A 64,820-nucleotide genomic window follows, 5' to 3' on the forward strand; every position below is an offset into this window, starting at 1 on the left:
GAGAAAATGGGAGTAGGGCGGGGGGTAAGTTTGGTCCCAGCAGTGACCAGCTCTTTCATCTGATCAGTGAACTCCAAGAGGGGGGAGGAGGGAGAAAGGGTGACTGGAGAGGAGGGTGACCTGGATGGGGCCTGGGGGGTTGAAGGAGGTGAATCCTCACAGGCGGTTGCGGGTGAGGGGGGTAGAGACTCTTCCTCTCGGCTCTGATGTCTCTCATGATTTAAGATCTCGTCAGGCGGGGGCCGAGGCGGCTCTCCTTCACGGTTTCTGCTGCGCTGTGTTATCTCTTCCTCCTGTTTTGATTCCTCTTGTCTCTTGTCCTTGGCAGAGGGAACAGATGGGTGACGCAGGAAGTAAAATAGGTTAGAGGTGAACAATTTTACTCCTGACTTGTTAAGGCAAAGTCCATCTGACTTAAAAAGATGTCTGCGGTCCCAGAAAAAGTTGAAATTGTCAATAAAATGCACTGAATGGACGGTACATGCAGTCGAAAGCCATGTGTTCAGTGCCAACAATCTGCTGAATCTCTCAACTCCTCTTCTGACTGGCGGTAGAGGGCCACTGATAAACACCTCAGCATTCAGAGAGCTGACTGTGTTCAACATATCAATAAAGTCTCGTTTCAGCAATTCAGACTGTTGTTTTACAACATCATTAGTCCCTATGTGCACTATGATGGTTTTCACAGTTGGATGTGCAGCCATGATAGGCAGGATTCTTTCTGTCATGTCAGAGACCATATCCTTGGGAAAGCAGAGTATTTTGGTGTTTTTACTGTGCATGCTTTTCATATCTTTCACAGCAAAGTCACCCACAATCAGAGTTTGAGGCCCAGTCGTTAGCTTTCCCTGTAGCCTTTTACTCTCTGATTTACTCTCAGTCCTTACCCTGCTGTGTGAAGATGAGAGGTTATCCAGGTCATCAGACGGAGATCCAGGATCCTGCAGCAGTGGAGCAAATCTGTTCTCCAGTTGCACACATGGTTGTTGGGGAGGCTTGTTGCTAGTCCTCCCTTTCGCAGCTGTCCACTGCTGTGTCCTGCTAAGTACAGGGGTTGAAGAGGCATTCTGCCTGGATGATAATGCAGGCCAGCCAGTCGCATCACAAATCTCAGGGCGCTGGGCTCTGCCTGTTACTCGTCCTCCCATTTCCCAGGGAAGTGATCTACTCTTAGGCTTTGCACCAAGAGAGTTCCAGGGAGGACTACCACTTGTAGATTTATTACCCGGTACACAGCCCTCCTGTTTCTTGGTAGTTTTGTTGGTGCTAATTAGCCGCGTGTTAGCATTCTCTTGTCCGCTGTTCTGAGTCCATGGTAAAGTGGTGTTGTTCCCACATAGTCCATTTACTTCCACATTCACTTCTAACTGGTGAATTTTGGTTTCCAGCACTGCAATCTTCTGTAGAAGTTTGTGGTAGTCGTCCGTGGAGAAGGGGGGCATCTTGCTGCTAATTAGCTTTAGCTAAGTACCACGTATCCAGTCACTGCAGTACAGGCTTGTGCTGTTGGTAGGCCACGCTCACGTAGTACTGAGGAGGTCATAAAAATGTGGAAATATGGCAATAGCCTACTATATCTACAAATAATTACAGTCCCAGTGATTTATAAGTATCCAGGAGCCGCTGCACGTAGTTTCTCACAGAAGAAAAGCAAGAATATTAGCAGAAAAATGCAAACAGAGGCGAGAGCAAGCAGTAAAGCGTCTGCACTGTAAGAAAACAGCATGTTACTGTTCTTTAACAAAGATAAGAGGCAGTGGAATGGTTCAACAGATTTATTTTGAACCACAGGAAATACTGGAACAGCCAGGGAGTAGAATAGCTACCTATACTAACAGAAACGAATCTAAGAAAATAAAACTAAAAACCTGTAAACTTACCTATCTCTAACTGCCGTGATGGTCGACAGTAAAAATAACAAACTGACACTTACCTATCACTAACTGCCGTAAGAATCGACAGTGTCAAAATACAAAACAAAAACTCTGACTAGAGCGCTATACTACCTGATGACAAAAACTTGTGATGACGTGGAGCTGAGAACTGGGACGCAGAAGATTGGCAATATGAGACCAAAACTCGGCAGGGCTGGAATGACAGAGAGGGGATTATAAAGGAGAACAGGAGAGCAGCGATAGGATGACACAGGCTACATTCTTCTGGTGAGTAATAGAAAAGACCAGAATACTTCACGTGGATAGTTGTCTTCTCATGCCTCATCTGCCAGGACGCGCCGCTTCATGACGTGCGCGTGCCAGGACGCGCCACTTCAGGACCGTGGACAGCGGCAGTCGTGTTGATGAGGTTGAGGCCTCATCGCCACTGTGGAAGAGCATACACCAGCTTTGCCTCAGAAGCTGCCACAGATAGCACAAGCTACAAAACGCAATGAGGAACTATAGGGTGCACTGAAATACACAAGCCATTGACGGACTAAGCACATAGACTGTGCCAGTGAACAACAGAGCCTATTATAGCCAGCAAGGGCTAATAAGTGATTCCAATGGACTACTGCTACATGGACTCATCATGGTCACAGCCTGTTTAATGTGAGATCAACAGCATTTACGAGGGCCATCAAACACTCACTAAGTGCTGGGAGCATGCCCGGATCTCAGTGTGGTGGTCGTGGGTTAATGCAGATATCAAGGACAAAGTTAGCCAGAGTAGGGTCAAGTCAGCAAGGCAACTCAACGCCAAGAGCCTCTGATAACAACAGACTTACCAGCCAGACCCTGGCTACATATCGCAGCAGAGCTCTGTGAGATCAATGGCCAACAGTAACTATAGTAGTAGTCGTGAGCTATTATTCAAGATTTATTGAGTTAGCACATTGCCTGGTACTTCAAGACAGACTGTGATTGGAAAACTGAAGGGCATACACAAACGATTAGGCATCCCAGAGCACCTGTGTACTGACAATGGAAGACAGTTCACCTCGACAAAATTCGAAACATTCTCACAGTAATATAACTTCGAGCATGTAACCACAAGCCCCCACTTCCCGCAGGCCAATGGGAAAGCAGAGAGAGATATCCGAATAGCTAGGAAGATAATCAAGCAACGTGACCCATACTTAGCTCTTCTTGCCTACAGGGCTACTCCAAACCGCAACTATAGGTTGCAGCCCCAACTACTGATGGGGTGCCAGCTATATATGACACTCCCCACTCTAGCCAGAAATCTGAACATGAAATGCCTGATTTGAAGAGAGTAGCCAACCTTGAGAAGCTAGAGAATACTACAGCTTCTTCTATAACAGACGCCATGGTGCCAGAATGCTTTCACCCCTTCAGCCTGGTGATCCAGTGCATGTGAAGCTCGACAAGGACAAAGGATGGATGACAACAGCAACTGTGAAATTTCACTCGGGACAATCCAGATCTTACATTGTGGAGACTGAGCAGTTCAGGAGGAACCGAAAGCATCTTCAAGCCGTTCCCAGAGGACAGCACCAGTGCTCCATCCCCGCTATTGTTCTCGGTGGTAGTTCAGAAGAATCTGCCACCCACACTAACTTCCGTGCCAGTGTTGGAGCTGAGCCCTGCGAGATATCCATCGCCTTCTCCAGCACCACCAGTGAGCGTTGGGACACCCAAAAAGACAAGATATGCTTGTGTTATGCTTGTGTTATTAGGAAACCTATCAGATACCAGGAAAAATGTAACTCTGACAATGAATATAATAAAAAAGGGAAGAACAGAGACTGTATTTTGATATTTTTGAGGGTTAATGTTTTTTTATTTTTTTTACTGGGGATAGCTACCGGACCTCTGTTGGTTGTGCAATGGATGACGCACTTCCTTTGTGCCGTAAGTCGAGCCTTCCTTCTCCCGAGAATTGCATAGTGAAAGCAAGGCTTATAGGGAACCAATCTAAACGCCGATGGTGTCATTATTCTAGCCATTACACTGTGCAATCAACATTTACTTCATAATGATAAGTTAAAGCAAAAAAGTTGTCTATAGGGTCTTTAAGAATACAAGCATGTTTATTGAAAGAAATGGTAACATTGAGTATTTGTGTTTATGTAAGAGAAAACGCTATTTTAGCTTAAAAGAAGTAACTTTAAAAGAGGAAAGATGTAATGAATGATTATTGTTTATATTGTTATTCACAAAGTAAGTCTATTGGTTTATCACCCTTAGTGGCCGTGGCTTTTGTGTTGATTGACGGTTCCTTAAGGAAGTGCTTCAGTAAACAGTCAAACTTGAACATGACAGGTCGTCCTGGTGTTAATTCATGACAAGAGTGTCTGTCTATCAAAAATAGAGAAAGAAACGTGAACATTTCAACTTTCTAAATTTGAGCTATACAGTGAGGCATCTTGAGGGTCAGGCAGTTGTTTTCTCTGATTTGTTAACATTACCATCATGAGGTTAATAGCCATTGTCAGGATACTGATGTCATAGTTAAATAAGTTATTTTTATTCAACACATATTCTGTTCTAAAAAAAAAAAAGAAACAAGTCAGCAAGTACCTCATGGTGGAGCAGCAGAATGTAGACACAAACATGTAGAGTGTAAAGTGATATCACACCTGCTGTGGCTCCAGTTTCTGCCACTTGGCATAGCTGTGTGAAAAAAAAAATCTGCATTTCACCCATGTGAAAGAGTGGACTGCCAGTCAAATCTCACATCAGACCGCATTCATCAAATGTGTTTGTAATGATATTATGACTTTTGTTGAGTGATTTACTGAAGTATATTCCACAATCCATGACCTACAGTTGGTGGAATAGTTGCTAATGTGGCCTTGATGAATTAAACCTTGACATTCTGCATCAAAGGATGCACAAAAATGGATGCATGATTTTGATATGAAAAATAATTTCCTAATGTTGGGCATTGCCCCTACATCTTTACCTGCCACAATGGGTGGAAGATTCCACAGTGACGCAAGGCAGCAAAGGGGATGGCATAGTACTGCCTATAAAATGAAGTGATTGTGCATAAAAATTAGAAACGGATAAACGGAGGAGGGCAGTCATGAGGGCATTTCTTGACACATACCTGTTCTTGTGTGTTTGCCTGATCTTGATGTTATTCTCTTTGTTCTTTTTCTCCCCTGTGTCTTCCTCCCTTTCCTCCGTCTGTCAGTTACAGGGACAGTTTCTTCTGAATGGGATGCACAAGCCTGGGGATGTGGTTCTGGGTGGGCTGTTTGAGGTCCACTACTCTTCTGTCTTCCCTGAGCTGTCTTTCACCTCAGAGCCACAGCAGCCCAGATGCCAAGGGTGAGTCTCACACAGATACAGCGGAGAGCAAGGAATGTTCCAGAACAATCTGGTCTGTTCAGAGTATGCAAGGTGTTCAGAAATTACCCAAAAAATATTGGGTTGTGATTTTTTTGTGATTTATTGATCTAATTGGTTAGTTAGCTTGTTAGCAACAGATGGCCAGCTGTTTTTGTATATTTCTACACATTTCCCACAGTGAATGTTATTTTTGTGTTAGTTTTGACATTCTAGGGTTCAGGCATGCTCAGACCATGGCTTTTGCTATTGATGAGATCAACAGGAACTCCAACCTGCTACCTAATGTGACACTGGGATACAGTCTCTATGATAACTGTGCCACACTGGGAGTTGGCTTCCGTGCTTCATTGTCGTTGGCCAGTGGTCGAGAGGAGCAGTTTCTGTTGGACAAAACTTGTTTCGGGTCCCCTCCAGTCCTGGGGATTGTGGGTGATTCTTCCTCAACATGTTCTATTGCCATCTCCAGTGTTCTAGGTTTATACAAAATGCCCATGGTACGTTTCCTATCTTCTGTTTCTATCTATTTACCATCAAACAACATTTTTGATCTATCTTTACTCTGATTCTTTATTTTGATTCAATTTCATATAAAAAAAAAAACATGAAATATGTTAAAATAGTATGAATGGGTCTACTGACATGCAGGATATCCATACTTTGTGTGCATACCCTGTCTCTTACAGGTGAGTTACTTTGCCACATGCTCCTGCCTGAGTGATCGGCAACGATTCCCATCCTTCTTCCGAACAATCCCAAGTGATGCCTTCCAGGTGAACCTTGATTACCGAAACAAAAACTTAAGAATATGTTGACAGCAGTTATACATTCGTCAATGCATCATTAATGGAGCTATATGGTCTCCGATGACACAGCTGAGAGAGAATGATTAGACGAGGGTCAATTGTGAGACTTGTGTAGGAGATTTTCCACTGAAAGAATATTCCAGCCTGAGCTCTAATACTTCCACTCTCTATCCAACTAGGTGCGTGCTATGCTCCAGATTCTAAAGCGGTTCGGCTGGACTTGGGCGGGCCTGCTGGTCAGTGATGATGACTATGGACTCCACGCTGCCCGATCCTTCCAAACTGACCTGGCTCAGTCTGGTGGGGGTTGTCTGGCCTACTCAGAGGTTTTGCCCTGGGGCAATGACCCAACTGAACAAAGGAGGATTGTCAATGTGATGAGGAAATCCACAGCTCGCGTGGTCATTGTGTTTGCACATGAGAGCAACATGATTGACCTCATGGAAGAGGTTGGGGTTATAATACATGTTAATTTAGGAATCAATAATTTCAAAGAAAGTGAATTAAGATACTATTTTCGTCCTCAAACTGAAAGATGGCATCAATTAGGTTCCAATGACAGACTCATTTAAAAAAAAAAGAAATGGAAAAATCAAGGATTTTTCTTTGGTTTAAATATCCCTCTTCACAACAAGGAAGTAATAACATTTTAGTAATAATTAAATTAAGTTGATGAGGTTATAGAAAGGGGAAAACAATTAACAGAATGAAATCCATTGCTGTAATTCCACTGTTATTGAATAAAGATTTGATAAAATATGTAGACTCCACTTTGAACTGACATACATCACCTTCCTCTTAATAATTTGTAAAGCATCGCATTATACCTGTCTTTAAGCTGAAAACTACACAGCAAATGTATAGAATTCAGTAGAGTAGATATTACATTAGTGGTTGGGGTTGAAAGACATTTTATTTAGGAATATACAATTTTAAAGAAGGTGAATTAATGTTTTATATTTTGTTCCTCAAACTGAAAGAAGGCTTCATTTTAGTTACAATAACATCTGTCTATTGTTTTTCATCTAACAAAATTGTCAACAAATGGAAAAAAGAAAAAGTTCTTTGGTCCGAATAGCCCTCTTCACAACAATGTAAATAATAAGTAAATAATTAATGATAATAACAGTAATTAAATATAATTCTGATGCCAATAACAGAATTACTTCCATTACTTTAACTCCACTGTTACTGAACATAGATTTGATAAAATATGCAGACTCCACTTTGAACTGACATGCATCACCTTAATCCTATAGTAATTTGTTAACACTGGATTATACCTGTGCTTATAGTATATGGCAATTTGTTATATGCATTTCAGTAGAATAGATATTCAGTAGTGCCACTGAAGTCAGGACTCATATATTTAGCACAAAACAATCCACAGGTGATAAAGCAGAATGTGACAGGTCTGCAGTGGATGGCCAGTGAAGCCTGGACAGCAGCTGCTGTGCTCCAGACCCCCCGCTTCATGCCGTACCTGGGAGGCACGCTGGGCATTGCCATCCGTCGAGGAGAGATACCAGGGCTCAGGGACTTCCTGTTAAGAATACGACCTGACAATGACCCTAACAACAGCTACGGAAATAGCATGGTGATTATCTTTTATTTCACTTCATCATCTGACCAAGATTTCGATATAATTCATAATATAGTATTATGAAAGAATTTTCTTTCTTCAGGTGAGCAATTTTTGGGAATACACATTTCAGTGTAGATTCGCACCACCTCCAGCAGGGTGGGTGAATGCTGGAGGAGCACTGTGCACTGGACAGGAAGATCTAGGGAGTGTGGAGATTAGTATTTTGGATATGTCAGACCTCAGGCCAGAATACAATGTGTACAAGGCTGTGTATGCCCTGGCGTATGCCCTCGATGACATGCTGCAGTGTGTGCCAGGCAGAGGGCCTTTCAGCGGGTACAGCTGTGCCAGTTTGCAGAGACTGGAGCCATGGCAGGTGAGATATCAATTTACAGTCCACTTGTTTATGTTTCTAAATCCCATGCTACACCATGAGATATCTACCGAATGGAATTTTTAACTACAGAAAATTAGCTGAATAAAAAAACGACACATTATTTAACTATGACACCAGAATCCTGAAAATGCCTGTCTATTAACCTCAGGATTTTTTCTTTTTGAGTGAGTGGTAATAAGGAAATTACTATCCAGGAAGTAGGAGAATGAGAGAATTTCCCATTGTGCTATGTGACAGTGAGTTATGGTAATGTTAACCAATCAGAGAAAATAACAACTGCCTGACACTCAAGGTGCAACATTGTTTGGATCAAAATTAGAAACTTCAAATATTTAATTTTGATGGCATCATAACTGAAGCGGCTAGGTTAGCACAGAACATTTTGTATCCCTAGTTATGGGCATAGTACACTTTTGGATACACACTCTCTGTCTAACTGTTCGTCTCTTTTCTCTCACCCATTTGTAGCTTGTGTATTACTTGGAAAAGGTCAACTTCACCACAGCATCTGGTGACCAAGTGTCATTTGATGAGAATGGTGATTCTTTACCAATCTATGATGTTATGAACTGGCTGTGGGTCCCTGATGGAAGCACAAAGGTTCAGAGTGTGGGAGTGGTTAAGAAGTCAGCCTCCACAGGTGAAGAGCTCATGCTTGATGAAGACAGAATCTTCTGGAATTTTGAATCCAAAAAGGTCACTTCTGCTCATTCAGCTACCTGTTTTGTTGGCCTATGGAGAACTCATCATGATAGTGTCAAATTGTGTGGAATGAATAGTGTGGTGATAATTGTTACTCTCCCTGTAGCCGCCCCGGTCAGTGTGCAGTGACAGCTGCCCCCCAGGTACCCGCATGGCCAGAAGGAAGGGGGAACCTGTGTGCTGTTTCGATTGCATCCCATGTTCTGAGGGAAAGATCAGCAATGAGACTGGTTGGTGTACAATATAAAATAATGTATTTTGTCTTTATGGATATAATATACTGTACATATAAGTCAACTCCTGCTCTTTTTTGTTAGACTCCATGGAGTGCACCAGTTGTCCAGAGGACTTCTGGTCCAGCCACCAGCGTGATCACTGTGTCCCTAAGAGAACAGAGTTCCTCTCCTACCATGAACCCTTGGGTATCTGCTTGACAACCGCCTCATTGCTAGGCACACTTATCTGCACCATTGTCCTGGGAATCTTCACCTATCATCGCATCACACCCATGGTACGAGCCAACAACTCAGAACTCAGCTTCCTGCTCTTGCTGTCACTCAAACTATGTTTTTTGTGCTCACTGTTGTTCATTGGCCATCCCAGGCTATGGACATGCCAGCTGAGACATGCAGCATTTGGGATCAGCTTTGTGCTTTGTGTCTCATGCATCCTGGTGAAAACCATGGTGGTGCTGGCTGTGTTCAAGGCCTCCAAGCCTGGGGGTGGAGCCAGTCTGAAGTGGTTTGGTGCTGTGCAGCAGAGAGGGACAGTTCTGGCTCTAACTTCCATCCAGGCAGCAATCTGCACAGCTTGGCTTGTCTCTTCCTCACCGGCTCCTCATAAAAACACGCAATACCACAATGACAAGATCGTCTATGAGTGTGTAGTAGGGTCCACAGTTGGTTTTGCAGTGTTACTGGGCTATATTGGCTTACTGGCTATTGTCAGCTTCCTCCTAGCATTTCTGGCAAGGAATCTTCCAGACAATTTCAATGAGGCCAAGCTCATCACTTTCAGCATGCTGATCTTCTGTGCCGTGTGGGTGGCCTTTATCCCTGCTTATGTCAACTCCCCAGGAAAATATTCAGATGCGGTGGAGGTATTTGCCATCCTGGCCTCCAGTTTTGGCCTCTTGGTGGCACTGTTTGGACCAAAGTGTTATATAATCCTGCTGAGACCTGAGAGAAACACAAAGAAAGCAATCATGGGTCGAGGCACCACCAAGACATAAAAGCAGCACTTCAATGTATCAATGAGTCTTTCTGTCTCTTTCCTTCACTAAGCATTGATCTGCTCATGAATGACCCACACACAACATACAGTTGCATACAATCACACTTTTTTATACTATGCAAAACTAAACAAAACTCAACAAAACAAGGCTCTTGTAACTTTATAAACTTCCTATTTGATGGAAGAATAAAATCTGCACCAGATGAAACTAGATTAATACTAGAACATTATAACAAAACGTTTGTGAAAAATTGAGTCTCCCCCGATAATTGCTTTTTGATATTTTTGCTTATATGACATGGTCTTTCAATTAATTCCTTAGTTTCCAGGAGTTTCACAGCCACCCATAGTTCATTAACAATAATACAAAGTACTTTACAGAATGAATAGAACAAAAATAATAAAAAATGAAATATCATTGCAAGCGATAGGCCTACTTAATGGGGTCCAAGCAAATAGCGCTAACCCTATCGGCCAAATGCCATTGAATTCTGCATGGTACATCCTGTCAGATTAGTCGGGCAATTGTGCAAAGATGACGTGTGCAAAAGTTCGAGTGAGTCATAATAACGGCCAATGAGTTATTGAGCAGTTCGGCTGGTCCTTTAACACTTGGGAAGGATGTTTTGATGAGGACCGTCAACCAGAGCACGGTAGCATACATCAACAGACAGGGCGTAGTTCCATCCGCAGCTTTGTTGTCTGCAGAGAACTGGTGGTAGACGGCCACGGTGAACCTCCGCTCTCTCAATGCACTGCGCATTCCAGGTCTGGAGAACACGGGGCAGACCTCCTGTTGAAGCAGGTGGAGGTTGCAGTCTGATATTGTGTGTCTGATATGGGCCCGGTTCGGGAGAACGTAAGTGGATCTGTTCAGCAGGAGGCAGAAAACTCACTGTCAGCTGTGGTTCTCTTTGGTGCCTCGAAGCAACCCAGAGCTAGGAGTGGATGTGTTTGCAATGGCCAGTGGTAAATTCCTCTACCCTGCATTGGAAGCTGCCTTTGGTCGTTGAGGCTCCTTTGAAGGAGCCTTTTGAGCCCATTAGGCCAGCCTCTATTAAGTTGTTATCAAACTAAGACAGCACTACTGCTTGCTTTGACTTCAACTAAGAGGGTGAGTGTGCTCTTTCGGTTCACCCCGGCAGTGTGCTTATACGCATTGACCTAAGTGATGGCACACTCAGAATCTGTCCTTCACACCTAAGAACATTCATTCATTATTTTAGGTCAAGAACAATCCAGCTGGATGAATTTAAACCTCCTCCCCATGGAGGGAAGAGAGAAGAAATTTTGAGGATGAAAATTATTGAAAATTTGGAAGTTGGGTTAGACAAGTTCAACAATGGAGGAACATGATTTAGGATCTCTACTTTCACCAGAGAAATAAAAAAGACGGTGAATCTACTGAATCACTTTGTGACATCACCAAGGTACACTCATTATCATTTGTCTTTCTCCAACACCGGAAACAATAGGCCTCCATACAGGGGCTTTCTAGCCACTCTATCTGCATAGCACACAAAAAGCTGCTATATGCGCCTCACCGTGGATGTGCGTTCCACATAACATGCCAATGCACGCACGGCGCATAAATGGTGCAGTCTCTCCTCTCCTCATCATGAGGAGGATAGAAAGCCTCCAGCTGAATTGTCCTTGACCAAAAAGAACTATTGATGTTCTTCACTATTTTAGCTGAGGTCAAAGCAGGTCACAGCAGACCTGTCTTACCCGACAACAGCTTAAGAGAAGTCTGCCTAAGCGGTTCAAAAGGCTCCTTAGAAAGAGAGTCCAAGACCAAAGGAGCTCCCACTGGGGGGCGGTGGAACGCACCACTGGGCGTTTTCTCCTAGCCCTTTGCAAAAAACGCTTCATGAGGGGGTGGCCGAAAACCAACCTCTCTCCAAACCCCTCATGGCAGAAAGAGATTGCGGACGCATACACTTTAATAGTGCGCCAACCCCTTTCCAGCAGGCACTGGAGGAAAGAGAACAGATCCAATTCAGTACAGTTCAAAGGATCAATGTTCCACTCCCCGCACCATTTTTGAAAGCCCAACCATTTAGCCTTGTAGCTATCAATGGTGGATTGAGCCCTCGCACCCTGGATGGTCTGCACCACATCCGCAGTCAGTCCAGTGTGCATTAGTCTGTCCCTCTCAGGAACCAAACCCTGAGAGGCTGTCCCAGGCTATCGCTCCATTCGCCTGAGACAATGCCCCCCAAAACTTGGGAACTGTCCAGGGCGGAGCCCCCAGAAGCTGTCTCATTTCTGCGTACCACGGTGCCATCGTGCGGTCCGGGGCCACCAGAATGAGCGACAGTCTCTACACTCTCACTCTCGCCAGCAGGGGAGGAATGAGACGGAGGGGAGGAAAAGCATACAGCAGCTTTCCTGGCCATGGCTCGGAGCGTCTCCCTGGCTGTTGGGGGGGGATGGTCACCACATGCCGTTTGTGATGTTGTGCATCCAAACGCAGCCTGGCAAACCATCTCTGAAGGCGTCTCATATGGAGCAGCCCCAGTTGAACCATCTCCGCCATGAGACCCAGGAGACGCATGACGGTCAAAGCCGTCACCATTCCGCCCTGTCTCGCCAGTCCAGCTGAGTCCAGCTGCACTCCCAAATACACCGCCTGTTGACGTGGTATGGGTGCATTCTTTTCCCAATTGATGGTAAAACCTAACCTGGTTAAGTGCTGTACCAATTGCACTGTGTGGAAAATAGCCCATTGTTTCGAATGGGCCATGAGAATCAGGTTGTGTAGATAAAAGAAGACCCGTATTCCCTGACGGTGCAGGGGTTCGAGCGCCGTGTCCACACACTTCGAAAAAGTACGGGGAGCCAGGGAGTAGCCAAATGGTAGTCTGTTGTACTCGTAAGCTACCCCCTGAAAGGCAAAACGCAGGAATTTCCTGTGTCTCGGCACCACTGGGACATGAAAGTAAGCATCTTTCAAATCCACTGTGGTGAACCAATCGCCCGGCTGTACCAATTCCAGCATCTTTTTCACAGTAAGCATGCAAAATGGTCTCTGAGCGGGCGGAGATCCAGAATAGGCCTCATATCTCCGTTTTGTTGGGGACTAGGAAGTAACCGGAACAGAGACCTCTCTGTCTGTATTCCTGGGGAACCACAGAAATCGCTCCCTTCTGGAGTAGTTCCTGTATCTCCCTGGAGAGGGTGCTCATGCCTTCCAGAGAAGTTATGATCGACTCTCTCACTCCTGTGAATGGGGGCGGCACGCACTGAAACTGGAGTGAATAACCTGTCGTAACGTTCTGTCACACTGGTTCGCCATTCCTTATAAAATTCTGTCAGGGGGCGAGCAGTCAGCTGTGGAGTGGAGGAGAGAAATTCTCTGTGTGCAGTCTCGGCCCTCACCGCCACCGAGCTGCCCAGTAAGGGCAGAACGGCTCATGGGGGGCCGGAGGCGAAAGGGCCGGAGAGGCCCGGCAGCCAATGAATGTCCCACCTCCACACTCACATAGCTGTTTTCTGATGCCGGCGCTGTTTGCTCAGTGGCAAAAACGGCATTAGAATCAGAAGATGGCGTTCTCGCCATAGACTTTAATACACAGTCCCCTTTCACGTCCGCTACTCGCTTCAAGGCAGAGTTGGCGGCGGAGAGGGAAAATGGCGTTGACAACGCTGTGTGAGAAAGACTGTCCTCATCCACGTCCGCTCGCCTACGAAGGGAGGCAATGATGACATCAGTGGAAATGTCCAATGAGCGGAAGAGTGGAGTTATTTGAAAACTCCTCCGCTCTTGCTCCATAGACACCGGCCGGCGTCTAGAAGAAATCAAGCCCGCCGTCGGAGAAGAGAAGCGGGGAGCCGTCCTCTCGTTTGGGCCAGGCGGACGACTGATTTCCCGTGTTTCCGGAAGGAGCTGCCATCTGGAGCACAGCCACCGGCTGAGATGGGTGAGAGGCCCTCTGCCGTCATCGAGCCTGCATTTCTGTGGATGAGTGAGAAATGCAGAACGGCGTGCCGGTCTGCTGTTTATCCTCTGTTCTTCCATGAGAAAAAGGTGAAGATCGGGTGGGTCAATATTGCCGAGACCAGCCCTCAACACACGCCGGCTCATGAGAGCGGGGAGAGGTTACGGAACGTTTGAGCCGCTAGTCGCTCTATTGTCTTTTCCGTCTGAAAAACAGGCAAAGCCGTAAAAGCCTTCCGGTTCCTTCCTGTTATCCCGTGGGACAGCAGGGTGGGTTGATGATACTGAGGCGGAGGAGGAGCGTCGCCATCGGAGTGGGCCTGTGGCGTGGCGGGGCGGACTACGTCGAGGATGGGGCCAGCGGGGGCGAGAGGAGGACGTAGCGGAAGAGGAAGCCGCATTATGCCGTCCACACCTCTTGGACGCTGTTGTACGCCGTCCCTCGAGTCCTGCGAGGAAGTCTTCTGCTTGGTGGAAGAAGATGCCAACGGCAGATGACGGCACAGCTGAGCCTTTTCCTCCTCTAAGCATTGGAAACGCTGTGTAGCCAAGGTGACGGATGCGCCAAAGAGCCCGTCAGGCGACAGCACCACACCCAGCAGGTCCTCCCTGTCCTTCTGAAGGGCTGTCAGATTGAGCCACACGTGCCGAGCCCCGGTGGTAGACAGAGCCATGACGCGGCCAGCGGCGGTGGTGACTCCCCTGGTTAAATTGTTCATCTGTCCCACAATGTGGGATACATGATCCAAATCAGAAGTGGAGAGGGAGGCTTTCCCTGTCGACATGGTGGATAAGGACACCCCCAGCAGCCTCAGGTTATTGGGTATGGCTGCCGTCTCCTTGTCTCTGGAGTGAGGAGGAGCATGTTTCCTGCTGCCAGACCAGTTGGTTGAGCCAGGAGAAAAATGAGCGGCCAGCGCATCATCGAGTGGGGGAAGACCAGAGCGGCAGATAGCAGCTTTCCCGTGGACATCGGAAAAATCAAAAAGGCCGGAGATAGGAGCCTTATGACCGGCTTGGTCTCTGCCGCCAGCTGATAGGCTCATTGGGCCAGGCGATCAGCGGCACGAGGGTGTTCGGGAGGCAGAAGCAGGATCCCAGCGCTCTCGGCTGCCGCTACCAAGGGAGTGGAGGAAGTTTGAAATGAGGCCAACGCTGCTCGTGTCTCACCATGGAAAGGGCCCTGCAGCTGCTGCAATCCGGGAAGTCGGAGACACTGTAAGCAGTGTGTTCAGGGCTGAGGTACTCGGAACACGCCTCATGCGGATCCGTCGTCACGATCAGGCCGGGGTAGTCTGGGCAGTATTTAGCGATGTTGGTTTCAGACGATGCCATCCTAGGCAAACTTATTTGTCAGGCACTGAGGGGCCGCTCGCCATTTATAGCGTGAGGCCCCATAGGGGGTGTATAGGCTCATCCTGATTGGCTGAGCACATGCATGCAAATTTTCAGTGCGCTGAGACGACTAGATGAGTGGCTAAGCCAATAGAGCCCTGTTAGAGGGAGAAGCCTGTGTGAAATAGAACGGCAGACCTACCAGCCAGACCCTGGCCACATATTGCAGCAGATCTCTGTGAGATCAATGGCCAACAGTACCTAGTAGTCGTGAACTATTATTCAAGATTTATTGAGTTAGCACATTTGCCTGATACTTCAAGACAGGCTGTGATCAGAAAACTGAAGGGCATATACGAACGATTAGGCATCCCAGAGCACCTGTGTACTGACAATGCTTGACAGTTCACCTTGCCAAAATTTGAAACATTCTCACAGCAACATAACTTCGAGCATGTAACCACAAGCCCCCACTTCCCACAGGCCAATGGAGAAGCAGAGAGAGATATCCAAACAACTAAGAAGATAATTAAGCAACGTGACCCATACTGCTCTTCTTGCCTACAGGGCTACTCCAGTCGCAACTACGGGTATACCACTATACTGATGGGGTGCCAGGTGCGTACGACACTCAACCATTCTAGCCAGAAATCTGAACATGAAATGACCTGATTTGAAGAGAGTAGCTGACCTTGAGAAGCTAGAGAATACTACAGCTTCTTCTATAACAGTTGCCATGGTGCCAGAATGCTTTCACCCATTCGGCCTGGTGATCCAGTGCATGTGAAGCAACTGTGAAATGTCACTCAGGACAATCCAGATCTTACATTGTGGAGACTGAGCAGTTCAGGAGGAACCAAAAGCATCTTCAGGCCGTTCCCTGAGGACAACACCAGTGCTCCATCCTCCCTATGGGTCTCGGTGGCAGTTCAGGAGAATCTGCCACCCACACTAACTTCCGCGCCAGTTTTGGAGCTGAGCCCTGCGGGACATCCATCGCCTTCTCCAGCACCTCCAGTGAGCGTTGGGACACCCAAAACGACAAGATATGCTTGTGCCATTAGGAGACTTATCAGATACCAATAAAAATGGAACTCTGACAATGAATATAATAAAGGAACAGAGACTGTGTATTTTGATATTTTTGAGGGTTAAAGCTAATGTTTTAAGAATACGAGCATGCTATATGTTTATTGAAAGAAGTGGTAACATTGAGTATTTTTGTTTACGTAAGAGAGAACACCATTTTAGTTTATAAGAGGTAACTTTAAAAGAGGTAAGATGTAATGAATGATTATTTATATTGTTTATATTATTCACAAAGTAAGCCTAGTGGCTGTGGCTTTTGTGTTGTTTGACTGTTCCTTGAGGAAGTGCTTCAGTAAACAGTCAAACTTGAACATGACAGGTCGTCCTGGTGTTAATTCATGACAAGTGTCTGTGTATCCAAAGTAGAGAAAGAAACATGAAAATTTCAACTTTCTAAATTTGAGCTAAACAGTGAGGCATCTTGAGTGTCAGGCAGTTTTCTCTGATTTGTTAACATTACCATCATGAGGTTAATAGCCATTGTCAGGATACTGATGTCATAGTTAAATAACAAGTTATTTTTATTCAACACATATTCTGTTCTGTTCGTAATGATATTATGACGTTTGTTGAGTGATTTAATGAAGTTTATTCCACAATCTATGACCTACAGTTGGTGGAATAGTTGCTAATGTGGCCTTGATTAATTAAAGCTATACATTCTGCATCAAAGGATGCACAAAAATGGATGCATGATTTTGATATGAAAAATAATTTCCTAATGTTGGGCACTGCCACTACATCTTCACCTGCCACAATGGGTGGACGATTCCACAGTGACGTAAGGCAGCAAAGGGGATGACATAGTACTGCCTATAAAATGAAGTGACTGTGCATAAAGATTAGAAACAGGGGTGAACAGAGGAGGGCAGTCATGAGGGCATTTCTTGACACATACCTGTTCTTGTGTGTGTACCTGATCTTGATGTTGTTCTCTTTGTCCTTTTTCTCCCCTGTGTCTTCCTTCCTTTCCCCCTCCTGTCAGTTACAGGGACAGTTTCTTCTTAATGGGATGCACAAGCCTGGGGATGTGGTTCTGGGTGGGCTGTTTGAGGTCCACTACTCCTCTGTCTTCCCTGAGCTGTCTTTCACCTCAGAGCCACAGCAGCCTAGATGCCAAGGGTGAGTCTCACACAGATACAGTGGAGAGCAAAGAATTGTGCAGAACAATCTGGTCTGTCCAGAGTATGCAAGGTGTTCAGAAATTGCCATGAAAGAATCGGGCAAGAGCGAGGGCTATTTTTTATTTTATTTATTTTTTTATTTTTTCAAAGTTAAAAGTATAGATAAAAGTATGATATACTAATATAAAATTTCTAGTCAAATCTTGGTAGCAACATTGGCCCAGCCGTTTTTGTATTTTCTACACATTTCCCACAGTGACATGTTTTCAGTAGTTAATAGTGACATTTTTGTGTTAGTTTTGACATTCTAGGATTCAGGCATGCTCAGACCATGGCCTTTGCTATTGATGAGATCAACAAGAACTCCATCCTGCTACCTAATGTGACTCTAGGATACAGTCTCTATGATAACTGTGTCACACTTGGAGTTGGCTTCCGTGCTGCATTATCGTTGGCCAGTGGCCGAGAGGAGCAGTTTCTATTGGACGAAACTTGTTTAGGGTCCCCTCCAGTCCTGGGGATTGTGGGTGATTCTTCCTCAACATGTTCTATTGCCATCTCCAGTGTTCTAGGTTTATACAAAATGCCCATGGTACGTTTCCTATTTCTTTCCCCCATTTACCATCAAAGAATGCTTTTGATGTGCTCTATTTTAACTGAATTCATATTTCAAAATAAATAAAAAGCTGAAATAGGTGAAAATGGTTTTGAATGGGTCGTGCAGGAAATGCATACTCTGTGTCTCTTACAGGTGAGTTACTTTGCTACATGTTCGTGCCTGAGTAACCGGCAACGGTTCCCATCCTTCTTTAGAACTATCCCAAGTGATGCCTTCCAGGTGAACCTCTATTACCAAACAAGAACTTACAAATATGTTGACAGCAGTTAAACATTCTACAGGAAGTATGTGTATGTAAACAAATCTCTCCACTGAATGAAACTGATTTGCTTTTGTGTATGAAAAGCCATGTGCTTGTGTGTATCATTAATGGAGCTATATGGTCTCGGATGACACAGCTGAAAGAGAATGATTAGACCGTGGCCACTGTGAGACTTGTGTGGGAGTTTTTCCGCTGAAAGAATATTCCAGCCTGAGCACTAATCCTTACACTCTCTATCCAACTAGGTGCGTGCTATGCTCCAGATTCTAAAGTGGTTTGGATGGACTTGGGCGGGCCTGCTGGTCAGTGATGATGACTATGGACTCCACGCCGCCCGGTCCTTCCAATCTGACCTGGCTCAGTCTGGTGGGGGTTGTCTGGCCTACTCAGAGGTTTTGCCCTGGGGCAATGACCCAACTGAATTTAGAAGGATTGTCGATGTGATGAGGAAATCCACAGCTCGTGTTGTCATTGTGTTTGCACATGAGAGCAACATGATTGACCTCATGGAAGAGGTTGGGGTTGAAAGACATTTTATTTAGGAATATAAAATTTTAAAGAAGGTGAATTAATGTATTATATTTTGTTCCTCAAACTGAAAGAAGGCTTAATTTTAGTTACAATAACATCCGTCTATTTCTTTTTCATCTAACAAAATTGTCAAGAAATGGAAAAAAGAAAAAGTTATTTGGTCCGAATAGCCCTCTTCACAACAATGAAGTAAATAATAAATGATAATAACAGTAATTAAATATAATGCTGATGCCAATAACAGAATTACTTCCATTACTTTAACTCCACTGTTACTGAACATAGATTTGATAAAATATGCAGACTCCACTTTGAACTGACATGCATCACCTTAATCTTATAGTAATTTGTTAAACATTGGATTATACCTGTGCTTATAGTATATGGCAATTTGTTATATGCATTTCAGTAGAATAGATATTCAGTAGTGCCGCTGAAATCTGGAGTTATATTTGGTATAATACAATCCACAGGTGGTAAAGCAGAATGTGACAGGTCTGCAGTGGATGGCCAGTGAAGCCTGGTCAGCAGGTACTGTGCTCCACACTCTCCGCTTCATGCCGTACCTGGGAGGCACGCTGGGCATTGCCATTCGTCGAGGAGAGATACCAGGGTTCAGCGACTTCCTGTTAAGAATACGTCCTGACAGTGACCCTAACAACAGCTATGGAAATAGCATGGTGAGATTTTGACCTTACAGTCTAATCTGAACTCACAAGAATAGCATATTGTCATTATTTTTGTAAACATTTACTTTGTTATTTACAATTTCTCATAATTAGTCTTAATCATCATCTAATTTCTTCAGGTGAGGCAGTTTTGGGAATACACATTTCAGTGTAGATTCGCACCACCACCAGCAGAGTGGGTGGATGCTGGGGGAGCACTGTGCACTGGACAGGAAGATCTGGGCAATGTGGAGATTAGTATTTCGGATGTGTCAGACCTCAGGCCAGAGTACAATGTGTACAAGGCTGTGTATGCCCTGGCATACGCCCTTGATGACATGCTGCAGTGCGTGCCAGGCAGAGGGCCTTTCAGCGGGCATAGCTGTGCCAGTTTGCAGAGACTGGAGCCATGGCAGGTGTGATATCAATTTACACTGCTCTGTTTATGTGTCTACATGCTGCTGCTACACCATGAGGTACCTGCTGACTGGAAAATGAAAAAGAACACATGTAACTGTAATGTAACTATGACATCAGTATGCTGAAAATGCCAGGATGCCTGGCACAGTCTCTCTCTCTCTCTCTCTCTCTCTCTCTCTCTCTCTCTCTCTCTCTCTCTCTCTCTGTCTCACTGTCTCACTGTTTATGTTTTTATCTGTCATTTTCTTCTCACTCATTTCTAGCTTGTGTATTACTTGGAAAAGGTCAACTTCACCACAGCATTTGGTGATCAAGTGTCATTTGATGAGAATGGTGATGCCTTACCAATCTATGATGTTATGAACTGGCTGTGGCTCCCTGATGGAAGCACAAAGGTTCAGAGTGTGGGTGTGGTTAAGAAGTCAGCCTCCACAGGTGAAGAGCTCACACTTGATGAAGACAGAATCTTCTGGAATTTTGAATCCAAAAAGGTTACTTCTGCTCATTCAGCTATTTTGTTGGCCTGTGGAGAACTTATCATGATAGTGTCAAATAGTGTGGAATCACGGTGATAATTGTTACTCTCCCTGTAGCCGCCCCGGTCAGTGTGCAGTGACAGCTGCCCCCCAGGTACCCGCATTGCCAGAAGGAAGGGGGAACCTGTGTGCTGCTTTGACTGCATCCCATGTTCTGAGGGAAAGATCAGTAATGAGACTGGTTGGTATATATTACAAGACTGTGTTGCCTAACTTTAGGGATGTACTGTACAGCTGTATCTCCTTCAACAACTACCCTTTTTTGTTAGACTCCATGGAGTGCACCAGTTGTCCAGAGGACTTCTGGTCCAGCCCCCAGCATGACCACTGTGTCCCTAAGAGAACAGAGTTCCTCTCCTACCATGAGCCCTTGGGTATCTGCTTGACAACCGCCTCATTGCTAGGCACACTAATCTGCACCATTGTCATGGGAATCTTCACCTATCATCGCAGCACACCTATGGTACGAGCCAACAACTCAGAACTCAGTTTCCTGCTCTTGCTGTCACTCAAACTATGTTTCTTGTGCTCGCTGCTGTTCATTGGCCGTCCCAGGCTATGGACATGCCAGCTGAGGCATGCAGCATTTGGGATCAGCTTTGTGCTTTGTGTCTCATGTATCCTGGTGAAAACCATGGTGGTGCTGGCTGTGTTCAAGGCCTCTAAGCCTGGGGGTGGAGCCAGTCTGAAGTGGTTTGGTGCTGTGCAGCAGAGAGGGACAGTTCTGGCTCTAACTTCCATCCAAGCAGCAATCTGCACAGTCTGGCTTGTCTCTTCCTCACCAGCTCCTCATAAAAACACACAATACCACAATGACAAGATAGTCTTTGAGTGTGTAGTAGGGTCCACAGTTGGTTTTGCAGTGTTACTGGGCTATATTGGCTTACTGGCTATCCTCAGCTTCCTCCTAGCATTTCTGGCAAGGAATCTTCCAGACAACTTCAATGAGGCCAAGCTCATCACTTTCAGCATGCTGATCTTCTGTGCCGTGTGGGTGGCCTTTATCCCTGCTTATGTCAACTCCCCAGGAAAATATGCAGATGCGGTGGAGGTATTTGCCATCCTGGCCTCCAGTTTTGGCCTCTTGGTGGCACTGTTTGGACCAAAGTGTTATATAATCCTGCTGAGACCTGAGAGAAACACAAAGAAAGCTATCATGGGTCGAGGCACTACCAAGACATAAAAGCAGCACTTTAATGTATCAATAAATCTCACTAATGTCTCTTTCCTTCACTCAACACTGATCTGCTCATGAATGACCCACAAAATACAATTACATACATTCACACTTTTTTAGAATATGCAAAACAAAACAAAACAATGCTCTTGTAACTTTAAAACTGTATCCCATTTGATGAAAGAATTAAACCTGCACCACAAGAAACTAGAGGCAATAATAAAGTATTATAAAGAAAAGTTGGTGAAAATTCAGTCTGTCCCTATCATTGCTTGTTTTTGCCTATAATCACATGCTCTTTCAAGTCATTCCTTAGCTTCCAGGAGTTTCACAGCTATACTATACTGTATTAATTATAATAATAATATACAAATTGCTTTACAGAAGTAATAGAACAAAATTAATACAAATAAATTGTGTCCAAAAGATTTAAAAACAAACAAATGTGTAATTAAGAAAAAAGAGACAACAAATAAAAAGAAGTCAAGACAAATAAATATGAAACATTTACCTAAAAGCCAGTCTATAAAAGTGAGTATGAAAGGAATAGTTCACGCAAAAATAGCTCACCCATAGTTCACCCACAGCGAGTTAGCAAGCACTGCTCCGTGTCAGCCTTCTTCAAAACAACAGAAGTGGCTGGGAACAAGTTTTTTAGAGTTACAACTAACTGTTGTTTTTAATAAGCACCAATGTTTTGGCACAAATGTCTTAATCAGGGCCAAAACGTTGGTCCTTTTTAAAAAACACAGTAAGGGGGTCTTGGTGGCTCGGTGGTCTCAGCCATGTACCATGTGGGCACGACGTCCTGGGTTCAAGTCTGGCCCGGGACCTTTGTCATCCCCCTCTCTCTCTAGTCTTTCCTGTCTCTTTCCACTTTTACCTCTCAAATAAAGGCAAAAATGCCCAAAAAATAATATTTAAAAGAAAAAAAAAAACACAATAAGGGGATGTCTTGGTGTCGTAGTGGTCTAAGGCACATACCATGTAACCGCAACATCCTTGCATGTCATCCCCCAGTCTTTCTTGACTCTCCGCTTTCATCTGTCTAATAAAGTCAAAAATTATCTTTTAAACAAAAACACAGTAAGAAGGTAAAAAGTATGCAACTTTATTTTTTCCTTATGTACTAGTTTTCTAGTATGCGTAAGTAAGTTTTGCGTATGCGTCCATTTTCTAAAATTAGTGCTAGAGATGACAAAAACAAATTTAAAACTGGTATAATCCTGGTTTTGATGGACAGGATGATAAAGAGGAAAATAATATTAATATTAAGTAATATTAACCACCCTTTTGGATGCATAGTATATGGAACAATGAAAGCATTTTCTGTAATCACCTTGACCTCCCTCAACACAAAATCCTTCTTTCCATCTGCAGGTCAATACTACAAGGAATCAGTGCCTGAGATTTTGCTGCACTGTTGCACTGCACTGTTTTCTTTATGTAACATACAACTACTATTGTGTGTATTGTTTTTCAAGCTTTCTGGTGGTAAAAATAATGTCCCTTAGGGGATCAATAAAGTATTAAGATTGAATTCAGTTTTGAACTGTTCTTGTATTTTTGAGAACTGGTCTTATATGGTTGCAATAACTCAGAAATATCTCTGTTATCTCTGTGTTTGTTGCTTTGTTATTTGTTATTGCTTGGTCTGTGCCAGGTCTGTGCCAGACCAAGGAATAACAAATAAGAATATATTATTCAAACAATAGATTTTGGTGTTGTGAGAATGTTTGAAAGAGGTAGTACATTGTAGTTATACTATTTAAGAAAGTTCTGTATGGGTTGGTACCATAACCTCATCCTTAAATTAGATGTTGATAGACATCCAAAAATGGCTAAGTATACTGCTACCACCTGCTGGGAATCATACGGTGCATGCATTCTTTGCAACTTAACGTGTGAAAAAACACTACACTTGGCCCATTTGAAAGCCTAACAAAAAGAATGATGGGGAGTGGACTGCCACTCAAATCCAATCAGATCTCAAGTTAAAGCTCATTCATCCAGGCCAAATGTGTTGGTAATGATATTATGACTTTTGTTGAAGTATATCACACAATCCATGACCTGCAGTTGGTTAAATAGTTGATAATTTGGCCTTGATGAAATATTAGCTTATGTGCAAACAATCTTGACATGCTGCATCAAAGGATGGACAAAATTCATCATTTTGATTTGAAGAACAGCTTCCTAATGTTAGGCACTGCCCATGCTTCTTCACCTGCCACACTGAGTGGTGTGGAAGATTAAACAATGATGCAAGTCGGCAAAGGGGATGACACAGCACTGTCTATAAAATGAAGTGACTGTGCATAAAGATTAGAAACAGGGGTAAACAGAGGAGGGCAGACATGGGGGCATTTTTTGACACATACCTGTTCTTGTGTGTGTACCTGATCTTGATGTTGTTCTCTTTGTCCTCCTTTTTCTCCCCTGTGTCTTCCTCCCTTTCCTCCTGTCAGTTACAGGGACAATTTCTTCTTAATGGGATGCACAAGGATGGGGATGTGGTTCTGGGTGGGCTGTTTGAGGTCCACTACTCCTCTATCTTCCCTGAGCTGTCTTTCACCTCTGAACCACAGCAGCCCAGTTGCCAAGGGTGAGTCTCACACAGATACAGCAGAGAGCAAAAAAATGTGCGGAACAATCTTGTCTGTCCAGAATATTCAAGATATTCAGAAATTACCATGAAAGAACTGGACTGGGTGGGCTTTTGTGATTTGTTGAAATATAACTTTGCATGACATGGACTGAGGGAAAAGTTGTTGTTTTTTCACAATTAAAATTATAGATATAGAAAAGTATGGTATACTAATATAAGATTTCTGGTTAGCTAGCTTGTTAACAACAAATAACCAGGTTTTTGTAGTTTTTGTATATTTCTACACAGTTCCCACAGTGAATGTTATTTTCCAGTAGTTAATAGTGACATTTTTGTGTTAGTTTTGACATTCTAGGGTTCAGGCATGCTCAGACCATGGCCTTTGCTATTGATGAGATCAACAGGAACTCCAACCTGCTACCTAATGTGACTCTGGGATACAGTCTCTATGATAACTGTGGCACACTTGGAGTTGGATTCCGTGCTTCATTATCGTTGGCCAGTGGTAGAGAGGAGCAGTTTCTGTTGGACCAGACTTGTTTAGGGTCCCCTCCAGTCCTAGGGATTGTGGGTGATTCCTACTCAACATTTTCTATTGCCACGTCCAGTGTCCTAGGTTTATACAAAGTGCCCATAGTAAGTTTCCAAACTTTTATCTCTATCTATTTACCATCAGACAAGGCTTTTGATGTGCTCTATTTTGATTGAATTTCATATTGAAAAAAATAATAATAAAGAACTGAAATATGTACAAATGTTTTTCAATGGGTCTACTGACATACTCTGTGTGCATACTCTATGTCTATCACAGGTGAGTTACTTTGCCACATGCTCCTGCCTGAGTGACCGGCAACGGTTCCCATCCTTCTTTAGAACAATCCCAAGTGATGCCTTCCAGGTGAACCTCTATTAGCGAAACAACAACTTACAAATATGTTGACAGCAGCAGGAAGTTTCCAGCACAGCTTGTAAAGAAATCTCTCAAATGAATTAAACTTTGATTTGATTCTGTGTATAAAAAGCCATGTGCTTTGTGTGTGTCATTAATGGAGCTATATGGTCTCAGATGACACAGCTGAAATAGAATAATTAAACCGTGGCCACTGTGAGACTTGTGTAGGAATTTTTCCGCTGAAAGAATATTCCAGCCTGAGCTCTAATCCTTACACTCTCTATCCAACTAGGTGCGTGCTATGCTCCAGATTCTAAAGCGGTTCGGCTGGACTTGGGCGGGCCTGCTGGTCAGTGATGATGATTATGGACTCCACGTTGCCCGATCCTTCCAATCTGACTTGGCTGAGTCTGGTGGGGGTTGTCTTGCCTACTCAGAGGTTTTGCCCTGGGGCAATGACCCAACTGAACTTAGGAGGATCGTCGATATGATGAGGAAATCCACAGCTCGCGTGGTCATTGTGTTTGCACATGAGAGCCACATGATTGACCTCATGGAAGAGGTTGGGGTTAAAAACTGAAACTGAAAACTACGAGGGACATTTGTTATATGCATTTCAGTAGAATAGATAATACTTATTAGTGGCAATTAAGTCTAGACATATGTGTATATATGGCATAATACAATCCACAGGTGATAAAGCAGAATGTGACAGGTCTGCAGTGGATGGCCAGTGAAGCCTGGACAGCAGCTGCTGTGCTCCAGACCCCTCGCCTCATGCCGTACCTGGGAGGCACGCTGGGCATTGCCATTCAACGAGGAGAGATACCAGGGCTCAGGGACTTCCTGTTAAGAATACGACCTGACAATGACCCTAACAACAGCTATGGAAATAACATGGTGATTATGTTTTACTTCACTTTATAATCTGATCAACATTGAGTAACTTATCACATGATCCTTATTATATTAATTTTCAGTATCTTTCTTCAGGTGAGGCAGTTTTGGGAATACACATTTCAGTGTAGATTCGGACCACCTTCAGCAGGGTGGCTGGATGCTGGGGGAGCGCTGTGCACTGGACAGGAAGATCTGGGAAATGTGGAAACTGGCTTTTTGGATGTGTCAGAACTCAGGCCAGAGTACAATGTGTACAAGGCTGTGTATGCCCTGGCGTACGCCCTTGATGACATGCTGCAGTGTGTGCCAGGCAGAGGGCCTTTCAGCAGGCACAGCTGTACCACTTTGCAGAGACTGGAGCCATGGCAGGTGAGATATCAATTTACAGTACACCTGTTTATGTTTCTAAATTCTGTGCTACACCATGAGGTACCTACCCAATGGGTTTTTTCAGTGCAGAACATTTGTGGAAAAAAAACAACACATGACACCAGTATCCTGAAAATGCCAGACTATTAACCTCATTATTTGTTGTGTTTTAGTGAGTAAGAATAAGGAAAATACTATCCAGGAAGTAGCAGAGTGAGATAATTTCCCACTGCGCTTTGTGACAGTGATTATGGTTATGCTAACCATTCAGAGAAAACAAAATATGCTTGTGCATCATTGTGTGCATCAAAGTTAGAAAGTTGAAATATTCATTTATTTTTTTTAAACATATATTTTAGGCATTTTTATGCTTTATTGATAGTGACAATGTGAGAGAGAGACAGGAAGGTATGGGAGAGAGAGAGGGGAGGACATGCAACAAACAGCTGGCCAGATTAGAACCCTGGTCGCTGCGGGAAGGACTGAGTCTTATGGTATGCGCTGTACTCGGTGAGCCACCAGGGCGCTCCAGAAATGTTCATGTTTTGCATGAACTTAATTTGAATAGTATGATGATTAAATCTAACAAGGTTAGCCAACAGAAAATTGTGTATCGCTAGTTATGTACAGAGTAAATTTTTTGGATACAGTCTTTCTCTGTCTGTTTATCTCTTTCTTTGTTTCTTTTCTCTCACCTATTTCTAGCTTGTGTATTACTTGGAAAATGTCAACTTCACCACAGCATTTGGTGATCAGGTGTCATTTGATGAGAATGGTGATGCCTTACCAATCTATGATGTTATGAACTGGCTGTGGCTCCCTGATGGAAGCACAAAGGTTCAGAGTGTGGGTGTGGTTAAGAAGTCAGCCTCCACAGGTGAAGAGCTCACACTTGATGAAGACAGAATCTTCTGGAGTTTTGAATCCAAAAAGGTCACTTCTGCTTATCAGCTACCTGTTTTGTTGGCCTGTGAAGAACTCATCAAAATAGTGTCAAATACTAAATGACGGTGATAATTTTTACTCTCCCTGTAGCCGCCCCGGTCAGTGTGCAGTGAGAGTTGCCCCCCAGGCACCCGAATTGCCAGAAGGAAGGGGGAACCTGTGTGCTGTTTCGACTGCGTACCATGCTCTGACGGGAAGATCAGCAATGATACTGGTTGGTGTACATTATAAAATAATGTAGTTCATTTTCAGGGATGTAATATACATACAGTAGGCCGATGTATTTCAACACCTGACCCTTTTTGTTAGACTCCATGGAGTGCAACAGTTGTCTAGAGGACTTCTGGTCCAGCCCACAGCGTGACCACTGTGTCCCTAAGAGAACAGAGTTCCTCTCCTACCATGAACCCTTGGGTATCTGCTTGACAACTGCCTCACTGCTCGGCACAGTTATCTGCACCATTGTCCTAGGAATCTTCACCTATCATCGCAGCACACCTATGGTACGAGCCAACAACTCAGAACTCAGCTTCCTGCTCTTGCTGTCACTCAAACTATGTTTCTTGTGCTCACTGCTGTTCATTGGCCGTCCCAAGCTATGGACATGCCAGCTGAGGCATGCAGCATTTGGGATCAGCTTTGTGCTTTGTGTCTCATGTATCCTGGTGAAAACCATGGTGGTGCTGGCTGTGTTCAAGGCCTCTAAGCCTGGGGGTGGAGCCAGTCTGAAATGGTTTGGTGCTGTACAGCAGAGAGGGACAGTTCTGGCTCTAACTTCCATCCAGGCAGCAGTCTGCACAGCCTGGCTTGTCTCTTCCTCACCAGCTCCTCATAAAAACACACAATACCACAATGACAAGATAGTCTTTGAGTGTGTAGTAGGGTCCACAGTTGGTTTTGCAGTGTTACTGGGCTATATTGGCTTACTGGCTATCCTCAGCTTCCTCCTAGCATTTCTGGCAAGGAATCTTCCAGACAACTTCAATGAGGCCAAGCTCATCACTTTCAGCATGCTGATCTTCTGTGCCGTGTGGGTGGCCTTTATCCCTGCTTATGTCAACTCCCCAGGAAAATATGCAGATGCGGTGGAGGTATTTGCCATCCTGGCCTCCAGTTTTGGCCTCTTGGTGGCACTGTTTGGACCAAAGTGTTATATAATCCTCCTGAGACCTGAGAGAAACACTAAGAAAGCTATCATGGGTCGAGGCACTACCAAGACATAAAAGCAGCACTTAATGTATCAATAAATCTCGCTAATGTCTCTTTCCTTCACTCAACACTGATCTGCTCATGAATGACCCACAAAATACAATTACATACAATCACACTTTTTTAGAATATGCAAAACAAAACAAAACAATGCTCTTGTAACTTTAAAACTGTATCCCATTTGATGAAAGAATAAAACCTGCACCACAAGAAACTAGAGGCAATAATAAAGTACTTTAAAGAAAGGTTGGTGAAAATTCTGTCCCTATCATTGCTTATTTTTGCCTATAATCACATGCTCTTTCAAGTCATTCCTTAGCTTCCAGGAGTTTCACAGCTATACTATACTGTATTAATAATAATAATAATAATATACAAATTGCTTTACAGAAGTAATAGAACAAAATTAATACAAATAAACTGTGTCCAAAATATTTAAAAAGATACAAATGTGTAATTAAGAAAAATGAGACAACAATAAAAAGAAGTCAAGACAAATAAATATGAAACCTTTACCTAAAGGCCAGTCTATAAAAGTGAGTATGAAAGGAATAGTTCACGCAAAAATAGCTCACCCATAGTTCACCCACAGCGAGTTAGCAAGCACTGCTCCGTGACAGCCTTCTTCAAAACAACAGAAGTGGCTGGGAACAAGTTTTTTAGAGTTACAACTGATTGTTGTTTTGTTTTAATGAGCACCAATGTTTTGGCACAAATGTCTTAATCAGGGCCAAAACGTTGGTCCTTTTTAAAAAGAGCAGTAAGGGGGTCTTGGTGGCTCGGTGGTCTAAGCCATGTACCATGTGGGCACGGCATCCTGGGTTCAAGTCTGGCCCGGGACCTTTGTCATCCCCCTCTCTCTCTCGTCTTTCTTGTCTCTTTCCACTTTCACCTGTCAAATAAAGGCAAAAATGCCCAAAAAATAATATTAACAAGAAAAAAAAAAACACAATAAGGGGATGTCTTGGTGTCGCAGTGGTCTAAGGCACATACCATGTAACCGTAACATCCTGGTTTCGAATCTAGCCCAGGACCTTTGTCCTTGCATGTCATCCCCCAGTCTTTCTTGACTCTCCGCTTTCATCTGTCTAATAAAGTCAAAAATTATCTTTTAAACAAAAACACAGTAAGAAGGTAAAAAGTATGCAACTTTATTTTTTCCTTATGTACTAGTTTTCTAGTATGCGTAAGTAAGTTTTGCGTATGCGTCCATTTTCTAAAATTAGTGCTAGAGATGACAAAAACAAATTTAAAACTGGTATAATCCTGGTTTTGATGGACAGGATGATAAAGAGGAAAATAATATTAATATTAAGTAATATTAACCACCCTTTTGGATGCATAGTATATGGAACAATGAAAGCATTTTCTGTAATCACCTTGACCTCCCTCAACACAAAATCCTTCTTTCCATCTGCAGGTCAATACTACAAGGAATCAGTGCCTGAGATTTTGCTGCACTGCACTGTTTTCTTTATGTAACATACAACTACTATTGTGTGTATTGTTTTTCAAGCTTTCTGGTGGTAAAAATAATGCCCCTTAGGGGATCAATAAAGTGTTACAACTGAATTCAATTTTGAACTGTTCTTGTATTTTTGAGAACTGGTCTTATATGCTTGCAATAACTCAGAAATATCTCTGTTATGTCCGTGCTCATTGCTTGGTCTGTGCCAGACCCAGTAATAACAAATTAGAATATATTATTCAAACAATAGATTTTGGTGTTGTGAGAATGTTTGAAAGAGGTAGTACATTGTAGTTATACTATTTAAGAAAGTACTGTATGGGTTGCTACCATAACCTCATCCTTAAATTAGATGTTGATAGACATCCAAAAATGGCTAAGTATACTGCTACCACCTGCTGGGAATCATACGGTAAAGCCGATGTACATGTGATTAGAAACTTCACATGCTTATGGCTGATTCACAGCTCTGCATTATGCATGTTACAAGGAGTTTGCAGGATTTGCGTGAGGCCGCATGAAGAGCATTTTGTGCACCTTCCCAAAATTGCACCTACAGACAATACTGGTTGTCTATTAAAAGTAGAGAAATGTAATTGGTCAGTGATGTATTCATTCTTTGCAACTTAACGTGTGAAAAAACACTACACTTGGCCCATTTGAAAGCCTAACAAAAAGAACGAAGGGGAGTAGACTGCCACTCAAATCCACTCAGATCTCAAGTTAAAGCTCATTCATCCAGGCCAAATGTGTTGGTAATGATATTATGACTTTTGTTGAAGTATATCACACAATCCATGACCTGCAGTTGGTTAAATAGTTGATAATTTGGCCTTGATGAAATATTAGCTTATGTGCAAACAATCTTGACATGCTGCATCAAAGGATGGACAAAATTAATCATTTTGATTTGAAGAATAGCTTCCTAATGTTAGGCACTGCCCATGCTTCTTCACCTGCCACACTGAGTGGTGTGTAAGATTAAACAATGACGCAATCGGCAAAGGGGATGACACAGCACTGTCTATAAAATGAAGTGACTGTGCATAAAGATTAGAAACGGGTAAACAGAGTAGGGCAGACATGGGGGCATTTTTTGACACATACCTGTTCTTGTGTGTGTACCTGATCTTGATGTTGTTCTCTTTGTCCTCCTTTTTCTCCCCTGTGTCTTCCTCCCTTTCCTCCTGTCAGTTACAGGGACAATGCACAAGGATGGGGATGTGGTTCTGGGTGGGCTGTTTGAGGTCCACTACTCCTCTATCTTCCCTGAGCTGTCTTTCACCTCTGAACCACAGCAGCCCAGTTGCCAAGGGTGAGTCTCACACAGATACAGCAGAGAGCAAAAAAATGTGCAGAACAATCTTGTCTGTCCAGAATATTCAAGATATTCAGAAATTACCATGAAAGAACTGGACTGGGTGGGCTTTTGTGATTTGTTGAAATATAACTTTGCATGACATGGACTGAGGGAAAAGTTGTTGTTTTTTCACAATTAAAATTATAGATATAGAAAAGTATGGTATACTAATATAAGATTTCTGGTTAGCTAGCTTGTTAGCAACAAACAACCAGGTTTTTGTAGATTTTGTATATTTCTACACAGTTCCCACAGTGAATGTTATTTTCCAGTAGTTAATAGTGTCACTTTTGTGTTAGTTTTGACATTCTAGGGTTCAGGCATGCTCAGACCATGGCCTTTGCTATTGATGAGATCAACAGGAACTCCAACCTGCTACCTAATGTGACTCTGGGATACAGTCTCTATGATAACTGTGGCACACTTGGAGTTGGATTCCGTGCTTCATTATCGTTGGCCAGTGGTAGAGAGGAGCAGTTTCTGTTGGACCAGACTTGTTTAGGGTCCCCTCCAGTCCTAGGGATTGTGGGTGATTCCTACTCAACATTTTCTATTGCCATCTCCAGTGTCCTAGGTTTATACAAAGTGCCCATAGTAAGTTTCCAATCTTTTATCTCCATCTATTTACCATCAGACAAGGCTTTTGATGTGCTCTATTTTGATTGAATTTCATATTGAAAAAATAATAATAAAGAACTGAAATATGTAAAAATGTTTTTCAATGGGTCTACTGACATACTCTGTGTGCATACTCTATGTCTATCACAGGTGAGTTACTTTGCCACATGCTCCTGCCTGAGTGACCGGCAACGGTTCCCATCCTTCTTTAGAACAATCCCAAGTGATGCCTTCCAGGTGAACCTCTATTAGCAAAACAACAACTTACAAATATGTTGACAGCAGCAGGAAGTTTCCAGCACAGCTTGTAAAGAAATCTCTCAAATGAATTAAACTTTGATTTGATTCTGTGTATAAAAAGCCATGTGCTTTGTGTGTGTCATTAATGGAGCTATATGGTCTCAGATGACACAGCTGAAAGAGAATAATTAAACCGTGGCCATTGTGAGACTTGTATAGGAGGTTTTCCTCTGAACGAATATTCCAGCCTGAGCTCTAATCCTTACACTCTCTATCCAACTAGGTGCGTGCTATGCTCCAGATTCTAAAGCGGTTTGGCTGGACTTGGGCGGGCCTGCTGGTCAGTGATGATGACTATGGACTCCACGCTGCCCGATCCTTCCAATCTGACCTGGCTGAGTCTGGTGGGGGTTGTCTGGCCTACTCAGAGGTTTTGCCCTGGGGCAATGACCCAACTGAAATTAGGAGGATCGTCGATATGATGAGGAAATCCACAGCTCGCGTGGTCATTGTGTTTGCACATGAGACTCACATGATTCACCTCATGGAAGAGGTTGGGGTTAAAATAGAGGGTTAAAATTTTACTTAAACTGAAAACTACAAGGGACATTTGTTATATGCATTTCAGTAGAATAGATAATACTTATTAGTGGCAGTTAAGTCTAGACATATGTGTATATATGGCATAATACAATCCACAGGTGATAAAGCAGAATGTGACAGGTCTGCAGTGGATGGCCAGTGAAGCCTGGACAGCAGTTGCTGTGCTCCAGACCCCTCGCCTCATGCCGTACCTGGGAGGCACGCTGGGCATTGCCATTCAACGAGGAGAGATACCAGGGCTCAGGGACTTCCTGTTAAGAATACGACCTGACAATGACCTTAACAACAGCTATGGAAATAGCATAGTGATTATATTTTACTTCACTTTATAATCTGATCAACATTGAGTAACTTATCATATGATCCTTATTATATTAATTTTCAGTATCTTTCTTCAGGTGAGGCAGTTTTGGGAATACACATTTCAGTGTAGATTCGGACCACCTTCAGCAGGGCGGGTGGATGCTGGGGGAGTGCTGTGCACTGGACAGGAAGATCTGGGAAATGTGGAGACTGGCTTTTTGGATGTGTCAGAACTCAGGCCAGAGTACAATGTGTACAAGGCTGTGTATTCCCTGGCGTACGCCCTTGATGACATGCTGCAGTGTGTGCCAGGCAGAGGGCCTTTCAGCAGGCACAGCTGTACCAATTTGCAGAGACTGGAGCCATGGCAGGTGAGATATCAATTTACAGTACACCTGTTTATGTTTCTAAATCCTGTGCTACAACATGAGGTACCTACCCAATGGGGTTTTTCAGTGCAGAACATTTGTGGGGAAAAAACAACACATGACACCAGTATCCTGAAAATGCCAGACTATTACCCTCATTATTTGTTGTGTTTGGGTGAGTAGGAATAAGGAAAATACTATCCAGGAAGTAGCAGAGTGAGATAATTTCCCACTGCGCTTTGTGACAGTGATTATGGTTATGTTAACCAATCGGAGAAAACAAAATATGCTTGTGCATCAAAGTTAGAAAGTTGAAATGTTCATGTTTTGCATGAACTTAATTTGAATAGTATGATGATTAAATCTATCAAGGTTAGCCAACAGAAAATGTTGTATCTCTAGTTATGTACAGTGTACACTTTTTGGATACAGTCTATCTCTGTCTCACTATTTATCTCTTTCTTTGTTTCTTTTCTCTCACCTATTTCTAGCTTGTGCATTATTTGGAAAAGGTCAACTTCACCACAGCATTTGGTGATCAGGTGTCATTTGATGAGAATGGTGATGCCTTACCAATCTATGATGTTATGAACTGGCTGTGGCTCCCTGATGGAAGCACAAAGGTTCAGAGTGTGGGTGTGGTTAAGAAGTCAGCCTCCACAGGTGAAGAGCTCACACTTGATGAAGACAGAATCTTCTGGAATTTTGAATCCAAAAAGGTCACTTCTGCTTATCAGCTACCTGTTTTGTTGGCCTGTGAAGAACTCATCAAAATAGTGTCAAATACTGAATGACGGTGATAATTGTTACTCTCCCTGTAGCCGCCCCGGTCAGTGTGCAGTGAGAGTTGCCGCCCAGGCACCCGAATTGCCAGAAGGAAGGGGGAACCTGTGTGCTGTTTCGACTGCGTACCATGCTCTGACGGGAAGATCAGCAATGAGACTGGTTGGTGTACATTATAAAATAATGTAGTTCATCTTCAGGGATATAATATACATACAGTATGTATCTCAACACCTGACCCTTTTTGTTAGACTCCATGGAGTGCACCAGTTGTCCAGAGGACTTCTGGTCCAGCCCACAGCGTGACCACTGTGTCCCTAAGAGAACAGAGTTCCTCTCCTACCATGAGCCCTTGGGTATCTGCTTGACAACTGCCTCATTGCTCGGCACAGTTATCTGCACAATTGTCCTGGGAATCTTCACCTATTATCGCAGCACACCTATGGTACGAGCCAACAACTCAGAACTCAGTTTCCTGCTCTTGCTGTCACTCAAACTATGTTTCTTGTGCTCACTGCTGTTCATTGGCCGTCCCAGGCTATGGACATGCCAGCTGAGGCATGCAGCGTTTGGAATCAGCTTTGTGCTTTGTGTCTCATGTATCCTGGTGAAAACCATGGTGGTGCTGGCTGTGTTCAAGGCCTCCAAGCCTGGGGGTGGAGCCAGTCTGAAGTGGTTTGGTGCTGTACAGCAGAGAGGGACAGTTCTGGCTCTAACTTCCATCCAGGCAGCAGTCTGCACAGCCTGGCTTGTCTCTTCCTCACCAGCTCCTCATAAAAACACACAATACCACAATGACAAGATAGTCTTTGAGTGTGTAGTAGGGTCCACAGTTGGTTTTGCAGTGTTACTGGGCTATATTGGCTTACTGGCTATCCTCAGCTTCCTCCTAGCATTTCTGGCAAGGAATCTTCCAGACAACTTCAATGAGGCCAAGCTCATCACTTTCAGCATGCTGATCTTCTGTGCTGTGTGGGTGGCCTTTATCCCTGCTTATGTCAACTCCCCAGGAAAATATGCAGATGCGGTGGAGGTATTTGCCATCCTGGCCTCCAGTTTTGGCCTCTTGGTGGCACTGTTTGGACCAAAGTGTTATATAATCCTGCTGAGACCTGAGAGAAACACTAAGAAAGCTATCATGGGTCGAGGCACTACCAAGACATAAAAGCAGCACTTAATGTATCAATAAATCTCGCTAATGTGTCTTTCCTTCACTCAACACTGATCTGCTCATGAATGACCCACAAAATACAATTACATACATTCACACTTTTTTAGAATATGCAAAACAAAACAAAACAATGCTCTTGTAACTTTAAAACTGTATCCCATTTGATGAAAGAATAAAACCTGCACCACAAGAAACTAGAGGCAATAATAAAGTACTATAAAGAAAAGTTGGTGAAAATTCAGTCTGTCCCTATCATTGCTTATTTTTTGCCTATAATCACTTGCTCTTTCAAGTCATTCTTTAGCTTCCAGGAGTTTCACAGCTATACTATACTTTATTAATAATAATAATAATAATAATATACAAATTGCTTTACAGAAGTAATAGAACAAAATTAATACAAATAAACTGTGTCCAAAATATTTAAAAAGATACAAATGTGTAATTAAGAAAAATGAGACAACAATAAAAAGAAGTCAAGACAAATAAATATGAAACCTTTACCTAAAGGCCAGTCTATAAAAGTGAGTATGAAAGGAATAGTTCACGCAAAAATAGCTCACCCATAGTTCACCCACAGCGAGTTAGCAAGCACTGCTCCGTGACAGCCTTCTTCAAAACAACAGAAGTGGCTGGGAACAAGTTTTTTAGAGTTACAACTGATTGTTGTTTTGTTTTAATAAGCACCAATGTTTTGGCACAAATGTCTTAATCAGGGCCAAAACGTTGGTCCTTTTTAAAAAAGAGCAGTAAGGGGGTCTTGGTGGCTCAGTGGTCTAAGCCGTGTACCATGTGGGCACGGCGTCCTGGGTTCAAGTCTGGCCCGGGACCTTTGTCATCCCCCTCTCTCTCTCGTCTTTCTTGTCTCTTTCCACTTTCACCTGTCAAATAAAGGCAAAAATGCCCAAAAAATAATATTAACAAGAAAAAAAAAAACACAATAAGGGGATGTCTTGGTGTCGCAGTGGTCTAAGGCACATACCATGTAACCGTAACATCCTGGTTTCGAATCTAGCCCAGGACCTTTGTCCTTGCATGTCATCCCCCAGTCTTTCTTGACTCTCCGCTTTCATCTGTCTAATAAAGTCAAAAATTATCTTTTAAACAAAAACAGGGTAAAACAAGGTAAAAAAGTATGCAACTTTATTTTTTCCTTATGTACTAGTTTTCTAGTATGCGTAAGTAAGTTTTGCGTATGCGTTCATTTTCTAAAATTAGTGCTAGAGATGACAAAAACAAATTTAAAACTGGTATAATCCTGGTTTTCATGGACAGGATGATAAAGAGGAAAATAATATTAATATTAAGTAATATTAACCACCCTTTTGGATGCATAGTATATGGAACAATGAAAGCATTTTCTGTAATCACCTTGACCTCCCTCAACACAAAATCCTTCTTTCCATCTGCAGGTCAATACTACAAGGAATCAGTGCCTGAGATTTTGCTGCACTGTTGCACTGCACTGTTTTCTTTATGTAACATACAACTACTATTGTGTGTATTGTTTTTCAAGCTTTCTGGTGGTAAAAATAATGCCCCTTAGGGGATCAATAAAGTATTACGATTGAATTCAATTTTGAACTGTTCTTGTATTTTTGAGAACTGGTCTTATATGCTTGCAATAACTCAGAAATATCTCTGTTATCTCTGTGCTTGTTGCTTTGTTATTTGTTATTGCTTGGTCTGTGCCAGACCAAGTCTGTGCCAGGTCTGTGACCAGGTCTGTGCCAGACCAAGGAATCACAAATAAGAATATATTATTCAAACAATAGATTTTGGTGTTGTGAGAATGTTTGAAAGAAGTAGTACATTGTATACTATTATATACTATTATAATTTATTATTATTATTATTTATTTTTGAGAACTGGTCTTATATGTTTGCAATAACTCAGAAAGATTTTGGTGTTGTGAGAATGTTTGAAAGAAGTAGTACATTGTAGTTATACTATTTAAGAAAGTACTGTATGGGTTTCTACCATAACCTCATCCTTAAATTAGATGTTGATTGGCATCCAAAAATGGCTAAGTATACTGCTACCACCTGCTGGGCATCATACGGTAAAGCCAGTGTACATGTGATTAGAAACTTCACATGCTTATGGCTGATTCACAGCTCTGCATTATGCATGTTACAAGGAGTGTGCAGGATTTGCGTGAGGCCGCATGAAGAGCATTTTGTGCACCTTCCCAAAATTTCACCTACAGACAACACTGGTTGTCTCTCAAAAGTAGAGAAATGTATTGGTCAGTGATGTATGCATTCTTTGCAACTTAACGTGTGAAAAAACACTACACTTGGCCCATTTGAAAGCCTAACAAAAAGAACGAAGGGGAGTAGACTGCCACTCAAATCCACTCAGATCTCAAGTTAAAGCTCATTCATCCAGGCCAAATGTGTTGGTAATGATATTATGACTTTTGTTGAAGTATATCACACAATCCATGACCTGCAGTTGGTTAAATAGTTGATAATTTGGCCTTGATGAAATATTAGCTTATGTGCAAACAATCTTGACATGCTGCATCAAAGGATGGACAAAATTCATCATTTTGATTTGAAGAACAGCTTCCTAATGTTAGGCACTGCCCATGCTTCTTCACCTGCCACACTGAGTGGTGTGGAAGATTAAACAATGACGCAAGTCGGCAAAGGGGATGACACAGCACTGTCTATAAAATGAAGTGACTGTGCATAAAGATTAGAAACAGGGGTAAACAGAGGAGGGCAGACATGGGGGCATTTTTTGACGCATACCTGTTCTTGTGTGTGTACCTGATCTTGATGTTGTTCTCTTTGTCCTCCTTTTTCTCCCCTGTGTCTTCCTCCCTTTCCTCCTGTCAGTTACAGGGACAATTTCTTCTTAATGGGATGCACAAGGATGGGGATGTGGTTCTGGGTGGGCTGTTTGAGGTCCACTACTCCTCTATTTTCCCTGAGCTGTCTTTCACCTCTGAACCACAGCAGCCCAGATGCCAAGGGTGAGTCTCACACAGATACAGCAGAGAGCAAAAAAAATGTGCAGAACGATCTTGTCTGTCCAGAATATTCAAGATATTCAGAAATTACCATGAAAGAACTGGACTGGGTGGGCTTTTGTGATTTGTTGAAATATAACTTTGCATGACATGGACTGAGGGAAAAGTTGTTGTTTTTTCACAATTAAAATTATAGATATAGAAAAGTATGGTATACTAATATAAGATTTCTGGTTAGCTAGCTTTTTAGCAACAAACAACCAGGTTTTTGTAGATTTTGTATATTTCTACACAGTTCCCACAGTGATTGTTATTTTCCAGTAGTTAATAGTGACATTTTTGTGTTAGTTTTGACATTCTAGGGTTCAGGCATGCTCAGACCATGGCCTTTGCTATTGATGAGATCAACAGGAACTCCAACCTGCTACCTAATGTGACTCTGGGATACAGTCTCTATGATAACTGTGCCACACTTGGAGTTGCATTCCGTGCTTCATTATCGTTGGCCAGTGGTAGAGAGGAGCAGTTTCTGTTGGACGAGACTTGTTTAGGGTCCCCTCCAGTCCTAGGGATTGTGGGTGATTCCTACTCAACATTTTCTATTGCCATGTCCAGTGTCCTAGGTTTATACAAAGTGCCCATAGTAAGTTTCCAATCTTTTATCTCTATCTATTTACCATCAGACAAGGCTTTTGATGTGTTCTATTTTGATTGAATTTCATATTGAAAAAAATAATAATAAAGAACTGAAATATGTACAAATGTTTTTCAATGGGTCTACTGACATACTCTGTGTGCATACTCTATGTCTATCACAGGTGAGTTACTTTGCCACATGCTCCTGCCTGAGTGACCGGCAACGGTTCCCATCCTTCTTTAGAACAATCCCAAGTGATGCCTTCCAGGTGAACCTCTATTAGCGAAACAACAACTTACAAATATGTTGACAGCAGCAGGAAGTTGCCAGCACAGCTTGTAAAGAAATATCTCCAATGAATTTAACTTTGATTTGATTCTGTGTATGAAAAGCCATGTGCTTTGTGTGTGTCATTAATGGAGCTATATGGTCTCAGATGACACAGCTGAAAGAGAATAATTAAACCGTGGCCATTGTGAGACTTGTATAGGAGGTTTTCCTCTGAACGAATATTCCAGCCTGAGCTCTAATCCTTACACACTCTATCCAACTAGGTGCGTGCAATGCTCCAGATTCTAAAGCGGTTCGGCTGGACTTGGGCGGGCCTGCTGGTCAGTGATGATGATTATGGACTCCACGCTGCCCGATCCTTCCAATCTGACCTGGCTGAGTCTGGTGGGGGTTGTCTGGCCTACTCAGAGGTTTTGCCCTGGGGCAATGACCCAACTGAACTTAGGAGGATCGTCGATATGATGAGGAAATCCACAGCTCGCGTGGTCATTGTGTTTGCACATGAGAGCCACATGATTCACCTCATGGAAGAGGTTGGGGTTAAAATAGAGGGTTAAAATTTTACTTAAACTGAAAACTACAAGGGACATTTGTTATATGCATTTCAGTAGAATAGATAATACTTATTAGTGGCAGTTAAGTCTAGACATATGGCATAATACAATCCACAGGTGATAAAGCAGAATGTGACAGGTCTGCAGTGGATGGCCAGTGAAGCCTGGACAGCAGCTGCTGTGCTCCAGACCCCTCGCCTCATGCCGTACCTGGGAGGCACGCTGGGCATTGCCATTCATCGAGGAGAGATACCAGGGCTCAGGGACTTCCTGTTAAGAATACGACCTGACAATGACCCTAACAACAGCTATGGAAATAGCATAGTGATTATGTTTTACTTCACTTTATAATCTGATCAACATTGAGTAACTTATCACATGATCCTTATTATATTAATTTTCAGTATCTTTCTTCAGGTGAGGCAGTTTTGGGAATACACATTTCAGTGTAGATTCGGACCACCTTCAGCAGGGCGGGTGGATGCTGGGGGAGTGCTGTGCACTGGACAGGAAGATCTGGGAAATGTGGAGACTGGCTTTTTGGATGTGTCAGAACTCAGGCCAGAGTACAATGTGTACAAGGCTGTGTATTCCCTGGCGTACGCCCTTGATGACATGCTGCAGTGTGTGCCAGGCAGAGGGCCTTTCAGCAGGCACAGCTGTGCCAATTTGCAGAGACTGGAGCCATGGCAGGTGAGATATCAATTTACAGTACACCTGTTTATGTTTCTAAATCCTGTGCTACACCATGAGGTACCCACCCAATGGGGTTTTTCAGTGCAGAACATTTGTGGGAAAAAAACAACACATGACACCAGTATCCTGAAAATGCCAGACTATTAACCTCATTATTTGTTGTGTTTGGGTGAGTAGGAATAAGGAAAATACTATCCAGGAAGTAGCAGAGTGAGATAATTTTCCACTGCGCTTTGTGACAGTGATTATGGTTATGTTAACCAATCGGAGAAAACAAAATATGCTTGTGCATCAAAGTTAGAAAGTTGAAATGTTCATGTTTTGCATGAACTTAATTTGAATAGTATGATGATTAAATCTATCAAGGTTAGCCAACAGAAAATGTTGTATCTCTAGTTATGTACAGTGTACACTTTTTGGATAGTCTTTCTCTGTCTCATTGTTTATCTCTTTCATTGTTTCTTTTCTCTCACCTATTTCTAGCTTGTGCATTATTTGGAAAAGGTCAACTTCACCACAGCATTTGGTGATCAGGTGTCATTTGATGAGAATGGTGATGCCTTACCAATCTATGATGTTATGAACTGGCTGTGGCTCCCTGACGGAAGCACAAAGGTTCAGAGTGTGGGTGTGGTTAAGAAGTCAGCCTCCACAGGTGAAGAGCTCACACTTGATGAAGACAGAATCTTCTGGAATTTTGAATCCAAAAAGGTCACTTCTGCTTATCAGCTACCTGTTTTGTTGGCCTGTGAAGAACTCATCAAAATAGTGTCAAATACTGAATGACGGTGATAATTGTTACTCTCCCTGTAGCCGCCCCGGTCAGTGTGCAGTGAGAGTTGCCGCCCAGGCACCCGAATTGCCAGAAGGAAGGGGGAACCTGTGTGCTGTTTCGACTGCGTACCATGCTCTGACGGGAAGATCAGCAATGAGACTGGTTGGTGTACATTATAAAATAATGTAGTTCATCTTCAGGGATATAATATACATACAGTATGTATCTCAACACCTGACCCTTTTTGTTAGACTCCATGGAGTGCACCAGTTGTCCAGAGGACTTCTGGTCCAGCCCACAGCGTGACCACTGTGTCCCTAAGAGAACAGAGTTCCTCTCCTACCATGAGCCCTTGGGTATCTGCTTGACAACCGCCTCATTGCTCGGCACAGTTATCTGCACCATTGTCCTAGGAATCTTCACCTATCATCGCAGCACACCTATGGTACGAGCCAACAACTCAGAACTCAGTTTCCTGCTCTTGCTGTCACTCAAACTATGTTTCTTGTGCTCACTGCTGTTCATTGGCCGTCCCAAGCTATGGACATGCCAGCTGAGGCATGCAGCGTTTGGGATCAGCTTTGTGCTTTGTGTCTCATGTATCCTGGTGAAAACCATGGTGGTGCTGGCTGTGTTCAAGGCCTCCAAGCCTGGGGGTGGAGCCAGTCTGAAATGGTTTGGTGCTGTACAGCAGAGAGGGACAGTTCTGGCTCTAACTTCCATCCAGGCAGCAGTCTGCACAGCCTGGCTTGTCTCTTCCTCACCAGCTCCTCATAAAAACACACAATACCACAATGACAAGATAGTCTATGAGTGTATAGTAGGATCCACAGTTGGTTTTGCAGTGTTACTGGGCTATATTGGTTTCCTGGCTATCCTCAGCTTCCTCCTAGCATTTCTGGCAAGGAATCTTCCAGACAACTTCAATGAGGCCAAGCTCATCACTTTCAGCATGCTGATCTTCTGTGCCGTGTGGGTGGCCTTTATCCCTGCTTATGTCAACTCCCCAGGAAAATATGCAGATGCAGTGGAGGTATTTGCCATCCTGGCCTCGAGTTTTGGCCTATTGGTGGCACTGTTTGGACCAAAGTGTTATATAATCCTGCTGAGACCTGAGAGAAACACTAAGAAAGCTATCATGGGTCGAGGCACTACCAAGACATAAAAGCAGCACTTCAACGTATCAATAAATCTTGTCAATGTCTCTTTCCTTCACTCAACACTGATCTGCTCATGAATTACCTACATACAAAATACAATTACATGCAATCTCTCAGTTTTAGAATACGTAAAACAAAACTAAACCAAATAATGCTTTTGTAACTTTAAAACTTCATCCTGCACCAGAATAAACTAGAAGCAGTAATAATGTATAACATTGAAAAATTGGTGAAAAATTGAGTCTTCCCCCATCTTCCCCTCATTGCTTATTTTTGCCTTATCATGGTGACAGCCACACCACAGTTTATTATTATTATTGTTAGTATTATAATTATAATTATATATAAATTATGTGTATATCTATCTATATATCTATATATATATATATATGTATATATATATATCCGATTGACAATGCACATACGTATATATCAATACATTTACACAGTGCTAATAAAAAGTCTACAAAACAAATTGAAAAGAGACATTTACATAAAATCCAGTCTACAGTCTATAAAAGAGTTGAATCTCTTAAGAAGTGATTTAAAAGATGATACTGATTTGGCTAACCTGAGTTCCTCTGGCAGGTTGTTCCATTATCTATTCCATTATTACAAATGCTCTGCCCGAAGGATCTCAGGTTGCGTTCATGGGGGGTTAAAAGGTATATAGCTAGAGGCCAGACTATGCTGAGGTTTGAAAGTGATTAGTAAAATCTTGAAATCAATTCTAAAACTGATGGACAACCAATGTAAAGATACTAATTCGGGTAAGATGGTCTCTTTGTTTAGCAGTGGTTAAGATGCTAGCTGCAGCATTCTGTGCAAGCTGAAGGCGAAAGGTTGACTCTTGACTAACCGTCTTGACTGCTGTAAGGCCTGTGTAGAATGAGTTACATTGGTCTAAACAAGATAATATAAAGCATGGATAACTTTACCCAAATCCACAGAGGATAAAAACAATAGTTATGTATGGTAACTCTAGTTCTATGATCACAGGCGAGCCCTCTAATGGGGCTCTATTGGCTTAGCCACTCATCTAGTCGCCTCAGCGTGCTGAGAACTTTGCATGCACATCCTCAGCCAATCAAGACTATACAACCCTATGAGGCCTCGCTCTATAAATAGCGAGCAGCCCCTTATACTATATTCACCAAGTCTTCAGTGACTCGTGGAGCGGCAAGGTTGACTTGTTAGAGGGCTCGCATCATAAACTCTACTTCTAATCATAGAACTAGAGTTACTATATGTAACTGTTGTTCTATTTCACACAGCCCTCTAACGGCCGAAATACATGGGACACGGACGCAACGCATCACGTAGGCGGGGCGGAGCGGGGTTTTTTACCTGCTACACAGACTCCGTCTTTGTAGCTTGTGGTTGCGTGCCACATAGATGATTGGATTCACTGTTTTTTGAGTTTTGCCAAGTCATAATGCAGTTGGTTATGCAGGGTTTGGAAGTGTAGGCAATATTAACTGGTACTGAATTAATTAACTAGATCGTTTTAACTACAGGATCATGGATACACATTGATTTGATTGATTTATTTTAATGTGCAATGTAAAAACACCCACAAGGTTGCTCTGCTGCGTCACATTGCGTCTGGTACAATGAGGTATTTATTTTAATCATTTTTAAACAGATTGTACTCGTTTTTTACACAGTTCTATGGAGTTTTTACCAGTTTGCGCGCAAAAATAGAGATGAGCCACGCGATGCCAGAGAGTTGGAGGAACATTCATTGGAATGTTGCCAAAATCAGGAGAGTAACTGTATAACTGCCATGATTTATATAAGAGTTATTTGCATTATTCAATTTCTTCATCTTTACATGGGTTTAGATAGTCATGTTTGATATTAAAGCGTTCAGGAATTTATGCTGAGTTCAATAATGTGAATGTTATGACTGTAAAGTAATTCTGTATCATGTTACCAAAAGGGTCAGAAATTGCTTTCCCCTTCTATCCTTAGTCCTGTAGGAAGCCACCCACCTTTCTGGAGAGAGCCATAAAAGTCGTAAATCCATAAATTCTTTTCATTCTTGGTTTAGTTCTCGTCCCTTTCTCTAGGCCTACTTTGTATTTCCTAATGTCTCCAATGAGTTTTAGAATAGTGTGAATTATATACTAAATTGGTTAATCATATATGCTTAAGTGATTTAATTATCATCACAATAGTTAAGGGCTGGTTATATTTACCCATTCTTGGCCCCCACGTTGATAATTATGTTCTATTTCATTGTTTCCCTATATCAACCACCAAAGTTACTATGTATTACTACTATGTATTATTACTATGTAGTGATTTAAATATTAAGATTATAAGTGTGTATCTAGGCTATTCTGCTAAAACAACTCAGTTCACAGAAAAGTCTGAACAGTGAAAGTTGTATTGTCTAATCATGTTTCATGTAATGGTTTTATGCAATCCATAAGTGTTTGTTTACAGGTTTCATAATGTTCACCGATTGACAACAGTAATTGGTCGAGTATGTAAAATCCAAACGCGTTATCCTAAATCTTTATCATTACATAGGCTAGGTACTAAAGTAGTTGAGAGAGGTATCCTCATGTGTCTCTCTGTTTTATGATGGGCGCTGGCTATCTCTAGAACAAAGAAATGTAGGCAGAATCTCCAAAACCGCGCGAAGTATCTTTTTACACTGCAAACCCCGCCTTGGAATTCAGAAAAACTATAAAACTCTGAGTTCTTTGTCACCTGGTGCGCTTCATGCCCCGAGCTTCATGCCGGAGGCCACGATGCCGTCACCAACTTAAAGACCGACAAGCCAAGTCTTAATGCGTGCCTAGATTCAGATCTCGCCGCCTGCTCTTTGTCACTAATGTGACCCTGTTTTTCAAGCCGTTCATACTACGAAGTTGAGCCTCGCTGAACCGCGAAGACTGTTACAAAGTTATTTTAAGGACGAGTTATTAATCCGTTATTTAGTAAAAGTTAGAGAAGTCAGAAGCTACAGTGAACTCTCTCAGCTGACCAATGACCAGCCTGCCGATCGCTTCCTGGTCCATCCGCCCGGAGTCCAGTCGACAGTGGAAAGCCAGATGAAAGAGCATCTTTTTCAAGACCCACTCCAACTCCATCGTTTGCCATTGCCAGGCGACCCGACTATTGCTGAGCTTACCAGACTCACCGATCTTCGGGAAACCTGCTTCCACACGGTCGAAAACCTCACGATGGACCGCCAGCAAGTAAGGCTGAAACACTTCCATATCTTTCTGCTGAGAGTTGATGCAAAAGCTTTACTAAAATTGTCACTTAACCCAATCAGGAAAGTTAGTATAGTCTGAGTTATCCCTTAGGGCGACTCGTCTTGTTCCTCCGGTTTATAGATCTAAATTGACATAACACTATTTACTGTTGCCAATAATTTTCATTCCAATGTTTCTATCCTTCTCATTTTATTTTCACTTCATTTTTTATTTTCACACTACATTTTCCTGTCTCATGGCTATATGTTTGTGTGTTTGTTTGTCTAGTAGGTAGTTAATAAATCTTATATATATATATATATTTATATATATATAAATATTAATTCATTATAAAGTTGTTCTGTGTTTCCTTGTCTGCAGAGAAAAGCATTCCCTGAACTGAAAAGATATCATGATCTTTAGATTGATGACTGATTAGTATAGCCAAGTAAAGGTCTGTTTTTCCTTCATCTAGGAAGGTTGTGCCCCTATGAGTGTAATTTGATATCTTGATCAAAGTTCCATACCTTCACTAAATTCTAAATTCTATATTTTCGACTCTACATGCTACAAGGCTCCTTAGAGAGAACCTCTTAGACAAACGGCAGCTCCCACTGGGGGGCAGAGAAACGTATCACAGGACGCGTCCTCCTAGCCCCCTGTAGGAAACGTTTCAAGAAAGGGTGGCCAAAGACCCACCTCTCTCCAAACCCCTCATGACAGGAAAATATTGCCAACGCGTACGCTTTAATAGTAGAATGTGCCAATCCCCTCTCCAGCAGGTGCTGGAGAAAAGAGAGAACGGATCCAATTGATCAGTTCAAAAGATCAATGTTCTGCTCTCCGCACCACTTCTGGAAGCCCGACCATTTAGCCTTGTAGCTATCAGTGGTGGACTGAGCCCTTGCACCCTGGATGGTCTGTACCACATTGGCAGCCAATCCAGCAAGCATCAGTCCCTCTCAGGAACCAAACCTTGAGAGGCTCCCTCACCCTCACCCTGACTGGGCATTGCCACTATCGCTCTATTCCCCTGAGACCCCAAACCGAGGAACTGTCCAGGGCGGGGCAGCCACCAACTCTCACTCTTTCTGCGTATCATGGCGCCGTTGTGCGGTCCGGGGCTACCACAATGACTGACAGCCTCTCCAGCCTCACTGTCACTCCAGCAGGGGGGAAATGAGGTGGATTGGAGGGAAACCACACAATACCTTTCTTGGCCATGGCGCGTCTGACCGCGTCCACCCCCAATGGGGGAGCGTCTCGAGGAAACAGGGAGAACCATAGCGGACAGTGGGTGTTTTGCCTTGTGGCAAATATGTCCACTTCGGCCCTCCTGAATTGGGACCAAACCTGGTCCACAATCTCGGAATGTAACCTCGATTCATCCTCTAGGGGCCCGCCCCTCAACTAGAGGTCAGCCACTGTGTTCTCCAGGCCTGGAATGTACAGCGCTTTGAGAGAACAGAGGTGCTCTGTGGCCCATCACCACAGGTTCTCTGCGGCCCTCAACAAAGGTGCAGATCGAATGCCGCCCTGTCTGTTTATATAGGCCACTGTCGACCACTTGTCTCTCCTCACTAGCACATCTTTCCCTTGTAACAGAGGTGTGAAGTGCTGCAGGACCAGCATAATCGTGGTCAGTTCCAGCAGGTCGATGAGACAGTCTTCCCCTGAAGGCCACACACCACCTACTGCCTGCCCCCCAGCTGTCGTCTCAAATACAGCCACAGCTTCAGCCGGGAAGGAGTCCACTCTGCCCCTGAAGAGCCCCTGCTAACCAAGCCCAGGTCCCTGTAGCTAAATGAAACATCGCTCTGACACAGAGCGCTGTCTTGACTTTTCTGTCCCATTGTTTCATGAAACAACCGGGCGGTGTTATGTTACCAAGACCAGCTGCCATCACACTCCCACTCAAGAAAGCAAAGGGAGTGGGGTTATGCAACAACCGATTCGCCCGCCACTCCATCGATTCCCCAGTATACGGAGGCGACAGAGGGCCGGCAGCCGTGAAAACTCTCCCGGCTTTGCCCTGTTGTCCTGTAAGGGGACAAAACGTCAGGGCAGTTTCATGTTACTAAGATCAACCACCGCCACACATAAGCTTGTGAGTGCCCGGGGCAGGGGGTTACGTAACATCCGATCAGCCTGCCGCTCCATTGTTTACTCAGAATGGGAAACAGAGGGCGGGCAGCCATGACATGTTTTATTGCAATAACAACATTACCATATTACAATGTAACAATATTATTACTCACAGTTGGCGGGAGCCAGGAAGATGGATGCTCCGAAGAGTCCAGATCCAACTTGTCAACCAAAAGGGAGGTCTTACCAGCCGTGATGTTCGACAGAGATACACCCAACAGACCCAGGTTGTTGGCCACCACCATTGACTGAGCCACCAAGTGGAAAAAATATCCCTCGGCTGTGGGGGAGTAGGCGTCGTGGCTGGAGCCACTCCGCCTGCACACTCTCCCACACTTCATCCAGGGCGAGTGAGGGTGTGATGGTTCGGGGAGCGGCAGCTGTATCCTAATCTTCTCAACAGAAAAAACAGAGGCATAGGAGTACCTGAGCAGAGATGGAGAGATGTAGTCCTCGTTGTCTTCCTGCAGTATCGGCACCTCCTCCACCCCCCGGGTCTAGGAAGCAATCTGGCGGCGGGGAAATCGTGACTGGAGCAGAAGAGCAGGGCTCGGGTAGGACTGTCGGGTGGAACTGTCAATTGCACTCGAAGCATGACTCATGGATCCACACGGTGATCAGGCCGGTGCAGGTCAGGCAGTACTCCGCGATTGCTGAGTCCAATGTCATTCCTCCAGTTGTTTGTATTAGAGCACTGAAGAAAAAGTGGATCAGCATCCACTAAGTCTTCAGCAACTGCAATCATAGAGCTAAAGGTACAATACGTAACTATCATTCTATTTCACATGCTTCGCCCTCTAACGGGGCTGTATTGGCTAAAGGGGTGAAACCTGATGACTTTACTCCCTGCTGTGACACCACATGTCAACATGTCGTGCCACAAGCCAGGTTTGTGCAGAATCACTCGGCAGCTCTGGGGAGGTTGACCGAGAAACAAGCCGTTACTTGTCAGCTAGTAACGGCTTGTTTCAGGAGACGGAAGTCAGCAGCAAGGTCCAATAGGGGCGTTGCTGCAGCCTGTCGTCACATTCCAACTGCAGCTCGCTGTCGTCACATTCCAACTGCAGGTCTGTCACTTGGTGGGGGGCCGGAGGCTTATGACAGGGGCCAACGGGAAGGCCCTGATAGGGGTGCTCTCAATCTTCACATAATTTCAGCTCCGGGAAGCAGTGGAAATGGTTCCAGCGCTGCCGAAACCTCACATCTTTCCTAAAGCTTGTTGTCAAATTCAGCCCGAGTAATGGCAGAATCTATAAACTGAGTAAACATTTTCAACTAGTAAACTTGCTACCTACCTCTTCACTTGTCATTGTGGGACATGTAACCTTCAGCGGGAGAAAAATCTGGCAAATCGAGACTGGTAACCGGCGATATTTCTCCGTAGACATGTTTATTTAAGCCATTAGCCTATATACACGGTTTGTCCTTAAGGGCTGCTGTCGCCCAGTAGCTTTGCTGTGTGTGTTTACAAAATGTGTTGTGGTTTCTATCACCCTCTAGTGGTCAGAAAAAATTGCTTAATGTAGCTTTAAAGGTTGATTGATCAAGGCTTGGTTTCCTAAGGTGTGGGGTGCTGCATGTGTAAAACTGGAAGGAAAAGTACCAGTGACCAGAGAGATTTTTATAATTGATAAAATATGAAAAATATAAAAAACCATACGAAAAAAACATGTCAACAAGCACTGACTATAGTATGCCAAAAGGGCCAAAAGTAACAAAAACTATATTTCCAGGTGCAAATTTCCATTATTTAGCTAAATATAATAAATACTTTTGTATTTGATAAATGTCTAAACCATTTCTCAACATTTCTTCAACATGGAAATTTTCTTAAATTTAATAAATGGAATTCTTTCATAAAATGGGCCATAAAATATGTGACAAGTTTTTTTTTATAAATGTTGGATTTTTCCCCCAAAATGTAACAAATGAAGTGAAAAGGTTTTACATATTTATGAAATGTTTTAATTATTTCTATTTTAACATACAATTGATATAGTTGCATTACAGTGCTGCTACAGCTCTGGATGGGTCTTTTTAACCCAAAAGTGGACCTTTTTGTTGTGAGCACATGATGTTATTTTACGGTTTACCAATACACAATTTCTGCCTTTTATGTTTTGAATTAGCTTAGTCACTGTACTCCAAGACTTCAATTTATATAATAATTTAATATCAACTAGCCAGACTATTATGCAAACAGCAGCTACAGCAAATCTGGTAGGTCAAAAGGAGCTTGAGATACTCCTGGCTCACTTTCAGCTAATGGCCTACTATCTCCAGTCTCCATTCGGGTGTTAATGATTAATTTACAATCGATTACCGATAAGAATTTGATTGATCAAGCATATATAAACAGACAATGTAGGCAATATGCTGCTTCTCATTTTTTCACTGAAATCATCTGCCACCACGAGGGCACGATTTAACTTTCACTGCTTAGACAGAGGAAGAGGGAAGCCAAGCAAGTAGGTGAAACCTAGTCCAGTGTAGGAGCATTACACCCGAAACGACAGTGTTCATTGTAAACATTGTAATACAATGATGAAATACAGAATGTCTACAAGCACAATGTCAGGGAATGCAGGAAGATTCCCTAGGCTGGCAAAGTTGGCACGACAGTATGCATCCCCAGGACATCTGTTCCATCGGACCGTGTGTTTCACCCCGTATATGAACTGTATATTTTGCTATTTTACCTGTTTTTGATCAATATGTAAAATCTCCTTTAAACGGCAAAATGCCAAATAGGAACTCAGTGCCATTTTCTTTGGCTGTAATTTTTATTTGGCTTTAATTAAGTTAGAGCTCCCAACAGGGGAGCAACAAGGGGTCTCCAGTGGATGTCAACATATTTTCAGCACAGGCCTAAATTTGAACAAGGAGTACACTTAAGGGATATTTAAACAAGTAATCATTTTTGTAATGTAAATAATGAAAAAAAATAACACTTACATTGTCATGTATAATCTTGTATCTATATTATAAATTACGTGGTGGTCAAATATAGTTGATTCAAAATAAGACAACATAATAGATCAGTAAGGGATTCACAAAATATCACACTAACAAAAGTTTTGACATGCAAAATGGTTGCACTTATACAAGTCTTTAAATTACCTAGGATAAGAAATTTGTTGACAATGTTACAATTGTACAGCATAAGCTCTCTGTTGCTTCTTACCTAGTTTCAAACCTCAGAGGTCCTTGGTGTAATTTTTACACATCATGTGTTTCCTTGTGTTCTTCTCTTGCCTAAACAATATGATAAAGCACTTTGGAGCAAATATACACAGGATTAGTCCAAAACTGGAGGCCAGAATGGCAAATATCTCCACAGCTACAGTGAACTTCCCAGGGGAGCTGACATAAGCAGGGATAAACGTGATCCAGACTGCACAGAATATCAGCATGCTGAAGGTGATGAGTTTGGCTTCATTAAAATTATCAGGTAGTTTCCGGGCCAGGACAGCTAACACAAAGCAAAAGACAGCCAGGAGCCCTATGTACCCAAGAACCGCCCAGAACCCTATAGCTGAGCCTAATGCACATTCTAGAATGATTCTCTCCTTGTATGTGGTTAGGTTTTTAATGGGGAAAGGGGGATTGAGAACCAACCAAAGAGTGCATATCAAAGCTTGAATAAATGTGAAAGACACTACAGTCATTCTTTGCTGTCTAGGGCCAAACCATTTCATAACATTACTCCCTGGAAGTGTAGCCCTGAAGGCCATTAACACCACTATAGTTTTCCCCAGAACACAAGATATGCAGAGGACAAAGGCGATCCCAAAAGCTGTGTGTCGCAGCATACAGGACCACTCAGAGGGCGGGCCAATGAAAGTTAAGGAACATAGGAAACATAGAGTCAGGGCGAAGAGCAGCAGAAAACTCAGCTCAGAGTTGTTGGCCCTAACAATTGCAGATGCCCTGTGACGGAAGAACACAGTCGCAGTGACAATGGCCAGACAGGCACCACCAACTGAGAATGTAGCCAAGATGATTCCTAGGACCTCATGGAAGGAGAGAAACTCTACAGGCTTGGGGAAACATACGTTTCTCTCTGCATTGGGCCAGAACTCCTCAGGGCAAGGGAAACAGTCTGGGGAATCTGAGGATACAAAATCAGAGAAAAAAAATGGGTTCACCAGTCTTAGTTTTCATCTTATAGAAATTTGTGAGAAAACAATTTATTTTACCTGTAGTACTGCTAATTTCTCCCTCCGGACATGGTATACAGTCGTAGCAGCAGACAGGTCTTCTTCTCTGCAGCACTTTACGAGTTCCTGGGGGACAGCTCTCACTGCACACTGACACAGGCACCTGGCACATACATACAGGCAGATATAGCCAGTGTGCTATACTGTTTCATAGGATATCACAAAATAATCAAATTTCAGAATAGAATATGTTCAACAAAGCATCCTGGGTCTGTCGTCATTTTGCATTTCTATTCTTGGTTTACATTAAAATTTGTATTTAAAAATAAAAGTGAATCCAGTCTCCCAAACAGGAACTATCTCTCCTAAATGGTATGTTCTCTTCTATCAGTAAAAATACCATTCAGCGAAATTATGTTCTAAATTGTTGGACCCGTAGTCAATTGGAAATCACAATAGTGGGATCTGTTGTCGAATCTGTTCACCAACGTGTTAGGCTGTTTTCGTGAAGTAAAAATTCGAACACTACAAACTCGTTCGAACTGCATCCGATCTTGGTGAGTAGTTTTTATTCTGGTTTTCATGGCGGTCAAGTGCCAAATAACCCCCATGTTAAAATTAAGTTGAATATTGCTTTAAATGATTGCCCTCAGGCTCCTTACCTGTGTGTCACCCTCTGCCCAGGTGAGGTTCCTGTTCATACGGAACTCCTGGCCAGCTGGCAGAGATGCATCATAGTGTCCTACTGTCACAAACTCTATGTTGCCACTCTCACTTCTCTGCCAGTTAACAAGCTCATATGTGGCCACTGGATCCCCGTTGGCATCAAAAGAGACTGGGTAACCATTACGAGAGAAATTAACCCTCTTCAACTGACCTTGAACCTGCAGGGATAGAGTGGAAGAAGAGACAGTGGGGGGAAGGGGTGGGGGTGGCAGTGATTGGTAGAGAAGGTGAATAATGTAAAAAAATGAACATTCTATGTAATCAAAGGTTAATTAAATGTGCATGCTTTTAAATTATACAGATAATAAGGCCTTCATTTATTCAGTTTGATTGACCTGTGTGGGCTCTATCTTGGTGAATCTGTCACATTGAGTTGTGGAGTTTGTCTCATGACACACTAAATTGTGGATGGCATGTGCTATAGCGTAAACAGCCTTGTACACCATGTTATCAATTCGGAGCTGAGATGTGTCGGTGTACGGGCTCTGGAGCTTCTGTATATCTTCAGTTCCATTACACACTTTCTCCCCTGTGTCAGCACCTACAAACAAAACAATATGATTTCATGATATTCTTAGCCTTGACAATGCTAAGAATATCATGTAATCAGTTTTCTTTTTTTTTTTTTTAAGATATCTCCAACAGTCCTTGCAACAACTTGTAGCTCTACAGTGTTCTCATTTATCGGGAATAATGTAATATAAAATGTTATCCAAGTCAGTCCAGTAATTAAACTTGTCATGAGGGGTCATAGTATCAGGAAATGTGATTAATCAGGGAGTCACGCCTCATCTTCACTTTATCAATTACTTTATTATTGAGAGATTTTCCTCTCAATTAATATACAGCTTCTAGGAGGAATTGAGTAATGACCAAAGGGTTGATCTTGAAGTGGCTAATAAAGTTACAATACCATACACTATCAGGACACTCAACCCAGATGGGTAGATAATCCAAAAGACAAGAATGTTTTAAATACCCAACCTTACCAATCACAAAGCAGCACTGTGAGTAATAACAGCATGATAAAAACCAATACAACTTTTCTCACCTTTTACTAGCCGGCAGTTGAATGCACCCTCCCAGAACTCAGTAAGCAGCTGGGAGCCAGCCACTTCAGCTGGAGTGAGATCCAGCAGGAAGTCTCTCAGACCTGGGATGACAGATTGTTGAATGCCAAATCCAATGGCCCCGGCACAAAAGCTGAACCTCAGCATGTCCCGGTCGGTTACCCAGGACTCACTGCCTATCCACTGGCGAGGTGGAGAGGGCTGCTGCGCCAACTCCTCCAGCAGGATCCTCATGTCTCCAGAGGCTGTAAATGCCACCACAACCATGGCTGTGGACCTAGAAAGAGACAGAATAACATCAACATAAACCTGAAATGCACTAATGGAATGCAACTAGACCTTTAAAGTAGATTTACATCGACTTAAACGTTTGACTGTTTTGTTTTTTATGTCAGGATAGAAAACATAAAATAAAAAGGGTTTAGAGAGGTTGCGTTTGGAATATAGGCTATCAGTGGCAGCTTAAAAATGATCTTATATCGACTTAAACATTTTCGTGTTTTTGTTTGTGGAATAACAGTGAACATAACCAGTATGAAAAAGCTGGGCTCATAATCATCAGTTTGGCTACTCTAGAGGATCATTAAAGTTTCCTCTAATAGCCTAAAGACTAAAGCGTTTTAATATGGTGGTTTGTGGAATATGCTATCACTAAGCATAGGGAGCACAACCAGAATCAATGATGTAGCCTATAAACCTGCGGATAACATCAGCCACTCGTCGAATCCTGCTGCGTGGGTGCGATCGATGGAAAGATTCCGAATATTCCACGCAGATGCCCTCTTTGCGCGCTGCGTGCAGAAAAGACGCCATGCCGTTATTCCCATAGTCCGAGTCGGACCGGACAGCACCGATCCAAGTCCAGCCAAAGTGTTTCACAAGCTTGGCCAAAGCGTCAGCCTGGAACTGGTCACTCGGGATTGTCCTGAAGAAGGTCGGGTACTGCTGCTTATCGGACAAGCACGCACAAGTGGCAAAGTGGCTCACCTAGGAAAACAGTATAGTGCAATTATTTAACAGAACAGTCATGGCCTCGGTGGGAGAAAATCAGCACTGTTAATTATACAAACCCCTAAATTGGTCAGCAACTTGAATTTACTTGTGGTATATTAAAGGGTCCGATGATGCGCGACATGCTGATGGATGGCGTGGATCCGGACTCGCCGACTATAGCCGTTACCATACCCGACTGCGAGCACTTTTCGCCGGTGTCAAACACCGGGTGCAGGCCATTTGTCAGCTGGAACGCCACTTGTACCGCCAAGGGAACTGAGGCGCACGAGTCGTGGATTTGGTAACCGAGCCTGATGCCAGGTAGCAGCTCCATGCTGTTGTTGATCTCCTCGATGGCAAAGACCATTGCGCGTGAGAAACGCAGTTCACGGGAGTTCATGCTGCACATAGACAGGCACATGAACTGCAATGTATTGTGCAAACTTCAGCTGTGACATGAGTGCACAGCTGAAGTTTGCACAACACATTGCCAATTCATTATGTTAATTAATAACAGACATTCAATGTAAAATACAACTACAATTCTTGCACAGGCTAATTGCGATTGTTAAAAAAAAAAAAAAAAACACAACTCCCCACAACTCTTTCATAAAGGGTTCAGAATATTTAAAAAGGTTTGCAATAAGCTGGCAAGCACATAATAAAACACATTTCTATCCCAGCACAATCTAATTTCCTCTTATGTCCCACTTCTTCTCCATCTTACTAACCTCCCTGTACACCTTAGGGGCTCAGGCATGCTGGTGTAGTTATGCTTCACTGTGTGCATGTAGTAGTGTATGGAGAAAACACCCCCAATAACGAAGTCACCATCCATTGAGAATGCAGGTAGACGCGGGCTGCCCTGGAGCTTACATCTGACAGAGTGAGCAGGAGCCCCTGTCACAGATGCAGCCCCAGGCCCGACCCCAGCACCAGTCAGAGCCTCTATGAGCCCAGTCCCTTGTTTCAGGCTGTCCCCAGACCCATTCAAGGCAAGAGCTGAGTACAGCACAGCCAAACCCAGAGCCACTGTCAGCCCAATAAAAAGAGTTGAGGAGATCCCCATCCCTGAAGTGTGTGTATGTGGATAAGGCAGCTCTCACAGGTCAGAATGCCTTACCACTGGGTTATATAGCTTTTCACACAAACACTTCCCTCCTTCTACTGTACGTCATCTTACTATCCATCAGAGAGAGGAGGCCCTATACCTGGTGGTCTTGTCTTTGTCTTAGTAGCTGCTGTCCAAGTCTTTTAGGACTATGGGTTATATTCTCCACTCAATATCCTTGTCCCTTGCCTCCCCTTGTAAACCCTTCTTCGTAAAAAACAGATATTACCCCCTTATGCAGTTATTTTTACACCTAGACAATGTTTATTACTTGGTTTTCACTCATGTTTCAGGTCTTGTGAATGCACAACAAGGGTTGTTAGTTTGTGAGGTTTAATTGATTTTTATGGATAAATCACAACACTTGTTCAATTAACATCTTTATCTAGTAAAATATTTAAAATGGTTTGCTCCAAACAATTTCAACCTTCTTTTGCTTCCAAAATGACAATAATAGAAATCCAATAAAAATACAGTGGCACAATAACATCTGATATGTACAAACGATATTCCCCTACACATTAGTGTTACAATTGTTGGCCTCAACAGAATAGTGTAATAGCCTACTTTTGAAAAAGCAGACATAACAGCTGGAGGCCAGAAGAGCAAACCTCAGTTGTATAATTCATCCTTAATCTACATAATTCCCAGAAAAGCTACAGCAACCAAGGCCAGCTGTACAGAATAGAAAAACCCAGATAGCACAAATGAGGAAGAGGAAGCTCCAGAGGGTTCAGTTACAGGATCTTTACCCCCTCCATCCTCTGACCTGTTGCCTTCACATTGTTAACAAACTGATGTTCAAGGAAGTGATGTTTTACTCTCTCAACATTCCACCTTTTCACAGTTTTTCCATCCCGCTCTGTTGTAGTTTTCATCCATTTCACATCCTCTATCATCCTCAAAGTGTCTCCTCCTATATTCCTAGACATGGGGGTGCAGCTGTTCTTTTTTTAATTTCTCCCATTCCCTTTATAGCATGTGACCAATATCCTTTAAGCGAGCAGCCAGGGAGAGAGGGGGTTCTCAAGATGGTGTGGGCATGATCACAGCAGTCCAGCATCCAGTAACTTCGGTATCAGGCTTGATTTACAGTTTATCTCCTCAAAACAAACACCTTGAACATATTTTATCAATAAAACGTTTTCCCACTGTCTCCTAATGACTGGGCAGTTCCTCCAGTAATCCTCTCTAGCTTTGGTAGCAGAAACAACGTTACTTTTCGCTATTATGTTTTGTAATGCTGACATTTAGTTTGTTCTTCTTGAGAGAAGAGCACAATCCATTTCTTTCTGATACCAACTGTTATAGTCTAGGCTACTTAACATGTTGAAAATGTCAGCAGTATTAGGGCTTATATTATCCTTTAATTAGGCCTATTTCTTTTATTGTTTGATTATTTTACTTTCTACTATTTCTATTGCTTTTTGTTATATTCTTGTTGTGTGCTTAGGCCTATATTCTATATTCTTTTCCCTGCCAGTCTAAATATTTTTCTTACATGTTAACTTCATATACTTATTTTAGTCACAATCCTTCGATATTTTCATTGATATAATCATTTAGTTAAAAATGTCTTTTCACCATCTTAAAGGCCAGTTAATGCTTTGCTCACCAGGTGGCAGCTCTGTTGCTTATCTATGAGGGAAGCTGGTGAGTGAACTAACATTAACTAATAAGCATGAATTTAGCTGAAATACCTTATCTCCTTGACTATGTTTTGGGACTGTGAACATACCGATCGCTTCAGTTTGCGTTTGTCTTGTGCTTCGTAGCTAAGCTACACTCACCCTATCAAATGGTGTGTCAGCATTTCTATATCATACCATCACCATTTAGAAATGGAATCAGTTAATTTGTTGGACTGCTTCACATCCCATGAGTTCTTGTTGTACTGAAAACACATATGTTAAATTTTGGGGGAAAAAAATTAACATTTACAAAATGCGAAAAAAAATGTACACATTTGTTAAACCTACATTAAGTGATTTCAGATCCTATAACCAGTGCTTAATTTGTGTCGGATCCTGCCGGAACGGGATCCAGCACCTTGCGTTTTTGGACTGCCTGCATTCCGATACCTATTTACGTGGACCCGGCACCTGGTGGCATGAAACGTTTTTTGTTTTTTTTTGTCTGCCATGTAATACTCTCAATAGTTGACTCTTCTGTCCTTTCCCCTCACAAAAACCTGTCTCATTTCCATATGAAGACAGGTGATCACCCTATTAGGAAGGAACAACAAGTGCATAGTAATCATGTCACACATGAGTGAGCTGCTCTGCAGAGTGTGTTAAGCTTCAGACAGCGTCATGGCTAAAAGTTGAATTTGCTGTCCATATGTCCGCTGTGTGGACTATTTGGGGAAATTAGACAAGGTAAGCATGATTTGTTTAGTTTGTAAACGTGTTAGCATATTCTGTAATCTATTAGGTCTCTGCTGGGACAATCGAAATTCATATTTGCATAGATGACTGCGAAACAGACATTTTTTGGAGTGTGGACCTGTAAGTCCCACAGTTAAATATGCGGGCAATTGCGCATGTTATGTTGAGTGTCCAGAAATAATTAGGAGGCTAATAACATGAGAATTGGTTGACGTGAAGGGCTGTAAGCCACATCAATGTGGGCATTTCAAAACCAGCGCGGTCCAGCTGAGTGTGCGTATTTACAATTACAATTACAATTTCCCATTTGGCAGTCGCTTTTATAAGCGACATACACATGAGATTTTAATACAACACAAGCAAGGTTCTAGTCAGGAGAGAACAACGAGAGTAAGTGCCATAAAGCTAAGTTCTGGTCCAACAGGACGTAGGTGCTACGAGGCAATGCTATGAGGCAATGCATAGAGTGCATAGAGGCAGATAAAAGTTTTTTTTATTTTTTTTATTTAGGCCGACTTCTAGCTGCACCACGACACGTTTTATTGCATTATTCACTGACATTGTTTCCTACATTCAAAATCGATATCCTATGAAAGTATTTGTATTGAATATTGATGCATAACTACTCAAACCAGAATTTCTCTGGTAAATGGTTGAAGCCATTGCAGTTTCCTTTATGTATGATTAGGATGTCTCATATAGCCTATGTGGACATTTATATGTTGTGCACAGTGCAGTTATATCTTTAGTCTACTACTTGAAGGGCAGGTTTGTAAAAAATGAGCATTATGTAGCCAATGCAATAATCAAATATTGTTATAGGTCCCCAATAGTCAGAGCTCTAAGGTCATATACTCGGTCATTTAGTAATGATTAGGCTGTTAGGTCTACAGTAAGCTATATGGCTGCACCACCGTGCCTCCAATGCGCAATTGTCTTGATATGTTCCTTCCTTTTCCCTCCACACCGACTCGCGGGAACACCGACCCCTTGGTGTTCCGGGACCTCATCATTGTCCCCCACCAAAGGGGGGACTATGGATCGGTCGCCGTCCGTTAGTTAGTTCATTCGTTCATTCGTTAGTCACACTGTAATGTTGACTTTGTGCCGCTAGGGGGCAGAATTGACAATGAATGGGGACTCAGTGGTAAAGCAGGTCATACAGTTAAAGTTATCATACAATGTGGGGGACAATGAATGGGGACTCAGTGGTAAAGCAATACAGTTAAAGTTATCATAGGTAACATAATAGTCTACACACACTACACACTTGGAGACATCAGACTGGGTTGATGTGTTGAAGTGAGAGTCAATGGAGAATTTTTGGGCAAACCTCTAACCACAAGACACTGTAGTTATTGTTGTTGATGGACTGTTGGACTGTTATTGCACTCATCACTGCACTACCACTGTGCCATCAGTGTTGACTACTTATATCATATTACCTCTTACCTACTGTGCAATACCATATATCACTTATCATTTAGCATTTATAATATTCATAACACTCACGCTCCTGGTGTTGTATGTTATATTGTATATTGTATTATAAATTGCATTGTAGTGTACATTGTGTAATGTACGGATTGTATTTATTGTGTACTGTAGTTCTTATATTTTGTACTGTATTGCGTAAAAACAGGACAATTACAGTTACTACATTTCAAGATATAACTTGTAAGCCTAATTCTGAGGAGAGTAGGCAACAGAAATATATGGTCAATCTGTCCTTTCATTGTCCCATACGAAAATGCTTATACAATTTCACTCATATTTCAAGTACACTCAGCAATCACTGACTGACCCAAGGGTGGAACATCACTGGTGGGGGACAACATGTTTACTATTTGCTTGTTTACAAATTAAGCACTGCCTATAACCAATCCTGAAACTAACGTGTGCTATCTGGAGATTTCCGTGAGACATAATGATATAAACAAATAGCCACACACGCAGGCCAGTTATGTTGTTGTTTTCACCTCTTTTGTAAATAATAATAATAATAATAAAAAACTTTATTTTTATAGCACCTTTCATACAAGAAATGCAGCTCAAAGTGCTTTACAACAAAGAAATTACACGCACCAAGTGCTTCACATAAAACTTGATAATAATAGTGAAAATAAGATAAAGATGAGAATAGAATGCGTCTTCACATGAAAATAGACATAGAATGAGCATAAAAACAGGGATAGAATGCCATAATTAATGTATAATAAGATGGAGAATAAAACCCACTTGATAATAATAGTAAAAATAAGATAAAAAATAAGGAATGCATAACATAAGATGGAAAATAAAACCCACTGAAGAATAATAATAATACAAATAAAGTTAAAAAGTAGAGTACATAGAATGCATAAAATCAAGTAAAATACAACATTTTAAAAGAAGTGCAGCAGTGCATAAGTGTGAAGCAAAGTGCAAAAAAGAGTCAGGCCTGTATCAGGAAAGTCATAGCTAGTTAAAGGCTAAAGTGAAGAGATCAGTTTTTAGCTTTCTTTTAAAAATATTTAGCGAGCTGGCTTCCCTGATATCTATAGGTAGCGTGTTCCATAGCTTTGGGGCATAACTGACAAAGGCTGCATCCCCGATTTTCTTTCGGCTGTTGCTGGGAACCTCCAATAAACCAGCAGCAGATGATCGCAGTGTTCTTGAAGGCAAGTAGTGAACAAGGGAGTTAGCAATGTAGCTTGGTCCTAGCCCATTAAGGGCTTTGTATATAAGGAGGAGGACCATAAAATCAATTCTAAATGTTACAGGAAGCCAGTGTAGAGCAGCTAAAACTGGACTAATTTCAAGTCAGCTTGAAATAAAGGCATGAATCAGTTTTTCAGCATCTTTTTGATTTATAAATGGTCGTACTTTAGCTATGTTTCTAAGGTGGAAAAATTATGTTTTCGTCACCTTGTTAATGTGGGACTTGACGCTTAGATCTGAATCTAGGATAACACCAAGACTTGTAACCTCAGATTTAATCCATGGAGTCAATTTTCCCAGATTATTAAACAGCATTTCTCTTTTTGTTTTAGGGCCAACTAGTAGGATTTCAGTTTCGTCCTCGTTTAACTTTAAAAAAGTATTGCTCATCCATTTATTTATTGCCAAAAGACAGGTAGTAATGGAGTTTATAGCTGCAGCATCATTTGGTTCAGCTGAGATGTACAGTTGCGTGTCATCCGCATAACTATGGAAACATACATTGTGCTCTCTAATGATCTAATGTCACCAAGTGGCAGCATGTATAGTGAGAATAATAATGGACCAAGGCAGCTCCCTTGTGCAACCCCAAAACAGATGTCATGTTTCTCAGACACATGATCTCCAACACTGATGTAAAACTTTCTCCCTTTGATGTATGTTTTGAACCAGTTTAACACACAGTCAGAAAGACCAACCAACTTTTCAAGATGATTGATTAAGATATCATGGTTAATCGTATCAAACGCTGCACTTAGGTCTAAGAGGACAAGAATTGAGACCTTATTTTCATCAGAATATAGTCTGAGGTCGCTGATTATTTTAGTAAGAGCAGGTTCAGTGCTGTGGTATGTTCTAAAGCCTGACTGAAATTCCTCCAGGATATTATTTTCTTTAAGAAAATATTTGCACTGAAACTACCTTTTCAAGTATCTTACTAATGAATGGAAGGTTGGATATCGGCCTATAGCTGGTCAGTGCATTACCATCTAGGTTGGGTTTCTTTAGTAAGGGTTTTACAACAGCTGTTTTGAAGGCATCTGGGAAGATGCCTGTTTGAAGGGATGTATTTATAATCTTCAGGACATAACGTGAAACACTACCGAACACCTGCTTAAAAAATGCTGTAGGTACAGGGTCAATACATGAGGTGGAGGAGTTACACTCAGTGACAGTCTTGCAAAGCTCAGTTAATGTAATACAAGTGAATTTTCCCATGGTTACATCTTTTTTACAGGGTTTGCTGAGGTCATCTGTGTTTACATCAGCAGCAATGCTGGTTCTAATTGAAGTTATTTTGTTATTGAAGAACAATGCAAGTTCTTCACAATTTGATGCAGAGAACTGTGGATGGCTGGCAGTGTTGAGTAGCTGGTCAATAGTGGAGAATAATATTCTAGAGTTTCCAGCATTCTCTGTAATAATCTTGGAAATGTAATCCTTTCTTGCTAGACGTATTGCTTTGTTACAGACAGTCATGGCTTCTTTGTATATATTACAGTGAACTGTGAGCCTGGTTTTCCTCCATTTTAAACATCGAACAAAAAGTTTGGAAATTTGTGTTTGGTAGATTATTTCTCTGTTGTAACAATGCTTCTTGGCAATATATTTTATACTGTTGGAAAGCCTGTTTATTTCCCTTTTAAATGGTGCCTCATTTGTAAGGATCATGCATTTGTGGGATGAGCAGCACAGCTGAGTATGTGGGTTGCGCTCATGTAAAATTTGCCAAATCTTCTCTGCCAATGCCAAACAGCTTATTCTGCTGTTGCTATTGACTCTTGTTTGGTGTTGTTTGGTGGATTGGATGATTGAAGTCTATCAGTAACAAGGAAGAAACAAGACATATTGGCAATTTTACAATTTATTCATTTAACAAACAGTCAGGAGCCTCAGTAGCGTGTGGAAGAACCATACACAGCCACAACAGCCTGGCACCTCCTCCTCATGCTGGTCACCAGCCTGGTCACACACTGCTGTGGGATGGCATTCCACTCCTCAACCAGGATTTGTCGCAAGTCAGCCAACGTGGTTGTGTTGGTCACTCTAGCACGAACAGCACGCCCAAGCTGATCCCATAAGTGTTCAGTTGAGTTGAGGTCAGGACTGTTGGCAGGCCATTCCATTCTCTCTACTCCCAAATTCTGGAGGTAGTCTCTGATAAACCCCGCTCTGTGGGGGCGAGCGTTGTCATCTTGGAGGATGGAGTTCGGTCCCAGACTGTGGAGATATGGGATTGCCACTGGTTGCGGAATCTCATCTCGATATCTCTCTGCATTAAGATTGCCTCCAATGATGACAAGCCTCGTTTTTCCAGTGATGGAGATGCCGCCCCACACCATCACACTGCCTCCACCAAAAGGTGTTACTCTATCAGTGCAGCAATCAGCATAGCGTTCTCCCCGTCTTCTCCACACTTTGACCCTACGATCCAACTTCCGTAGGCAGAATCTGGACTCATTGCTGAACATAACGTTCCTCCACATGTTCAGGTTCCAGTGCAGGTGTTGCCGACACCAGCGCAAACGGGCCTGACGGTGAAGGGCAGTCATGGCAGGCCTCCTGGCAGCCCCATGAGCCCGGAGATTGGCTGCGTGCAGTCTGTTCCGGATTGTCTGGGCCGAGAGCCGTGTGCCATATCGTCCTGCAAACCTTGACTGCAAATCTGTAGAAGACAGCCTACGGTTCCTAAGCGCTGAAAGGGTGAGGAACCGGTCTTCTTGGGGTGTCGTCTTCTTGGGACGCCCACTTCGCGGTCTGTCTCTGACATCCCCCGTTTCATGGAACTTGGCCTTCAGTTTGGAGATGGTACTATGGCTCACTCCAAATAATGCCGCAACTTGCTTTTGTGGAACACCAGCTTGAAGTTGCCCTATCGCACAGGCCTTATCGAGATCAGACAAACGTGGCATGCCGATTCTTGGAGCAGACACCAATTGACCACTGTAGCAGGGCCCATGCTCACAGGTGCTGCCAATCAGGTGCCAATCAGGTACCTGATTGTCAGCACCTGGGGGTACTCAAAACAAGAGTCAATAGCAACAGCAGAATAAGCTGTTTGGCATTGGCGAGAAGATTTGGCAAATTTTTCATTTAGCGCAACCCACATACTCAGCTGTGCTGCTCATCCCACAAATGCATGTTCCTTACAAATGGGGCACCATTCAAAAGGGAAATAAACAGGCTTTCCAACGGTATAAAATGTATTGCCAAGAAGCATTGTTACAACAGAGAAATAATCTACCAACACAAATTTCCGAACTTTTTGTTCGATGTTTATTTCAGCTGCTCGACAGATTCTCATAATCTCATTAACACTGTTATTATTTAACCATGGGGAGATTCTGTCAGTCAACCTCTTTTAACCTTTAGTGGAGCAACAGTATAAGCAGATGACAAGGTATTGTTGAAATTTTCAACCATGTCATTTAAAGAGCAGTCAATGCTGTATGACTCAAATGATTTCATAATATTAGAGAACTTTGCTTCAACCTTGCCATCTAGGAATCTCTTTTGAACCAAAAATTCCCCTTTAGTCTTTGTTGAGATTAGGTTGGCATCAAAAAACACAGTGACGGTCAGAAATAGGTAATTCTAATACTGAAACATTGTCAGTGTTTAACCTTGTTGTTATTACCAAGTCTAGAATGTTACCATGCTGATGAGTGGCTTCATTTACATGTTGGGTAAGTTCAAAGCTGTCCAT

At 42.7% G+C, this 64,820-nt stretch overlaps 7 protein-coding genes across 7 annotated transcripts in view; 6 read left to right on the plus strand and 1 right to left on the minus strand.

Annotated features, from left to right (window-relative positions):
* Positions 1-16, plus strand: part of LOC139662049 (uncharacterized) — a 6,382-nt gene extending 6,366 nt beyond the window's left edge. The window contains exon 7 of the mRNA XM_071540641.1: positions 1-16. This exon is cut by the window's left edge and continues 137 nt beyond it. Coding sequence (XP_071396742.1) covers positions 1-16 — 16 coding nt within the window.
* A 5,024-nt stretch (positions 17-5,040) lies between these two features.
* Positions 5,041-9,976, plus strand: LOC139662177 (extracellular calcium-sensing receptor-like). Its single transcript, XM_071540804.1, has 9 exons — positions 5,041-5,237; positions 5,458-5,752; positions 5,942-6,028; positions 6,241-6,510; positions 7,452-7,658; positions 7,747-8,022; positions 8,512-8,739; positions 8,852-8,975; positions 9,063-9,976. Exons 1-9 carry the CDS (start codon positions 5,041-5,043, stop codon positions 9,974-9,976), a joined length of 2,598 nt encoding a protein of 865 aa, XP_071396905.1.
* A 7,291-nt stretch (positions 9,977-17,267) lies between these two features.
* LOC139662167 (extracellular calcium-sensing receptor-like) lies at positions 17,268-21,685 on the plus strand. The gene is made up of 9 exons (XM_071540792.1): positions 17,268-17,464; positions 17,764-18,058; positions 18,218-18,304; positions 18,593-18,862; positions 19,352-19,558; positions 19,687-19,962; positions 20,230-20,457; positions 20,560-20,683; positions 20,772-21,685. The coding sequence occupies exons 1-9, from the start codon at positions 17,268-17,270 to the stop codon at positions 21,683-21,685; spliced, it is 2,598 nt and encodes an 865-aa protein (XP_071396893.1).
* A 2,417-nt stretch (positions 21,686-24,102) lies between these two features.
* On the plus strand, positions 24,103-28,616 carry LOC139661947 (extracellular calcium-sensing receptor-like). Its single transcript, XM_071540538.1, has 9 exons — positions 24,103-24,284; positions 24,629-24,923; positions 25,099-25,185; positions 25,472-25,741; positions 25,873-26,079; positions 26,173-26,448; positions 27,154-27,381; positions 27,484-27,607; positions 27,703-28,616. Exons 1-9 carry the CDS (start codon positions 24,175-24,177, stop codon positions 28,614-28,616), a joined length of 2,511 nt encoding a protein of 836 aa, XP_071396639.1. The 5' UTR covers positions 24,103-24,174.
* A 2,659-nt stretch (positions 28,617-31,275) lies between these two features.
* LOC139661937 (extracellular calcium-sensing receptor-like) lies at positions 31,276-35,510 on the plus strand. The gene is made up of 9 exons (XM_071540525.1): positions 31,276-31,385; positions 31,730-32,024; positions 32,199-32,285; positions 32,572-32,841; positions 32,990-33,196; positions 33,290-33,565; positions 34,054-34,281; positions 34,384-34,507; positions 34,597-35,510. Exons 1-9 carry the CDS (start codon positions 31,276-31,278, stop codon positions 35,508-35,510), a joined length of 2,511 nt encoding a protein of 836 aa, XP_071396626.1.
* Positions 35,511-38,318: 2,808 nt separating this feature from the next.
* LOC139662126 (extracellular calcium-sensing receptor-like) lies at positions 38,319-42,615 on the plus strand. Its single transcript, XM_071540734.1, has 9 exons — positions 38,319-38,500; positions 38,846-39,140; positions 39,316-39,402; positions 39,689-39,958; positions 40,097-40,303; positions 40,397-40,672; positions 41,159-41,386; positions 41,489-41,612; positions 41,702-42,615. The coding sequence occupies exons 1-9, from the start codon at positions 38,391-38,393 to the stop codon at positions 42,613-42,615; spliced, it is 2,511 nt and encodes an 836-aa protein (XP_071396835.1). The 5' UTR covers positions 38,319-38,390.
* Positions 42,616-51,164: 8,549 nt separating this feature from the next.
* Positions 51,165-55,793, minus strand: LOC139662213 (extracellular calcium-sensing receptor-like). Its single transcript, XM_071540853.1, has 8 exons — positions 55,648-55,793; positions 55,023-55,317; positions 54,621-54,910; positions 53,905-54,200; positions 53,189-53,394; positions 52,790-53,011; positions 52,167-52,290; positions 51,165-52,078 (listed from the first exon to the last, which is right to left on the minus strand). Exons 1-8 carry the CDS (start codon positions 55,752-55,754, stop codon positions 51,165-51,167), a joined length of 2,454 nt encoding a protein of 817 aa, XP_071396954.1. The 5' UTR covers positions 55,755-55,793.
* Positions 55,794-64,820: the final 9,027 nt, after the last annotated feature.

This window comes from Centroberyx affinis, unplaced genomic scaffold, assembly GCF_046629955.1.
Source record: "Centroberyx affinis isolate AG114_WGS23_722 - 3 ecotype Tasmania unplaced genomic scaffold, CSIRO-AGI_Caff_v1 ptg000211l_1, whole genome shotgun sequence".
NCBI lineage: Eukaryota > Metazoa > Chordata > Actinopteri > Beryciformes > Berycidae > Centroberyx > Centroberyx affinis.

Coding starts and splice junctions, on each gene's coding strand:
- LOC139662177 (XM_071540804.1), top strand. CDS start 5,041: ATGTTATTCTCTTTGTTCTTTTTCTCCCCTGTGTCTTCCTCCCTTTCC. Junction 5,238..5,457: donor CAGCAGCCCAGATGCCAAGG/GTGAGTCTCACA, acceptor TTTTTGTGTTAG/TTTTGACATTCTAGGGTTCA. Junction 5,753..5,941: donor GTTTATACAAAATGCCCATG/GTACGTTTCCTA, acceptor TGTCTCTTACAG/GTGAGTTACTTTGCCACATG.
- LOC139662167 (XM_071540792.1), top strand. CDS start 17,268: ATGTTGTTCTCTTTGTCCTTTTTCTCCCCTGTGTCTTCCTTCCTTTCC. Junction 18,059..18,217: donor GTTTATACAAAATGCCCATG/GTACGTTTCCTA, acceptor TGTCTCTTACAG/GTGAGTTACTTTGCTACATG. Junction 20,684..20,771: donor AAAGATCAGTAATGAGACTG/GTTGGTATATAT, acceptor CTTTTTTGTTAG/ACTCCATGGAGTGCACCAGT.
- LOC139661947 (XM_071540538.1), top strand. CDS start 24,175: ATGCACAAGGATGGGGATGTGGTTCTGGGTGGGCTGTTTGAGGTCCAC. Junction 24,924..25,098: donor GTTTATACAAAGTGCCCATA/GTAAGTTTCCAA, acceptor TGTCTATCACAG/GTGAGTTACTTTGCCACATG. Junction 25,742..25,872: donor TGATTGACCTCATGGAAGAG/GTTGGGGTTAAA, acceptor TACAATCCACAG/GTGATAAAGCAGAATGTGAC.
- LOC139661937 (XM_071540525.1), top strand. CDS start 31,276: ATGCACAAGGATGGGGATGTGGTTCTGGGTGGGCTGTTTGAGGTCCAC. Junction 32,286..32,571: donor TCCCAAGTGATGCCTTCCAG/GTGAACCTCTAT, acceptor CTATCCAACTAG/GTGCGTGCTATGCTCCAGAT. Junction 33,197..33,289: donor ACAGCTATGGAAATAGCATA/GTGATTATATTT, acceptor ATCTTTCTTCAG/GTGAGGCAGTTTTGGGAATA.
- LOC139662126 (XM_071540734.1), top strand. CDS start 38,391: ATGCACAAGGATGGGGATGTGGTTCTGGGTGGGCTGTTTGAGGTCCAC. Junction 41,387..41,488: donor GGAATTTTGAATCCAAAAAG/GTCACTTCTGCT, acceptor CTCTCCCTGTAG/CCGCCCCGGTCAGTGTGCAG. Junction 41,613..41,701: donor GAAGATCAGCAATGAGACTG/GTTGGTGTACAT, acceptor CCTTTTTGTTAG/ACTCCATGGAGTGCACCAGT.
- LOC139662213 (XM_071540853.1), bottom strand. CDS start 55,754: ATGGATGGTGACTTCGTTATTGGGGGTGTTTTCTCCATACACTACTAC. Junction 52,291..52,789: donor GGGCAGAGGGTGACACACAG/GTAAGGAGCCTG, acceptor TGTATGTGCCAG/GTGCCTGTGTCAGTGTGCAG. Junction 52,079..52,166: donor AGAAATTAGCAGTACTACAG/GTAAAATAAATT, acceptor TTGTATCCTCAG/ATTCCCCAGACTGTTTCCCT.